This window comes from Oxyura jamaicensis, chromosome 10, assembly GCF_011077185.1.
Source record: "Oxyura jamaicensis isolate SHBP4307 breed ruddy duck chromosome 10, BPBGC_Ojam_1.0, whole genome shotgun sequence".
In the NCBI taxonomy this organism is placed as follows: Eukaryota; Metazoa; Chordata; class Aves; order Anseriformes; family Anatidae; genus Oxyura; species Oxyura jamaicensis.
In genome coordinates this window covers 7256030-7326222 of record NC_048902.1, presented here as the reverse complement: position 1 = coordinate 7326222, position 70193 = coordinate 7256030, and the positions used below count along the sequence as shown (strand labels likewise).

Here is a 70193-nt window from a genome sequence, read left to right as displayed (position 1 = left end):
CCAACCACTTTTGGCACTTCACTTCCTCAGTCACAAGAACTTTGGCTTGCGTGCAAGTATCACATCTATCTTTGCCAGAACTTCAGATATCAGCAAGAGCCCTACATTCACCAGTAGCATTTTAAGAGTCTGGCACATGTAGTAATGCTACTCCAAGTACCCATCTACTGCTATCAGTAGTCTCAGCCTCTGCTAAGCCACCATGCAAGGAATGGGAGCATTAGCACTCACCTGTGCCTTTATGAGTACAACTGGGTATTAAAGTATCAAAGAATTCAGATTATATTTTATTAGGTCTCATTTTCTGGTTTACAACTATGTAATTAATACTTCTCTTCCATGTGGAAAAACTAAAACTGCATTTAAGAGGACAGCTTTCAATAAAATGGGAAGTTGCTATAACACTAGCATGTGAACAGGCTATTTCCTGTGCTAATGAAACACAGCCACTCAAACAACAAGCTAGAAGAAATAAGTCTAAAAGGCAATGAATAAAAGGTATGAAACTTCTGGTACAACCATGCTCAAAAGTTAACAAGTATTCTTGCTCAAAGTATTCAATACTAGTGAATACAAAGCACTCAATACTCACTGATAAACTTAAATTACTTTGGAGTACTTACCATATTTGTAGCTTGATTTTCTTTCCATCTAATTCTATTGTTCTGATCTTAAAGTCAATTCCTGCCAGAGAAAAAGACACTCTGAATTTTGCAATAAATGAAATGGAAGCATTCAATTTCCTCTGGACAATTTGGTAAGTGCAAATGTAGGAAAAAGAATTATTTCTGAAATGGTTGTTTCTTCCACACATTAGGAAGTGAGAGATACACGTCTTTGGCTGTATCCAAAGTATCAAGGATAAATTATTCTGCATAATGAAAATGTACCAAACTCAGAATCACTGATAAAATTGGTCAGGATTATTGGAAGATTTAGTCTCAAAACTTGTCCATTTTCCTCCGACAAGGTCATTACTTTGAACATATATTTTTCTCATCTTTTGACTAGTCCCAACAATTAAATGAGAATCCCTAGGACATCTGCTAGCTCTGAGAAAAAATAACATACTATGGCTCTTTAGTTGCTTTTCTTGCAACACTTTATGTAAGCCAGCCAGACATCACAGTCAAGTGTAAAGGATCACAGGAAATAAAAGCTATACAGATAGTTACTGAAGATGACCAATGCAAGCATATCAAGGATACCAGCATAGGAATAGCTCAGATTTTCTAGACAACTTCAGAAATGATTAAGGAAGCATTTCTCTCCTTTGCCCCCTTACTCTTCCACATGTTACCCATCAGTTCTATGATTGATTCGGAAGACAGATTTTAAATGGTGGGGAGCAGGGAAAAGGAATTAATTCACAAGAGCTTAACATCTCTTAAGGCTTAGAGGGATCATCGAAAGAATTTATGAACCAAGGACAAGATTTCCAAACAGACTAGCATTTTAACTACACTATTTTAACTTTCACATATCTAAACCTTTACTGTAATACAACTCAAACTGAGATTGCTCAAATTCCACTGTCTGATTCTTGAATCCCAGGGCAGTCTCCTCCCCTAGTTAATCTGATTTGAAGTTAACAGCCCATTTTTCTTTCACTAGATCTTAAACAACTACTTGATATTTAGACATAATCTGTAGAAGGTACTTCCCCCCCCCCCCCCCCCCCCACCTTCTCCTTTCTCCTCTTTTCTGAAGTGTAATTTAAGTGACAATTATCAAGAGTATCTTAACTGGGAGAACACTGTTTCTAGCTTCAAGAATTTATCCACAGCTTAAACAGGAAGCACTGGAAATAAGCTACAATATTTTTATTTTAATTTACTATAATAGCATTTGAACATGAAATATAGACATTCATTAACTACTTGACTTTCATTCTTCTCTCATGTGATATTAATATTTTAATATCCTGAAAATACTAAGTTTCAACTGCTTAATATTGATGTGCTATGGATACACAATTTGGCCCATTAGTTAGAATGCATATTATCAGCAGAAACAGAACATCAGCACTTTTAAAACCATATGAAATTAATTACATTGATTTAAAATGCTAAGACTATTGCTACAATCATTATTTCCAAAGATTCACTAGTGGATGTACAGGCAGAAAGATCTTTTCATTAACCTGCATTCTTCCAAAAAATAACATAGGAATGATGCCTATTTACAAAAAAGAAACCTTACAGTATATAACAGAAGTTTGGAAAGTGTTTCTATTCTATGTTTAATAGAATTTTGTGTCTTGCTGTAAAGATTTTTCTAACTAGGTGCAACACCTGCTGAAATCACAATTGTATTCATGTCTGAAAATGAATGACCTTGACTTTCTTTTTGGCCTCAATGGTGATAAAAGTACAAATACAGGTGTTGCTTGTTGTTGTTGTTTTGTTTTTCTGTAAAGAGTATCATATCATGGACAGCAAGTTAAATCAGTTTAAAAGGGCTCATTTATGTCTGGGCCTGAAGCCTTAGCATTGAGTATTACAACAGTCAGGAAAACTAGGTTCAGAGTCTCTCATGGTTTGAAGATAATTCTGCACATACTGTAAACTATTGAAGCTAAGACACATCATCGTAAAGAGTAAGAGACTCCTACAGGGATGGTTTTCTGAGAAAGTGAGCTTACACTGCAGTTAGGTATCTATGTGCACCAGTCCATGTCTTGCACGGAGTGGTTTCTTGTGGTTAGTCATTTCCCTTACAGCACCAACAAGATTTATACCACCACTCCTTTGATCACTTCTGAAATTCAGGATATGCCCAAAAAACAGCTTCTCAGAACTTAAGACTTCTAGTAGGAATGTCACCAAAATTGTTCCTGAATAAAGATGAATTTCAAAGCTAAAAGCAAAACAAAGCGGAAAGCCATAAATATCTGTCACAATACAAAGAAGTTTAACAAATGCAACTGCAACTTTTTAAGAGGCTAAAATGAACTAGAAACTGAATTTCTTTTGTTCTTTCCCTTCAGTAACAGGAAGTGGTGAGCTGCACACATTCATAGAGCAAGCCTAGTGACATGTGCTACCACTTCCTGCGAAGGACACTTGCATGGCCAAGTATGAACAACATTTTGGTTACAGAGTTAAATTTAAATTATGCCACATAAAACATTTGAATAGCATTTCAAAAGTAATTATTGACAGAGGAGAATTTCCTTTATCAAACGATTCTTACTTTGCACATAATCACACAGTGGGATACGAAAGCTTGAAACAATACTTGGGTCTAATAAATAATAATTCATTTGATTGCAAAAGATCATAGAACTCCCGGTTTTAAAATGCAATACCCAATGGTCTTCTATCCAAAAGCATGAAAAAGCCCAGAAGCATTTGGATGTTTGTCTGAAATTATGTTTCATAAGTTTCTACAAAATATAGACCTATACTCATTCTTCAGATGCAAAGGCAAACAGGATAATTCCCTTCAATGGCCAAAGTAGAGCTGCCACACAGAACAGCCTGATACCAGTATTCCCACCTAGCAAGTCCATAGATATTAGACATGCACTGAAGAACATCTATTGCAGGAATCACAAGCTTCCAGTTGGCATGAACGTCTGAGTTGAGAGCTGGATCATGTTTTAGTCTGGACTATAATTGCTTGCATTTCTATTGTAGCATGGGTTTAGAGTAGGGTTTACTGTTCTTCCAAATCATTTTCAGATCCTTGCTAACTACAGACCAGGGATGCATCTTCTCACTTTACTGAAGATGAACGTATTTCCTTCCACAGCTTCCAACAGAACTGTCAAAAATACGTTCACACAACAAGAAACTTGCGCACTACAAAGAGTCAGTGTCATTAGTGCCATACAAAGACTTGCACACAAAAACAAGAGTTGCTTGTTGCCGTGTTTACCTTGAATCAGTAGCAAAGCTCACAGTGGTACCAGTGGTTTTCTACTGCAAACCTGTATGATGCAATTCTTGCAAGACTTTGAGAATGGTCTGAGCAGAGGCGCTGAAACGGTTTATTATGCTACTTTAGTTTCTGGAGCAGCAGCTTACTCTCAAGACGTAACTGTTACTCTTGCTCTCCCCTCAACGGACTTTAAACCTTCAGTCAGAGCTAACATTTCAGGTTTTTCAGTGCTACCGGAGCAGTTTGAGCTGGGTCCACACTACAACTTTTCCCTGCATTGCACCACTGTTTGGGCTTACAGACTTTGTTTTGTTTCTTCTGTTAAAAAAGAAAAAAAAAAAAGAAGTCTGCTGCAGATAATGCTCCAATGTAATGAAACCAAAACAAAGTATTCTGGCTGGAGCAAGTTAACTATTAAAACAGTACCAGCAAACAATTTCTGCAGGTGAAGGCTTCTCTGGTCTCGAGTCTGCTTAAAAAGAAGGCAGTGGAAGGGTCATATTCTTGAATTATACAAGCCATTAAAATACAAGAAAAAAAAAAAACAATGAACAAGCACACACAAATTACTGTGAAAAAAAAACAACTTAGTAGCCACTAGCAGGCACATATTAGAATCCTTCCTTTTATCTGTCTTATATAGTTATCCAATATTTTAACTTAATTTGTCATGTAGCTTAACATCAGTTTGCAGTGCTGGACTTCACACATCAGAAGGCTGCATCAGTTGACGATTCTTGTTGATTTGAACTCAAGTTAACAGGTTTCCTATCTCACTCAGTCCATGAAGTCTGAAGTCTGTATATTTATGACAACTAACTTATTTTGGGTGCAGTTGTAGTAACAAATTAGACAAGTAATTAAACCATTCAGGGTGCAAATAAATGTCAGTCTGTGATAGCATACAGTAGACTGTGTATCTACCATGTTTCTACACCTCTGACAAAGCAAGGTGCAATGTATAAAAAAATACAAGTATTAGCACTCAAAGTATAGCATTTTAAAAAGTTTTTTTTTTTTTATAAAAAAAAATATCCAAGCAAAGGGAATTTCTTTTAAAAAGGGGTGATTTAAAGAGGTGAAGGTCTTCTTTTGCCAAGAATTGGCAAAGCAGGAGTGAAAAAATAATACACAGCTTGTTTGCTAGAAAGACTCTCATTTTAGACTGTCTGTCAAAGAATGTACCACACTAACAAATCTTATTTACCCCACTAAAAACTGAGAGATCTATCTTGCATGACGAGCACGTAATAAAAAACCCACTCTCTTAAATAAGTTACCCTCCTACTTAACTAAATCTTATCTTACTCTTCTGAAGTAAGAGCAGAAGTAGTAAAAAACACAAAAATCTAGAAGGAAATTAAAGATTTTTCCTATGGCTGTGACACTTATCACCACTGGACATAGGTCACAATCAAAATGAGTTCATTGTAAGACAGCAAAAGGAGTCAATGTACAAAGTCTCCTTATCCTTTCTGAGCATCAGAGTGACTGAAATTTACACATCAACTTTCAAGCTCAGCTTTCTCCAACTACACAGTATTAGTCCTTCCAATCATACTGTACTTATTTGTAGGGTTGAGGGCTTTTGATTCCCCCCACCCCCCAATGGGGAAGGAGAGGATGAAAGCTTTGCAACTTCACTGTAAGACACAACACATAAGTCTTCAAGATATACAAAAGGAAAAAAAGTATTTTCTTTCAGTCACTCAGAATAAGGCTAAATTAAAAACAACTTCCAAATGAGCAACCTACCTTCAGAAAAAGGAAGTGAGACCAGGCACATGACTGAAAATCAATATGCTTCACCTTCAGTTTGTTGCATTCTGGGAGAGAATTACTTATTTAACCCCACAGGCTTTGCTTCATGTGAACAGCAAGTGATTACATTGCAAAGATGAACATCCAAACCAGTGAGCTGTAGGAAGTACTAGCAAGGATTGCTATTTTCTGTTCTCAGCAGTAGGTATTGCAGGTTTGGGATTAAATGCACAACTTTTTTTTTTAGTGGTGTTTTCAAGGAGTCTTTTAATGTTTTATTGTAATACATCAGTATATTCTCTAAGTCTATAAAGGCAGATGAATAAAGCCTCAGAAAGTTGCTTTTGTATTAGATATTTCTTGAAAGATTTCAGTAAACCTAAGAAATGACCAAGTAAGAAATAAGATCAGAGTATAAAAGGCAGGGTGGGGAACGCTTGCAACATACCAGTGTGTCATAGAGCCTAATGCAAAAGAACAAAGTCTAATCATTTTGAACTTGAACATTTGGCTTTAGTCCCTAGTAACATCTGCAAGGCATTTTCAGATGATCTCAGCAATGTCTGTATCACTATGTAAATTAAAGATGCAGTAGTCTTTTATCACAACCATTGAAAAATACAGCAGATTGACCTTCACCCTGGTGCATTGCTGATTGTTAATGTTTTTGAGAAGTTGTAAGATTATCTTAGAATTACACACAAGTGCAACCAGTTTTGCTCACCCTTCCACAATTTAAGAGGACAAATCTGTATTTAATTCCTTCTAGACAGCCCAAAAGAATCCAGAAAATACTACCAAATTCAGAGAAGGCTGAATAGGTTCCTTTGGGTTAGCTGGCATTTCTTAATCCCATTCTTCACCTCTGCAAAGAATCTAATACTGGTTTACTACCCAATGATTACAGAAGTGTCTAACATCTTTAAATATATTACCAATGTAAGGTTCTTAAAGGAAACTTTAACCGCTACACTGGTAAAATAAATATATACAAATGACTCAAGGAGGCAATGAAGAATGGAGGTGCCATGCATGCATAGCATACAGTGGTTTGTTGCTCATAGGCACCTGAAACTTACTACCAAAATCTGTTTGATTCTCATAATATTAAGCAAACTGCAGCTTCCTTCAACATGCACTTCCTCAGCTGCAGTACAGCTACCACACAGGTTCATTTAAGATAAATTACTTATTAAAAAAAGCAACAGGACATTCAGAATATGACTTCTAATTATCAAAATTAGTCCAACCTACACTTTGGAACAGTTTTTTTGTTTGTTTTGTTTTTTGACAGCTCAGCAACCAATAGCATAAACTGATTATCATACCAAGAACTGAATCCAGTGTTCTTCAGCCACTTGTTTGTAACAGTGCTCCTATGAGCTCAGCCACCATAACAGTGCATTCAAATGCTTCAGGGTAAATGCTAGAAGATCCTGCAAAGTCAAATTCTGAATTTGAAATTCTGAAAAGAGAATATATAGACTGCTTTGAGCAGCCTTTGAATTGCATGATTTTAAAACACCAAGAATACTTGGTCTAACTTTAAATACCATAAAATAACATAGCAGAAAGAAATTTATTACTGCTGTATACAAGAAAAATTAACAAACTTCCACAACAGCTTTAAAAGGGCTGGGTCTATGACGTGTATAAAATCTAGTCTATATCTACTACTTATTCAATGTAAAATAAACTACACTCGGTGATAACTCAGTTTCATCTAAAATAGTTCTGACAGATTAGAACTGTCCTATGATACAGACAGCAAAGTTTGTTTATTTTAAGGATTATTTATAGACTGACTCTAAGAGGAATGCACTAACTGAGCTGCTTCAAAAACATATTCTTTTCAGGCCAATATGCAACTGGAGAACAGCAAATATTTAAAATCTACCAAGAGACTCGAGCTGAGGCTAAAGTTCTACAGCTAATTGAAACTAGGGTAGGTGCTGCCACTGAAGAGTGATGACCAAATCCTTTCCTATTGTGGTCAGGTTTCTTTTTATCTGGGTGAATTCTGTAACTCAGCTTACCACCATCTATAATTGCAACCGATGGCATACATTAAGAGAACAGGTTTCACACAGTCACAGCTCTCCTCTTCTGAGCACCAGATCACAGATACCACTGAATCAATCATGGAATTAAAGCCCTTGTTAATACAGACCAAAAGGTGGCCATCAAGTAGCTTCCAAGCAGCTCCAGTGGATCCCACACCAGGATATCACCTGACGAGCAGCAGCTCTATGCTTGTGCAGGAATTGCTCTAAAGTTCACCCTTCAGCTATGGCTAGCTACAGAACAGAAATGGCTGCAGTGATCTGCCAAGGACTCTGCCCCACACTGACTTAACCTGTAATGCAGCAATGGGAGATTTATTTCAAAGTGGAAAGAAAAATCCCCTCAAAACAGGAAAAAGATTATCCCAAATCTCCTTCCAGTAAGTCAGGTAAGTTTGTAGATGTAGAAACCATATAAAATGCCTTCTTGAACCAAGACAACTCTAACTAAATAATAACAACAAAAAGCTCTTTTCATATAAAAGTTGGCATCTTAAGCATCCCAGAAATTCAATAAACTCCTTATTGAAAAAAAAAAAAAAAAAGCAATCTAATAGTATCCTTGCTACCATGATTTAAAGTTCATTATTCACTATTCATACACTGTTTCAGTTGTGACAAGAACAGGCCGAGAAGGCGAGGTTTGTTTTTTTCCAGTAATTTTTGATCTACTTGAATCTATATGACTGTCCAGTGAGAAATGGAGAAGCTGCTTCTTTTTGGAAAAAAAACAAACTCTTGAAGTTTTAGGACTCCTGCTTGATCCGAATATCTACTGTGATCTGACTATTTTGAGCAAAGACAACATCTGGGACCATACCAATACATAACATATGGGTATCACCAGCAACATAAACAGCTAATAACGAAGCTTCCTAACGTAGGAAAAGCATTGAGTATAGCATTTTTATTTTTTTTTGCTTTTGTTTGTTTTTTTTTTTTTTTTTAAAAAAAAAAAAGATGTTTTCTTAACCCCCTGTTTTTATGCGGGGTAACTGCATTAGGATTTTTTGTTGTTGTTAGGGAAGCAAAAGACATGGGGGAAAGAAGGGCTGATCTCCTTATTCATGTAGGCAGTTAAATAGGCCTTTTTTGAAAGGCTCTTACTACCTACATTAACAGGCAAAACCACCTAACTTATTAATCAAGGCCATACTTGTCTTTCTAGCCCATTACAGTTTGCTTTCTGTACATTATGTGAGGTTCCTTTAATGGCCACTTAACCTCTTTTTCCCACATTGGATATTCTAAGTACTCCTCTATAGTCACTTCTGCTAAGTCAGAGAAGCTCTCCCAGCCAGCAGTTTCTCTGACTTATCACTTCCGTCCATGCTTGGGTTGACACAGACACCTTACTTCATCTTTGATCCCATAAGAAGTCCCACCACACAGACAAGAAATTCGCTTTCATTAAATGAAAGCTATTTCTCTCTGGCAGATAAAAGAAAGGATTTTTTTTTACCATGTGTGTAGGGAGTGGTGGTAGTATATGTGTTCCCTGGCTGGTAGCCAGCTTAGCTTTCCCTGATTTCTTAGACTAAACTTGTTCTTTCTAAGGTGCAGATTTGGTACCTGACTGCTATTAGTGACCACTCTGCTTCACACATTCTTAGATACTGCCATACATACATGAGAACGCAACTAACATTCTGCATCAGTTTTGTCATTTTTGTTTGTTTTTTTTCCTTTGGTGCCCAAAAGAGTCGGGTTTGTACAACAGCAGGACAAGGAATACAGATCATCTTAAGCTTGCTTGACTGTTAGTTCTCCTGAGCAGAGGAGAAGTCTTCTAAGCATGCAGTACTTCAGTTGTATTAGACTGTACATAGTTTAAAAGCAACGTGTCACAGCTTACATTTCAGAGGAAAGCTCACTATAAATCACAAGATTAAACTGATATTAGATGCAATTGCTGGTCAAAAAATGTTGAAGAGGTACTAAATTACCTCCCACTGCAACCCTAGCTGGAACAGAAGTTGCTATCTCAAGTTTTGAGTTGCAAGTCAGGCAACTAAAAGCCTCTGGATCAACCCTGCTCGTACAAAATCTTTATACAGAGCAACTCTATTGAAGTTCGTATTATTCACAGCTCATTCACATTAGAAAAGGATCAGATCCATTTTATAGATCTACAGTCACCTTGATGAGCCGGACATTCAAGATACCAAAACATCTTATTAAAGTTAAATTAATGTAATAAAAAAAAAAAAGAATATTATTGGAAGTCATGCTTGTTTGCAATTCAATCATAAAACATGAAATAAAGCATCATTACAAGAACTGCATGTATTCTTCATCACATTATGAATTTTAGTTAAATTCTGAAAGAAGTCAGAATTATTTCTAGGAAGGGATGCCCTCTTGCAGAAGGACTAGGAAGTCCTTGAAAAAACATTTCCCAAACAAAAGCTACGAGCCTTCAATACCTCTCTCAGAGCCTGTATCAAACAATACATTTGTTCCTACAGTCATTCCATGTTAGACTGTGTTCTTAACTTTGCATTCAAACCAAGTCACAAAAGCAGCTCTAAGCTGCCCTCCTGTCATTCGAATAACCAGATAACACATAACCAAGACAGAGCTCCATCTGCCCGGTAAGTACAGGGAGAAAGCAGTTAGACATCTGTCACACTGTTTCACAGTGCCATGCAGCAAGAATGCTGCAACAGTATTTTTAAGAAAAGCAAAATGATTCCACTCATATTGGCTTGTTGCAGAATACAAAAGGGCAGGCAAGGCAATCTCATTAGCAGATGAAAATCAAAGTCCAAGATGTTTGTTACCAACTGGGTGTTACTATCAGATTTACAGTCAGAAGAGACACAAACTTTAAGGTCTTTAACCTGCGGTATCTCCGACTGCAATGCTGTCTGATCAACGTCAGGCTAACATCTTGCTGATCACCCATCACCTACCTTGAAAACTGAATCATACTTCCAGTTTCATATTCACCTCCACAAAGCTGTCTGCCCATATTCCGCTGTAAGCGCTTGACCTTGTCCTCACAGGGTGTTGCAAGGATACCCAGGTCTCAAGTCCTGGGCACACACTTCCATTCTGTAGAGCTAAATCACAGCACCACCTGAGACACTTACACTAGTCTGACTCACTTCAATTCCCTTATTATAATTACTATTAATGACGTACCACTGACAACCCCTTCCTGACTTATCCTTCTCTTTGCTTGTCTATCACTGATGTTTGTTTTCTTCCAGAGCTCCTACCATCTGGAGAAGCCCAAAAAGAGATGGAATGAGGATGGGAATACAGAAGCCTAATGGAGATGGAGGGCACCACCACAAAAAAAAAAAAAAAAAAAAAAAAAAAAAAAAAAATACCTCTCTCTCTTCAGTTACTTTTTGTCTATCACACAAGTAAACAAGTAACTGCAGGGAAGAGTAGAAATAAAATACTCTGAGACATAATTTGACTTGAGTACACTAGAACAATTTCCATTACACGTTACAGACATGGAAATTTCATTGCAAAAGGGAAGTTGATAATTCTGCTTGTCAAAGGATTTTCATCAAAGTGTTATAAGGTCAGCATACACGTGCTTGATTGCTGGAGTAGTGTCCTATTTTGCAAGATGAAGGCTATGGAAAAGTTACTTCTGTAAAATCAACAAGTTTTTTCAACTCTCAGATATAGTACTATCTCGTGTGGGCAACTTCCTGCCAAACGCTCGTATTATCTTGGATTAAAAAATAAATACGACAAGTTTTGTTTCAGAGTCAGCAAGGCTTTGTACTAGTCAGAACAACTATCAGCTAAAGGTACAACTTCACTCTTACAGAAAACTGCTCAAACAAGAAGTTGAAAGGAATGCAAAGAATAAACCTTAATATTTAGAGTAACAAACCCCATCCAGATTAGCACTACTCAAATGGCAAGTTAAGATGCACAAAGACTTGCAAATTAATGCTCCTTTTTGTTATACACCCCATTGAAAATACTAACAAAATGCACATGAGATACTCCAAGATAGAATTTCTGCTTTAGGAGCTGTTAAGTATGAAAATAAGCTGACACAATTGCATTTTACTTTCCATGTAGAACTGTGCAAAAGCAGAAGTTTTCACTCAGGAAACAAGCTAAATAACAAAACCTTACATAGTATATTTCCACTGTATAAGAAGTTTTATCCAGGGATTTGGCCAACCTCTTTTCAGTGGTTTGTGGGGATAGGACAAGGGGTAATGGCCACAAAACTGAGCACAGGAAGTTCCGCACCAACATCAGGAAGAACTTCTTCACAGTAAGGGTGACGGAGCACCGGAACAGGCTGCCCAGGGAGGTTGTGGAGTCTCCTTCTCTGGAGATGTTCAAGACCCCTCCGGACACATACCTGGGCAACCCTACTCTAGGGAACCTGCTTTGTCATGGGGGGTTGGACCCAATGATCTCTTGATGTCCCTTCCAACCCCTAAAATTCTGTGATCCCATGTTAACAGTGAAAAGCTGATCCCCACTAGGGAGCACAGCAGTATCATGACTTGTCAACCCTTATAGAACTTTTCCTTATAATGTATATGAAAATTGTGAAGTTGCTGAAGTTGCTGCCATGCAAGACGACAGCAACTACAGTTCATTTCTACTGTACGAACTGAGCCTAAGTAATTTGAGTGTTCTCCAGTGAGCCAATATTCCCGTATTTCTCTCCAAATGGAAAGAGGTTCCACTGCTCTGGTAACTGAAACTAGCAAGTAACGATAGGAGTGGGAAATGGTAAGAAAGGTATTTGGTGCTTAGACATTTTGCAGGCCCTTATATCATGGCAATAAAGTTTGCTTTAATTTCTAGACATAAACTTGTTTCAATCTGTTTTCTTACGTTTTCTCACCGTATAGTTAAGAAAAGCCTCTAAATGCTTCACCTCACCTCACTCACAAATAGTATTTCAATAGAAGATTAAACAAACAATTGTCATCAGCCCACCACAAACACATGCTTTCTCAGGACTCCATAGCGTTAAAGAGACTCCAGTCCTGTTAGAAGCAAGACAAGCACCTCTAAGAGCACATAATATAGCGGGTACTAATTAAAATCACCACAAACTGAATATGCATCTTTACAGGAAGCATCATCATGTTGTAGAATCCACTTCTGGGATTACTTATAGAAGTAATGGCCTAGCAGCTTATACTTCAGGAAGATTCAGCGTTCCCAGTTAGGAACGCTGATCTGGAGACCTTAAAGCTTCAACTGGCAGGGGCACAATTGGGAAAAGCATTGTATCCCTGTCTCCCTCCACACCACAGTTGCCAGTGCTTTACCCACCAAGGAATAAATTCAGAACTGTTAAAAACGGAATTCCCCTAAGCACATCAGTTGTATTAGTTATGACTGTACAACTGACTAGCATAGACCAGCCAGCATGCACTCACTACATTCACTCTTTAAAAAGAAAAATAGAAAGAGCATCTACAAGAACATACAAAGGAGATCTACATGACTGACTTGAAAGCAATACAACCAACACGGGGAACACTGAAAAAAAAATAGTGCTTTTATTTAAGCATGTCAGCACTTTGCATGAGCAGTTTCACTGTTTCCTGCCTTGTCAACTTTCCTCTTTGTAGGTCCTTTGCTAAAAAGGAAAGGGATTGAAAGAACTTATAAGAATAGGAAAATGCAACTGAAATGAAATCACAATCACTACCTATGGAATCATAAGTATGCCTCAGTTATCAACATCTTTCTTAAAATCAATAGTGTTGATAATAGGACCCTCGTAAAAGCAAACATAAAGGAAAGAAACAAGAGAACAAACACCATATTACTGAATAAGTTAAAAAACAATCATATTTGCAGTCCTTGAGACTTCAAAGTGAATCAGTGAGACAGAAAAAGAAACATCAAGAGGCTAAGCAGTTCAAGTAATGACAAGATCACTGAAAGCAAGATGCAGCCATTTATGCTAGCCATCTCTTTCTAAGTAAGAGTCATTTTATACTTCGTATAGTACCACTGTAGGCTCTTTTGGAAAACTATATAGCATTTATTAAGGTTTAAGGCTTTTGATCGACCACACATACAGCAAAGTACCCTTTTTTCAATAAACTGCTACTCAGGCCTTGATTAGCTGGTATTATTAATACAGCACTTTGGAAATGGTTGCAAAGAGAAGGCAGAGAGAAAAGTAATTTTGTTTGTTTTTGAAACGTAGAAAGTCTGTTCTTGAAGCACTAGAAATGCCAGCCATATCTCATTTAGTCAAACACATCTGCCTGAATAAAAGTTCACTTCCTCCCTATGCATCAGGTGCTCAGCACAGTCAAACGTCTGGAGAGGATACAGCAGCACTCGAACATGAAAAAGTGACACGTTGCTCTATCTCATCTTTAAATCAATTTCTTTATGACAAAGTCTACTCCTTCTCTTAGTGCTATTCTTCCAAGCCTGCATTAGTTTTGCTCTCTTAAATACCAGCAACCTCCACTGCACGTTACCCCTTCATCCCCCAAACAGCATATTTTATTTTAAAAAGCAAAGTGAACTACACGTAGTTACCCAGAAGATCTCAAGTTTTGCCAAACTGAAAATTCAATTGAGGATTATCTCCGAAGAGAATTTTAAAATTTTGTCAGTTTATCAGCTGGAAGACCGACGAACCTTACCGAACACCGCGGCAGCCTGTGTTAGAAGTATTCGGTATCACCGAAAGAGACCAGACGAGCTTCGGACCGCTTTTCCCCATCAAATGTGCAACCCGCCTCCATTTTTGGCGAGGAGGGGCCCCTACGCAGCGGCCGCGGAGGCTGTGGGCCGGCAGCAGCCCCGCGGCGCCGAGCGGGACCAGCGCAGCCCCGGCCGCCAGCCCGAGGCGGGCCCCCCCGCCCCGTGCCCGCCGCTCAGCCCGCTCACGGCTCGGCCCCGCAGCAACAGTTCCCTCGCCTCGCAGCCCGGGGCTGCTGCCATTTTCTGGCCGCCCGCACGGAAACGCCGAGCGGCCGGCGCAGGCCCCGCGAGGAGGGCGGCAGGACCGCGCCGCGACGGAACGGCCACGGCCACGGCCCCGGCGCCCCGCAACGGCCCCGCAACGGCCGCGGGGCTACCCCGGCCCCGCTGCCCCCGCGAGCCCCCCCCCAACCCCCCGCCGCCGGGCGGGCCCCTCACCGATGGTGGAGATGAAGGTGGTGTTGAAGGCGTCCTCGGAGAAGCGGAAGAGCAGGCACGTCTTGCCCACGCCCGAGTCGCCGATGAGCAGCAGCTTGAACAGATAGTCGTACGTCTTCGCCATCTTCCCGCGGCGCCGCTCGGCTCGGCTCGGCTCGGCTCGGCCGGGGCAGCCAGGAGAGGGGCGGGCAGCGCGGCGCGGCCCCGCCCCGCCCGGTGCCCACGCAGGGCGTGCAGCTCCGGGAGCGCCGCGGGGGCCGACGGGAGATGTAGTCCGGGCGCGTGGCGCGGCCGAGGCGCTGCGCGAGTGGAGCGGAGCCAGAGAAACGCCGCGTGGATGCCGCGGTGCCAGGGCAACGCCGAGGGCGTTTAATGGTGCGTGGGTAACTGCCAACGCCGAGCGGTCAGGTGGTCTCATCCCACGCGGCACTGAGCTCTTTGGAAACCACCTCAGTTTGTAAATGGGGTCGGTTTATCTGTTCAAGTGGCACAACAGACACTGGTGTAACGCTGCACTTGGGTCAGATGCCAGCGTAGGGGCAGGTGGAAAGGTGAGCGCACGTGGCCTCAACTATTCAGGTGTATTTACTTCCTTTACTTTAGCAAGTAAGGAAGGAGCTCGTTTACACAAAAGGAAAATTATTTTCAAAGTCTCGTGTAGCACTAGAAAGGTGGTATCCTTGCTAGATGTGACTACAGCATTTGAATAAGCGCTTCTCCCCATTTTTTTCCACTGACAGTTCTCTCTTGGTGTGAGGCAGCCTCATTATGTATTTATTACAATGTGTTTCTCACAGGGTGTCACAAGACACTATAAAAATAAATAACATTACTGAAACGCTCTAAAATAGCAGCAAAGAGCTATTGCTTTAATTTAATTTAAAAACTGCAGCCTCCAGACAAGCTCTAAACACACACGTCCAACACCATAAATCCCCGTAACAGTTCTCACTTCCCTGTTAGGGACACAGAGGAAGAAGAGCAGTTTGCCCCACATCATTCCCTGTGGGACTGGCACCGTGGAGGCCCGGCGTGCCGCGCTTCCTCCCAGCTCCCCGCACGCAGGCGGGCTCCTGGCACTGCCGCGAGGCCCAGCGGGCAGCAGCCGGCTTGGCAGAGGCCAGGGAGCCAGGCCAGAGTGAGGTGTAAAACATCTCAGATTTTTTCATTAATTTGGCAAACATACATGCTGAGTACAGAATCAAGCGGAATTCGATTTGAATATTAAAATTCTCTCATACATACGCAGGTAGCCTCCGTATTCCAAGCACAAAACTGAGAATTTGATGGGGTGAAGTAGGGTGAACTATTCTAACAGCTGGCCACAGCTGTACTTATGCAAAGTATTCTGAGGATTCACTCCAAATAAATTACTTCAGTCGTGATAAACCTTTAAAAAGCAAAGCTAATAAATTGCTAATTATGAACCATTCCAAATCTTCCTTGTTAAGTGTCTCAGTTTGGTGATGTTCCTGGCCCATATGTCTGTGATAACAAACCTTAAGAAATAACAATCCCATGACAGATCTGATGTAAAACTCTGTACAAAGTGAATTCAATTACATCTTGGCATAACTGCTAATGTTACTTCCAGTTAATTGTATTGAAAACTAACTTCAAAACAGAGATTCCATGTTGCAATTCAAGCAAAAATGTCACTCCTTAATTAAGACCTCTGGGAGACGCGGGTATCATCTGATAGGGCTGAACCAAGGCAGCAATATGAGCACTTTTGTTACTGCATGATTTGGAGTTGGGCTGATAACATGTTACGGTGGGCTGTTACTACACTTAACCCAAGATTTAAGTTTATAAATGATAATGACAGCCTGGCACAGAGGCAGTCAAATCAAATTTATCAATTGTTTCAGACTAGCATGAATAATTGGATTATAGGAAACTGCAAATGAAAAACTAATCTCTGACACATTTCCATATATCTATATTTTCAGAGACACAAATTACTTGCGAGTACTGTAATTAGGGCCATACTGGAGATTACTACATCGTATTTCAGCAATGAAGAGAGTAATTTGGGGGTTAATATTCACTCTTGAGTTTTATGGATAAATAGGTTTCCATATGTATCTAGAGCAATATGTTTGTGATCGCCATCTGTTACTCAAATAGTTTTATAGAAAAATAATGCAAATTACTTCCCTCTTTAATTACACTGGTGCTTTGCAATATTGTGTTCTGTTGTGATTTGGAAAAGTGCCAGTTTGCCAGATTCAAGGGACAGATGTTTATTTAACCATGAACTTTAAAACTGCATTAAAAAGCAAGATATAAAAACTGAAAGTTTATTATTATTATTATTATTTGATAAGATACACAAAAAAAATTTAATTGTACAATTGTACACCTTCCAGTACATGTATCTAAACTTTTAGGCTTAATAACCAATATGCTATGATACCTGTCCATGAAAATACTTTGAACTCTAGTCTTTGTTAGAGCACTAAACTAGAAAATACAACAATTGTGTTATGCTATATTGAAATCAAATAGATCAGCTACGATTAAACTTTTTTTTTTTTTTTTTTTTTTTTTTTTTTTTTTAATGACATGGAACAACCACTATGGGTTACACTGAGCATGTAGTAAGTAGAAAAAGATTGACATTATAGTTCAGCTTTTGGCACTATGAAAAGTGTAAAGCACCACAGCAGTGTTGACTAGATGTTGACGATGATGTTGATTTCCAGATTTCAAAAAAGCAAGATTTAAAAAACTTTTACAAGCACTAAGTAACAGCCATAACAGTTTTGCTGGAACATCACTGTTGAAACTTATCCAGAAAACACACACCAAGTCCCAACCAGGGCCTGGCAAAATTCCATTAGTCACTAACGTGTATGTAAAGTGCAACTAGTAAAGCACTCAGTTTAAGAAAGGCACCAAAATGAATAGCAAAATGTATTTACTCCTGTTATTCATATGTAATAAATACAACAATCTTCACCTACACCTTAAAAACAACACAAACAAAAAACAAAACAGATAATACTTGTATCTATTTAACAAACACATACATTTTAGGAGAGTGCCAGATTACAAACTTGCTCCTTCATTCCCACTCTCATTTTACTTTCTCAAATGATACAGTAACTTTCAAAAATCATTTTTCCTTTCTGCGTAAAGGTGAGACCAGCTAGGTACAAAGAGAACTGTGTGAAAATTTTCCTCTATTCAAGCTCTTCTGTTCAATGCATATAAAATCGTAGGAAATTTTAGATCTTAATTGTGTAAGTACAAGGTTTCAAAAAACAAGAGAGGAAACATCAGTAGAACCAAGATCCTGGCACTAATTAGGATCTACAGGTTCAAGTCCTACAAAAGATAAGCTTATGAGGCAGTCCTTCCCAGAATGCCACGTAACTACAAATCATTAACATGAACTTTGCTCCTTAGCTATGGGACTCTGATAGCTAATATGATAATATTTTTGAAATATACTTTTAACAACTGTGGTTTTGGCAGATGTCCCTGCCATTTATTACCATTTGATTACTATCACATGACATTCCTTTACAAAAATGTCACTTATTCCCCAGTTACAGTAAATATGTCTCTCTCTGCAGGTAGATACTTCTGTGCTCATCCTACACTTTGCTTAGTGCATTTGATATGTTGTTGCGTTCCACTTTTTAGATGTGGTTTTAACAAGATTGGTTTAATTTTGGGAGTCTTCACAAAGAACAGTACTTTACACTACTGATCTAAATGTTTGACTTTTCCACATTTATATGTTGCAGAACTGTATATAGCAGAGATTAAATCAAGTCATTACTTAGAGTATGCTCTGTAAGATTCTTATCTGTAAGTTCCATCAATTTTAAGGTTTGCCATTAAGATAATGCTAAACGTGGACCTTCTTCAAATTCCAGTGTTAAACTAAACTACCACAGCATAAGCGTATATAAAATGACTATGTACACCGTGGATTATAACATTAATTTATAACCAATTAAAAGTTATTATACTTAATTCTGCAGTACAGGCAAAACTGCAGGCAGTCTGTGTTCCAAATCAAACATACCACTTGAAGTGAACCTTGTTTTGGGTGCAGCTTAGGCCTGGTTAGTGTGTGGAAATCTAAATGGTCTTAATGATAATACTACAGAGAGCAACCCGCATTTTAGTACACTGAACAAACTACTAGAAGCATTACTCAAGTGATTTTTTTTTTTTTTTTTACAAATCCATGAATATTCACTTCCTCTGTGACCACAGTCAGTTTAAACAATGTTTTGTAGTAAAACACAAAAAAACTTGTATTCTTGCAGCATCAGAGGGCAAATCACAACAAACCCCAAGATGCAGCTGCAGAAGGCTACAAATGTAACAGAACACAGTGGGCATGGGTGCGAATGGGTGCTCCAGTGCTACCTCCCCGAAACAAGGAGGGCCTCCAGGCACAGCCCAGCAGAACACCACAAGCCATGCCATCAGAGATGCAGATCCAGCTTTTAAACACCCAAAGACTGCCGCTCACTATGCAGAAAAAAAAAATCTGTCATTATGTTGGTTTTAAACATCTCCAGATCAGCTTCTGGAAATTTTCATTGTTACAGTGGACAGGTAATGTTTTTTTTTTTTTTTTTTTTTTTTTTTTCCCTCTAAAATGAGATCCAAGTCTTCATTTGCTAGGAGAAGGCTGTGAAGAAGTCATTCTCTTGGACCTGGTACTCTGTCTTTGTAGGCCATGTAGGCCATGTACCACCATGTACCATGGTGGTACAAACCCACCAGAGATGAACTGAATTTCTCTCCTGGTTAACTTGCAACCTAAACTTAGTGCTGTGTTTCTGTTTTCCAAATAGTATACTTTTTTTTATCATAAGACTGAAGGTACGCATTAGAGCATTAGAACTGAGTCATTTAGCAGGTCACTCTGAACTACAGACAGCTCTGAAAAGGAAATGAATCTCCCAGTAAAACCAAAATAGAGAACCAAACAGAGGGATGTGTCCAAAACACATCCTGTTTTCAGATCATCCTGTGTGCCCCTCCTTCCACAGAAACCAATCTTTCACGTAAACTGTGAATCTCAAGTTGTCCTCAAGCACTACAGGGTCCTTGCAGGAAAGACATTTAAGGAGGGAGAGCTAGGAGGAAGAGGTGCAGGAGAACCACACTTCAGAAATTCTACTTTTTTTTTGTTGTTGGTGGTGGTGGTGTTTTATGTGTGGTGAAGTTATTTTGTTAACCAAAGAAAATCGTAATTCTCCTTCAGACTCTAACTCAACCTCTCCTCTCCGGCTGTGCTGTTAACTGGGTTAGGCTCCTAGCTTCACAGGACAGTGTGCAGAGGACAGCGTGAGTCACAGCCTTTCATATTAAAGTCCCCATGATAAAGCAAAACAGACTTGTGAAATACCTCTGGGTGTCATCATCACTCAAGAGCGTAACAAAAAAACGCTAACATAACATTGGTGTTACAAGACCATAGCTGTGATGGCGAGACTAGGAGCCAATGAAATGCCTTCAAGCCCTACACTGCACGGCTCTGTTGTTGCAGAATAGTGCAGGGTTTGGGGCACGGGAGGACATACGCTGAAAGTGTACAGCAGCAGTGCTGGAGAGGCCATGGCAGCTTTGAGAATACTGTTGTGAGAAAGGTATGCCTCTATGAAACTCACATCTTCACTTGTGCACATGGCAAACTATTAAAACAAATTTTGGTAAATGTGGGAGTTCTCTTCAAAAGGGATGTGGCTCTACATGCTGCCTGCTTTGTGCTTTTAGAAGACTTCACACTAAGCAATTTTTACAAGGTCTATTTCTGCCACTTACTGGGCTTCTAATGAATTACACTTCTAACTGTTCAGAATTTGATTCAATTAAATCCAGCAGTCTTTACAGACGATATCTATGATTGTTTTTACTGACGTGGGGAAAAAAATGACTTAACCTTTTAGTAACAGAATTTATGAAAAAATGTTTCTGCATTCCCACTGTGATTTATTCATTTTCATAGGTTCTCTAAATGCAGTTAAACACAGATATTCTCCTCTATTTTTCTTTTTGACTTGTGTGGAAATCTGCAAAAGAATACGCATGTTCAAGTAACACCTAGCTTAGCACACTAAATGACAATTTAGCATCACACTGCAGGACAATTTAGTCAACATCTAAAATAAAAGCATATGGGACTTCTAGATTTTATTTATTACCTAAAAATTAGAATTAGGAGCTTGATCTCTTCACCAAAGATATGAAGATGCCTTGCAAAAAGAGAACTAGCTACCTGAACACTGATGGTGTTTCTAGCACCTATATTCGACTATACAAAAATCCTATTTTAGAATTTCTAGCAACTATACGTGACTCCATAAGAATGCTATTTCAGAAGTATGTTTTCCCTATGCGCCTCATTGGCCTGTACAAGGGAAAATGAGCAGATCTGTTGATGAGAGAACTGGCACCGTATTGCGGCTTTTGCCTTCCTCCGTGCTTCCTCGGGTTCCGGTTGAATCCCCAGGCGCTGCTGCCTGGGGGAAAGCAGCACACCCGTCCCCGGCAGCCCGTACGAGCCCCTAGCACGGAGTTAGCCGGCCAGCGACCCCGATCCACCGCACTCCCAGCGCCTCCCCGGGCAATGCCGGCCCAGCCCCGTCACGGCGGCCGCCCCGCGCCCCGCCCGCCCGCCGCCAACCACCGAGCAGGGTCCGCCGAGCGCCCAGAGCGGCCCGAGCCCCGCGCCCGGCGGAAGCGCGGCGGGGAAGGGGCGGCGGCGCGGCAGCCATGCCCGTGAGTCGCGCTTCGGGTTCGGGCGGGGGGACCGGGGTGGGTCGGCCCCGGTCCCCGCGCTCGGGCCCTCGCTAAGGGCGGCTGGGGGCCGGCGGGGAGCGGGGTTTGACGGCGGGTGCGTTTTTCTGCTCTTGCCCTCCGCAGCTGGCCAAGGACCTGGTGCATCCCTCCTTAGAGGACGAGAAGAGGAAGCACAAGAAGAAGCGGCTGGTGCAGAGCCCCAACTCCTACTTCATGGACGTCAAGTGCCCAGGTAAAGGGCTACGCGGCTCGCCGCAGGACGGACACGGGGGGTCCTGGGGCTCTGCGTCACCAGAGGGGGGAGGCTTGTTCTCTAAACGTGGTTTACGTGTTCTGTAGGGGAAAAAACGTACTTTTTTTTTCTTTAGATTAAAAGTGTTCTCAACGTTTTTTTTTTTAGAAATTAACTGAAATTAGCCATTTATCTATTTTTCCAGAGGTCAAAAATAGGAAAAACAACATAATCCTTTATGAAAACCTGGCACGGGGAAGGGGGAGGAGCTAAGCCCCCAGATCTGCACCTCTGAGAAGTGAGATGACGTGGGTGGTTTAAATCACCCATGGCCCAAGTTTCAAATAAAAACCAACACTGTTTTCTTCCTTTTGTAAGTTGCTTGGTTCTGGAAGAACAGCCAGAAAAACACTTCACAAGGACACAGACAGCTGCAGTGTACACATACAGTCATGCTAAGGTGCAGAAATCAAATGTTTTAACTTACCTCCTAGACAGTACTGCAACATTAGAAAATGGTAACAGTAAGAAAACAATAGAAAAATGCAGACTTACAGTAGCGATCATCTTGACTAGAAGGAATTTTTCCTCTATTCATTTTTTTCTTATTGTATTCTTAGTAGTTTAGATTCCTAAGCTCTCAGATATTGTTTTCCATCTAAAAGTGAGGTAAAGTCATTAAAACTGTTTACAAATAAACTGTTTACTTTTTTTTTTTTTAAAAAACAACCTCTCATCAAGGAGCTTTCTGAGGACCTTCCTTGTGACATGTATACTTTTATCCTATCTTTCTGGGCCATACATGCTGAAAATGGCATCTATGCTCACTTTATCGATCTATGCTCACCCTTATGTATTTTCTATATCTACGTCTGCATTAAATCCATTACAAATTTTCTCTCCTATTCCTCCTAATTAAAAAAAAAAATAAAAAATAAAAAAAATTCAGGGCAAATAATGAAGGGCATGAAAATTATTTTGCTTAAGAAGTTTATGAGATTGATTTAACATTTTCCATAAGTTGTAGAATTTAGAAGTTAAAGTTTTCCTGATGCTTGTCTTGAATCTGGAATGCACTGAACTTATTATTCTATGCACGTCTTTTGGTGTAAACATGGCACTAGCCATATACAATACGACTGAGCATGTGCCTTATGTGCACTAATTATTAAACAGAGAGTAAACAGTGTTGAACAGCAGTGCTCACATTCACAGCTGACAGACTTGATCAACGCTCAGCAATGTTCTACTACAACAATTATTTCTTTATCTAGAATATTCTTTTATTCAGCACAGAAGGCTAGTCTAGGATGAAGATAAGGTACTTGGCTCCTACTTTTTACAGGACACATACTGCAGGTAAATCAGGGCGTGTCAGCCCTCAGGCTTTGTTGATGATTTTCACATGGGGAGGTGTAACAGTTTCATTCCATTAACTAATTTGCTTTTCTGTGCACATCAATAAAAACAAATAAGTGTTTCAGACTACTGTAACAACGTTTTACTTGGTATGCTTTGTAACAAAATACTAAATTGAAACAAGTATATTTAGGGTATCTGGTTCAATTACACATACCTTTAAAAACATGCGAGAAACACTCAGTGGAAAGTTTAATGATGCTGTTTTCCAGGGTGCTACAAGATCACCACTGTATTCAGCCACGCTCAGACAGTAGTTCTGTGTGTAGGCTGCTCAACCGTCCTGTGTCAGCCTACTGGGGGAAAGGCTAGGCTCACAGAAGGTAAGGAGCACTCTTTAAGCAATCCCAATATTCCAATTAAGACTGCATTTAGGTAGTGATAGTCTGCAAATCTTTTAGCTTTGATTTATGAAAACTGATACCGGAAAGCTTATTTTTTAAGATGCTTACTTAGTTAACTAGTAAAAACATTGTTACTGGGCCCTAGCTTGCAAGTTTTTCTGTATTTTATTTTTTTTAATGGCTATGCAGTTAGATATGCCAGGGAACTTGGCAACTACATTTTGATCAAGCACGCTTGATATTTGATGCTTTGATTTGTATCTTCTTTCAGGCTAACTCTAGGCTAAAGGTTATTTATTTCTGAACTAATTTTAAAGGGTTAAAAAAGTTACCATTAAAGGACTATGTTAATATGATTGGGCTATGTTAATATGATTCCATGCCACTGCTAGTCAGTGGTGGCCTGCTTGTTTATTTTTAAACAGTGATGCTTTAAAGCAGTTCCCTGTCTCACGTTACTTAATTGAAATTTATATAAATTTTAAGGGAACAAATAACCACTGTTAATTACATGCAGATAATTGATTATAACACTGATGTCTTGAACCATAATCCAATAGCTAGGATATATGAAAAGCACTGGAAACAAATAAGGGTTTCAAGAAATTTGAATAATGAATCCAGACTTCACTCACATTGCATTTAAAGGACAAAATTTAGTATACATATTATATATAGTATTACGCGGTACAAGCAGTACTATACAGCCATAGTTTATATGAGGATAGAATACCTGAAATGAGGCTGTTGAGCAGTTGAAAAGGTACCAACACTCCTAGCTGCTGTTTCAGTTTAGGATTTGTACCACTAAGGGATAGAACAATAGATTAGAATTTTAGAAGACATCTCAAAAAAAAAAGTAGTACACCTGAGCCTTAGCATAAAAGGAATTCAAGACGACCATGTTGGGTTAGAGTAGACTCAATGTGCTAGCCAGTTACCTCTTATGGCACACAAAGTTAAAATTTACCATGCAATTTCCCAACTTGAGTTGGGTGAACAATTTTTCAATGTCATCTAGCAATTTAAGACTATTCATATTTCTACTTGTGATTTCTTTGCAGGCTGCTCCTTTAGAAGAAAGCAACACTAAGTATTCTTTTCAGCATAGGGCTTTGGATCTGTGTTCCTGAAAGCCTTAGCTGTTTAAAAAAATGGCTGTTAATATAACAATGTAATTATGATTGATTTTGTAAAAAGGACATGGTACTGGTGACTGATGAGCTGGAATCTTTTTCAATAAACAGTCTGAAGTGCAAGTTTGCTTACAACTGAGTTCTATTTCTATAGTTTTAAACAGTGTATTATAATTGGGTTTTGTCATTTAATATAAAAATCTGGACCTTGGACTTGCTGCATCCTTCCCTACGTTAATCATCAGCAGTGTTTACCATATGGTGACAGACTGCTGTAAGAGTACATTTGGTATATTTTATCACTGTAGCAGCTCTGATTGCACGGATTACAAAGGCTAGACAGATTTAAAAAGGACACAGCTTATTTCCTTTCACCACTGATTTAGTCCCTTTACCATGTCATGGAACATGGTGATAGTTAATCTCAAATATGAAATTACTCACTTATGTTCAGATGTTTTTTCTGGAATGCAAGGCTTTCCCTTCCTCTAATCTGGTCTAGAAACTGCACTCTATACTGAGATTCCTACACACACACAAAAAAACAAAGGAAGCGTTTTGCAAAATACTGAACGTATTCAGGATAGAGAAGGCATATGGCATACAAGCAACAGTAAGTCAACAAACCACTAACAGCTGCAAATAACTAGGACAGCAAAACTATGCTTATTTTCAGTATTAAGTATGGAAATAATTACCATTTTGTAATAAGGAAGCAGGTTTTTAGTTAGCTCTTAAAATTAATCCCTGTCTAAATGGCTATTCAAAAATTGAAATTTCTTTTTAAAACCACGATAAACCCATCAAGCACACCACCTTATATTCATCTTGTTTTGCTATGTGAAGTCTTGAGTTACATGTCAACAACATCTTTCAGAATATCACCTGTCTTCATGGCCTTATTGTTGGGAATTTCTAATCAACTTTTGTTCTTTTCATAAAAAAACAGTAAGTTTCTAGTCAATTAAAAAATCTGATATTGTAATTCAGTGCATTTGCAACATGTTTTATTTCAGTTAATTCACACAGCGAACACTGATAATTACTGATGCAAAAAGTAGGTGTTTGATACAGAAATAGATGCACCAATTTTGTACACATGCCTTTAGAAGAAGTACACTTTTATGTCAGCATCACACTGTTTTCACAATAAAAGTTAATTTAAGAGCATGTGAGTCACCTAAGTTTCTCTTAATTTACCAGTTTCCCCCACTTCTTGCCAGTTTATCAAATAACTGGTTTTGGATCAAAGATGACGGTAGCAATATTAAATCACTTGTGACCTGACTACATGTGCTAACATCCAGACTGATTTCTAGTCACCCATACCTGCTTTCTCTTCCCACCCTGACCCCAACATAAAAGAACTTAAGTACCACATCAGAGAAAGTTACTGACCCATTTTGCTACAGGTGTTGGAAGATGAAATGTAGACTCCATAGCATTTCCAGTACTGTACATATAATAGACTTTTAAAGCCTTAAGTTACAGGAGATAAAAATAATGTGGTCTTTGCATATAAGAAGTTGGTGGCTAAACATATTCTATGATGGGAACCAGAGACTGTTGTTAATATCTTAGTGTTAAAAGTAGCTTAAGACACTTCTTAGCATTATTCACTTTCTTACATACTTCAAATATTTGCATTTATTACTGTTCAGTCATATGTAGACAAGCATAATAATAGACATATACCTTCTACATGCTCAATTTTTGTCTGAACCCAGTCACAATGGTCAGTAAGTAATAACTGCTATTTGCTAAATAAATGCATCGTACTAGAAAAGTCTTCTGAAGTACAATGGATCCTAAAGTAGCAGCATTACTTTTCAGTTTCTGTATTTAAAATATTGTATTTGGTCAACTTATGTTCAGGTATTCTTGAACATGGATACTCAGAACTACTTCCTCTTGTTCCCTGTGTAAAATGGGCAATGACTTCTGCTGCTGCACATTTACGCAGCTAGTCGGTGCTCGAGACTGGAAAAAAAATGCTGCCACTGAAAATGAGTATCTCAAATTTTAATTGAATTGTCAAACAATATTAAAGATTCAAATGGGAGTAAGTGAATACATTGCATCACCAAAGCCAAGTTCGTTCAGAAAGGTTTGCCTAACCTGTTTTTACTGATTTGATACTCTTGAGATACCAAGACAACCAATAATTCATAAATACAAAAGTAAAATTTTGGTGGGCTAGAAAAAACAAGTAGTTCGGGTGTAACTTTTTACTGGTTTAAGGTACAAGAACAATTAAAATTTTGAAGAGTAGTAAAACAGCCCTATTGTCAATTAAAAATGCAGGTAGAGCACTGACACCTCAAAATAATACATTTCTTGGTTTGTCTATCTTAGCCAAAAAAAAAAAATCATAGGCATACAGGGAACAGAGCTGACAACATGGTGTTTTATCACATAGCAGGCATCAACTACAAAGTTAATGCCAAAGCAGTTATACCTTCATCTTTCCCCAACTACCTTATTTCAACTGTTATTCAGGACATCTGGCTCTTTATATTCAGCAAAGCAGAGCTGCTAAATGGTGCAGAGATGTAAGTATTCAAACCTTTTCTGAAGGATGCTTTGTTTTGTCTCAACCTGGAAATAATGTCTGATGTAACCACAAGGGAAGTAGAGTGAGCAAAAAAGAGCCTTGGCAATCATGGAGATCTTCCATGCCATTATGGAATATATAAAATTAATATAATCAGTTATTACTGTATTTCCTCTCTATCAAAAAAAAAAAAAATAGATAGTACTTATCTGGAAGTCTACCACAATTTCTTGTTCAGCTTTGTACAAAAGTAACTCCTTGAGGCAGGTCTTCAAAACAGAGAAAAGGATGGTTTGGGGAAAAAATATAAAAATCTCCAGGTCTTCAACTACTGCCTTCAAGACTGGGCTTTAAATTTAACTGATTTTAGTTCCTTATTCCTGTATCTGGAGGAATATCTATGTTCCAGAATACAGTGCCATTTCCAGCTATTAGCTACCATTTCTACTACCGAAGTTAGCATGTGTATCATCCAGTAACAATGGGACTGACAGCTCATCATACCATACTATTTGGGCATATTCAACTGTGAAATAATACCCTTATTTCCATGGTACAGTAATCTCATGTTCTCTGTGTAATAAAAATGGAAGTGAGAACATCTAAATAACAAATGATTTACACGCATAATTCTAGGCTAATTTCCTAATTCTTTGCAATCTATAACTCCAACAAAAGTTGTGGTACTTCTGGTACTTCTTCATTCTGGAGGTAGCTTTATTTTTTGCTTTTCGGACAAATAAGAAAAGCTGTATGTAAAAGTACAAAAGACAACACTAAAACCATTTTGAAGTAATGGTGAACAATTCTGGCAGACCTGAACTTTGAAAATAATGAATTCAGTCTTTACGTGCCCAAATCAAGATGTACAAGTTGTTCAAAAGCTTAATATTTAAGGTAGATAATTTTTTGTTGTACTCAGTACAAAAAAAATGAATGCTTTTGTTTTCTAATTCTTTTTTAATCTTTGTCAAGTACTTAACTAGATGATGAAGTAAAACCTGCTACTAAAGTGATAATTTACACAGGTAATGCAGGAAGTCAAATTTGACGGTTACATTTTTCTTTTCTATGGGTTAGGAACTTCCCTGAGAGATGAATTCCAGCTATGCTTAAGTACTGCTAGTGGTGCCACACTTAAGTGTACTGTTGATACTTTTTCGTCATGTATTCTTATGTATCTCAGAGTCTAATTTGATGTCCTCCATTTTCTATGCTTCAGTACAGTGAGTTCAGTTACACATCTCCTTTTTTTTTTTTAATCTACGTATTGTGCCCGTTTTTCTTTATCAAATTCCCTTGCAATCTTTAAGGCAGTGCTGTTGAGGGAAACTGATTGCATATTACAAATAATACTAACAATTACTCCTCTAGGTGGTGCCACTAGTGCAGTGTCTATGGCTTCGGAGTCCAGATCTTCAGGAAGAATCAGGAGGACACTACTTGCCCCCACTGCACCACCTGTATGAGATGCATAGTGTCTCTGCTGTCTGCAAAAGCCATATTGTTGCTTCTTCTCTACTACAGCCCAAGCCATTGCATATTTACCATCCCTGTCCCATGACACTTCAGTTTTTGGCACTGGGGTCCACATCATTGCGACTGTGTCTGGTTTGAGGTACCCAGGAAGAAGTTTGCCACTATTGTTTTTAAATTGTCCAGCTTGGTAACTGTACAACAAGGCATTTCCAAATTTCAGAAGGTCACCTACTGATGACAGAAAGCCTCCACCAGCCCATTTGTAAGAGTTGTCCACATATGGTGCGTTTACCAGACGTCCTTTTTTGTTGTAAACGTAACACCTAGAATTCAAGAAAACTCGTCATCTCAAATACTATGTAATACAACCTTAAAAGGGCATACTGAGCATGTATTAGCTTTGTCTCATGAAATTTGTCTTTGGAAGATTTTCCACAAGTGTATTTCATTTGTAGAAAAATTAACAAAAAATTCATATGGGAAAAACAAAAATTAAGCTTAGAAGCTTAGTTTCAATATAAATACTAATCCTTCTACTTCCTATTAGGATACACTAAAAGTGAATGCAATATACAAGAGACGGGATAGAAACCTGAAGATCAGCCAGCACAGGACTTCTCTCAAATCCCTGTATTAGATTTAAAGTGTTTCAAGGAAGAGGAATCCTATTCCTACACTGTGATTATCACACACAAAACTGAAACTTCAGCAAGTTTTACATGGACAGTTCTGAAGCAGTAGTTTCCATTTCTGATTGATTTCTTCCCTCACCCCATCACAGTTACTATATACAACTGAACATTCTAAAACTACTAACAGCGAGGGTAGAAAGAGAGTCTTGAAAAACTTTCATTAAAATGCCAATTGTAAAGCTACCAACTATAAATGCAGAATGAACAGCACAATAGGAGTACAGAACCTCAGAAAATTTGCAAGCAAAATAAATACCAGCTCAAAGCATCTTAGAATACAGCAGGAACACTATCCCTAAAAGATTACCAACTGCTGTTATATATTTAAAGTGTCGCTTTTACAACAGTTAACAACACTTAAATGTAAGTACTATAAACCTTGAATACAATACGTTCATAACCACTTCTGCTCTGTAAGAGTACTTTAAAATCCAAACTTTTAAGTTTGAACCTCATTTTCATGATTTTTTTTTTATAACCTGCTTTTGTGATTGTTACAATCTTCCTCTAGCACCAAAATTTAACAAATCAGGTGAGTCAACAAATCAGAGTGGCTCAGTAAAACAAGGCTCGAGACTGATGAGAAACTCAATCCTTATTACTCCATTTTCATCTATTTACACTTAGCTGTTTAATTGTAACCAAACTAAATGCAAACTTCCAAGTCACCTCTGCCATTTCCCTGCCCCATATATACCCTTATAATACGGAAAACTTATTTCCCATTCTATAATTTCACATTAATTGCAGAACCAATACCATAATGCTGACATAAAATCAGTTAGTTTCATGAATAACTTTGAAATAACATGAGCCACTTCCTCAAAGGCCCGACCAAAAAGGAATTGCACGTTCTTAATTCAGTTTGCTCAAAGACAGAAAGAACAACAATCACGGTAGAAAGAGCAGAGTAAAAATTCATTCTTGATTACCTTGCTCTGTTATATATCATTGCTTCATTGTCATCTAGCACAGTTGACAGCATATCCAAGTCACGAAACATTTTTAGCATATAATCTGTAAATTTTTGTCCCGAAACTCTCTCCACAACAGCACTTAAGAGGGTGAAGCCATATGTTGAATACAAAAACTGACTACCTTAAAGAAAAAGGGAAAAAAGGTTAGTTTCATGATGCTTATGTTTTATACCATAGGCATCCCATTTAAGTAATCACATGTGCAAATAAAGCTATGTATAGCAATAAATAATCAATTTAAAGTCCCCACCCCCAATTTTAATTGGATGTAAAACACTTGCTTATGATACTGGATCCTAGAAATTGCTGTGTGGCAGCAGACACATGCTTGCTAAGTGCAGGTAGCTCTGAGAGCAGCACTACTTTTTTTTCAGGAATCTGCATGTACAGCCAGATTTCATGCTGAGATATAAAGACTGATATTTAACATTCTTTACATGCAATTTGCCATATTAGTTCTAACAATGATACCTGGATTTGGAGAGCTGAAGCAAACCATGAAATTACTTAAGAGATGCTGACCTACCTAACTTGCTAGCATCTGTACTACAAAGACAGAGACAACAGTATACTCACCCAAGGTTTTCCAAGGCCTTACTCACTTTTATCACTATGTCTATAGTGCTAGGTTTCTAGTTCTAGAATATCCTGGAATATTATATGAACAGTAATGTGTATTATTTTAGATGATGTTTCCTGTTTTTAATCTTAACTGATGCTAACACCTTTTTATGAAACATCTATATATCAAGCAACAGTTTTCATCCAAGTGTCCAGAGTCAAGAGAGATCCCTTACTTGATATGATTCCTAGAACCCCCAAGATGGTATATGTTACCTTCTCAGCCTTCCAATCCCTCGCCCCATAAATACACATTATTAACAGTTTATCAGCAATGGGTATCATTTGCCTATTAACCTAACTCATTTAGAACTTACACCTGAAACTCTTTGAAGTCCTGTCTACAACTGAATTATACAATTCCAATAATAACAAACCTTGGTAGTTCTATGATTCCATGGTCTTTCAATAGAATTACTTAGCTCTGATTTGTTGCCTCAATAATGTTGCTTTAGGTTCATATCTAGAAGGTCTCCAGAACATGAACACAGCAAGCTGGTATCTGCTTACAAAATACTTTGTAGCTATAAAGTTGTTAAAACATACTTTGAAATAGTATTTTCATAGCACTTAACTATATTACTTAGAACTCCTAAGAGAAGTTTTTTTTCTACCGGAGGTCCCACCTTTGATTCTCCGTTGCACTATCTTGGACTCTTTGTATTACCTTTTAAGACTAACCTACATCCTTTTTTGAACCTGCTTTATCCTGCAGATACACCATTAGAAAGTACCCATATAAGCATATTTTTTTAAGTCAGCATATTGTTTAAGATACCTATACAAGATGGATATGCACAACTGAGCTAGTAAAGTCCCAATCAGTTCAGTCATCAAAAAAGTTGTCAGTTGAAGGACAATTACATGACTATACAGTTTGTACAGATCAGCCCAAATATTTCTCAATTGAGCTTGTATCAGGGCACAGGAAGAAAAACAACAACAAAAAAACTGACCTAGTGTGTGTGTGTTTTCCTTTAGTTCTACTTATTGGACCCTAGTAACCTCACTGCATATAAAACAATTTGAAACAAACAAACGAACAAAAAAAAACATCACCAGAACAGTATATTTTGGTCTAAAAGAGTAGTAACACACCTGGTTTGAAGAATAAAGGATCATTTTTAAATATTTTCAGTGATTCAATCACACTTTCAAATTTTTCCTTCAAATAATACTCTTCTTGTTCAAATTCCTTGTCTCTCTTGCCAGGTTTTGAATTTCGGCTTTTTACTTCACCTTCATGTTCTTTCTTTGGTTTGACAGAATCAGTTTTTTCAATGCCTTTATCATCCTTCTCTTTTTGTTCTTTATCCTGACTGAGTTTTGTTAGTTTCAATGCTCTGTTTGCCTTTTCCTTTTCTTCCTTTACTTTTGCAATATCTTTTTCATAGTGACGAATCCCACTCAGGTGTGAAACTAACAGTCTTGTAGTAATAGTGACCTAGATAGAATGAACAACATGAGCTCCGTGATTAAACACACAATGCAAACCGATTCACCAGAAAGTAAAACTCAACATGAGGAAGGAACAGAGACATAAGAGCTTTTAAGCATCATGTATTAAAAGGAGTTAAAATAAATAAATATATGCACACCACACACTATAAAACTGAAGATACAAATTTCCAGTGTTTCTTTTTCAAGCAGCAACTATCGGTACTTGTCTATACGATTCCTGGTGTTTTACAGGAAGAGATAATACAGCACTTGTACACATATGGCTGTGCAATGGCAGGAACAAAATCCAAACAAGTGTTAACAATAAACAACTACATACCTTTTCACCCTCGTAGATCTTTTCTGGAAATTCAGGGACGTATTTCTGCACTGGAGCATCTAGGTCCAGTTTCCCCTCTTCCCACAATTTAGCAATGGCCATCATGGTAAGACACTTGCTAATACTAGCAATTCGCATGATCGTCTCTGGCTTACATAAAACACGATTCTCTACATCTGCATAACCCAAACCTTTAAGAGAATAAATACAGTAGTAAATATTTTTACACAGAGACATGCTGAATTATTTGCAAATTACTAGATTTAATGGCTCCTCAAAATATAGTTCTTGTAGCTGAACTGAGAAATTAAGCATTAGAAGCACGCTCCTGCTTCAATTAAATGAATAGTGGTAGTTAGTAGGATAGGTTAATCAGAGCCCATGGTATTAACCAGCATCAACCCAAATTAATGATTAAGCACACAAAACAAACTTAACCCTAAACAAGACTGAAGATTAAGCCAAAATTTTTACTCCTGAGGTCAAGTATTTAATGTAAAAAAAAATAAAGAAAACAAAACATAGATTGTAAAATAATTCTCTATCAGTACTAAATACTCTTTTATTTCTCTAAATTAAAGGTTAAAAACCACTAAAAGGTCTTATTTTATCAATATAGAAATTAAGAAATTACTCAAAACCGCACAGCAATTACCTACGCTATAAAGATTCACAGAACACCCTGTTTCACCACCTTCTAGCCTGACTTCAATGAAAAGACAACTTAAGAATCCCCATATCAGTGTTTTCCCTATATAATCAACACAGGAGTCTGGGGGCACTAAGTGGAATTAATGAAGCATTACCAGACCCCCAAAGTAGTCTTCATTTTGAGCTAGGTTTGAAGAAAACGTGCAAGTGATGTTTCAGCAGAAAAAGCTATGAAGTACAATGATGATACACTTGCAGCTTTTGGTACAAACACATTTGTAATGACTGCAAGCAATGTGTTTTTTGGTTATATAACACAGTAGCCTAATGGTAAACTATTCAGCAACAATGCTTGCCAAAATACAAGAAATAAAATCAATTATATCACTTGCCTAAAACGTTTTCTTTCTTTCCTTTTACGTGAAATTACTACTTCAGCTTTTACACTGTGTCTGTGAACGTAAATGCCATACTGCTAAGGAAAACACCTTCTGAAACTCAAATCGCTCTCACCAATTTAGCAAGAAATCAGGTTTGATACCAGTCACAACATACATTTGACCTATACCCGATCCTATTTTTCCCCCCTGAAGCAGGGTGGAGGAAAACAAAATGAGCTAGAAACCTACTAAAGCAATGTTATGCACATCCCAGCTGCCTTTCTCAAGGCACTGCTGTTTTCTGTATCCACACATAGCACTGTACAGAAACCTCCATCATGGCTTGTGCTTCCCCACGTAATTGCCTTGCTATGGGATATGGAAGTCAGGGTGATAAACCACAACCCAGACACAAGTTCTCTCAAGCACCTTCCTGAATGTCAAGGAAGGGATTCCACAGGAGTCTTAGAAAAACCTCTGCTTTTATTACATATAAGCTGAGACAAGAAAAAGCTATCCTATTTGAAAGATTTTGTGATTGAGTTTGTAGTACAATTGTCTTTAACAGGCCACATTACAACAGGTACCAGAAATTCTGCTATTCACTTCTGTCACAATAAGAAAAATGGAAGACTATAATCAGCTTTACACTTATAAAAATATTAATTAATTAAAACACTGTCAGAATAAAGTTAGTTAAAATCTTATTTACAGAGATATTTTTTTCAAATTCTGTAACACCTTCATGAAATACATTTCTGTTTACTACCATTATCTTATTTGTCCAAAAAAGAAAAAAAAAAAAAACAGATTATGAAAATGTTTCTAAAAACATTGTATTTTTTATAATGAACATCAAATGTCTACGATGAGCACAACTGCAGACTATTTAAAACTAACCTATACAACCAGAACAATCACTTGCAACTTCTGAAAGGATGACAGTTGTTAAATCTCAGTACCTTCCTAGTAACAATCTATAACTCAGCCAAGAAACAGGAGAGATCACCAAATGCAAGTCATTATTACTTTGACTGTCAAGTAAGTTCCTAGGGAAAAAACAGGTTTAAAACCTCCCATCACGCTTTCACCATACAACACTATAGGTGTATGCCTAGAGTGCGTGTACAGTCAAAGACTGATCTGACAAATTAATGAAAGAAACATTCTTAAACATAACCACTGATATATACTAGCATACCCGTGAGGTTGGTATGTTATTGACTCCTGGATGTTAACAGAGTTTACCAAGCAAAGTACCACTTCACGCTCGCTAGGCACCTGTTTCTGACCACTTTCCTGAGACAAGACATCAAGTGGATGAAATCCTGGCCCAAATGGTGTGTCTGAATTGTTTGTCACTTCCCGGGAATACGCACAACCAGTAGTCCCACATACTGACCTTCTGACCAGACTTCCTTTCCATCTACTGAGACTCCAACTAGTATACCTGGGATTCCTGCCTCGTCCTGTCAAAAAAGAAAAAAAAAAAAAGAAAAAGAAAGTGAAAACAAAGAATCTTTACAGTTAATAAACACTTTCTCCCAAGCTCTAAAGATGCAAAAGCAATTCTACAAATATGCTTGCATATTGTTGCCACATTATAATTGAAATTCTATTAAAGCGGTCTGAACAGGTATGAATTGCTTTCAAGAAGCAAAGACTTCAATTCGGCAACTCTGAAAAAAACTTTTAACAGCGTAGTAACAACTTAATGAAAATAACTTATTTCATAATTTAATGAATTTAACGAGCTGGACACACAAAACTCAGACGAGAGTCCACAGGCTGGTCAGGCCGTGACCAGCACCACCTCCTAAGTGCCCACACACCTTCCAGGAGCTGCGGTTCCCTTTTCAGAAGGGCAGCACGCCGTCCGAACACCCCCTCTGCAACCCTCACGGCCCCCCGGCTTCTTGCCCCCCTCAAGAACCGCTCTCCAGCGCCCGGCCCCCCGGCGGCCATCTTATCGCCCGTGCCCCTCCTCAGCCCGCCCTGAGCGCCCCCCCAGCACCTTGATCCTCTGCAGCAGGTCCCGGCTCCTCTCGATAGCCGCGCCGAAGCCCGGAGGGGACGACGCCGGAGTCGCCTCCTCCTCCTGCCCGCCGCCAGCCTCGCAGCCCGCCGGCACCTTCACCCCCAGCGCCAGCCCCAGCGCCAGCCCCCAACCCCAGGGCCGTCCCCCGGCGCCGCCGCCCCCTCGCCGGGCCGCTGCCAGCCGCCCGAGGTCCACCGCCCGCCGCAGGGCCCGCGCCAGCCCGTACATGGCGGCGCCTCCCCGCCCCGGCCCGCCCCGGCCCAGGCGGCTTCAGCCGCTCCCGAGCGCTCGCTCGGCCGCGCTCCGAATGCGTCGAGCCCCGGCAGGGCCGCACCGCCCGCCTTGCCCCTCAGGGCCGCCCCCCAGCCCGACCCCGCCGCCGGACTACGGCAGGAAAGCGGGCGGAGAAAGGGCGGGAGGAGGGCGGCCTGGCCGCCCGCCTCGGGGAGCTGTGGGGAGCGGCCACGTCCCCCTCAGCCTCCTCTTGGCCAGGCTGGGCAGCCCAGGGGTCCTCAGCCCCTCCTCACAGGACATAATGCCATGATAAAACGTTTTAACTGCTAGATGAGCATATTTAATCTAAATTAATGAGAAATTACTAACAAACGTAGAATTTCCAAATGCCAGGTTTAGAGTCAAGTTTCAGCCTACAACAGTGCTAACAGCATCGAGCATTGGCTCACTGAAGGTTTTCCATGTAGTTGCTCAAAGACTGGAGAGACATGCAGAGTGCCCTCCAAATTACACTTTTAAAGTATCTCAGACAAGTTTCCTCTAAACTTTCCCCATGCCAGTTTCCAATAAACTTTTAATAGCTCTAAGGATCTGAATGTTGACTTAATACCAAATCGGACCGAAGAGTGACCAAATCATATTATTTAAAACTCAAGAAAGCAGGAGGATTTTCAGTGTATCAACAGCTTGTGATCAATATGCTGTACATCATGTCAGCTAGATGCAAGCCCCGTCCAATAACCAGGACTCTTGTGAGCTTTGCCAAGTGGATGATTTTACAGATTTGAGATCCTCAGAGGAGTCCTTCATTAGCAATTAAGGAGATTTTATGTGCGTAGTGCAAAGGCAAATCCACAGGCACTTAGCAGTGTTTGTGGAATTGTTAGTCCACATGTCTAATCGGGTCATCCAAACATCTTTGTTAGCATGAAGTTACTCAGTCATACACCTTCCTATACAACAGTGCTCTGAAATTACTAATTACAGCAGATGAAGCAGATGATGTTAGGTTCCCTCCTTCAATGTGCTTCCTTGTGCTCAGGCAGCCAAGAAGGCCAGCAGCATCCTGGCTTGCATAAGAAACAGCGTGGCCAGCAGGTCCAGCGAAGTGATTGTCCCCCTGTACTCGGCTCTGGTGAGGCCGCACCTTGAGCATTGTGTTCAGTTTTGGGCCCCTCGCTACAAGAAGGACATGGAGGTGCTCGAGCGAGTCCAGAGAAGGGCTACGAAGCTGGTGAAGGGTCTGGAGAACAAATCTTATGAGGAGCGGCTGAGGGAGCTGGGACTGTTTAGCCTGGAGAACACAAGGCTGAGGGGCGACCTTATTGCACTCTACAGGTACCTGAAAGGAGGCTGTAGCGAGGTGGGGGTTGGTCTGTTCTCCCACGTGCCTGGTGACAGGACGAGGGGAATGAGCCAAAGTTGCGCCAGGGGAGGTTTAGGTTGGATATTAGGAAGAACTTCTTTACTGAACGGGTTGTTAGTCACTGGAATAGGCTGCCCAGGGAAGTAGTTGAGTCACCATCCCTGGAGGTCTTTAAAAGACGTTTAGATGTAGAGCTTAGGGATATAGTTTAGTGGAAGATTTGTTAGCGTTAGGTAGGAGGTTGGACTGGGTGATCTTGGAGGTCTCTTCCAACCTAGACTATTCTGTGATTCTGTAATTAACAGTTCATTTCAGTCTTTTTTTAAAAAACAAACAACAACAACAAAAAACCTCTTATTACTGCTCTTCTTTATGATTGCAGACTACCTAGACCAAGTCAAATGCAATAGGGAAGGACGGTGAGGGACTGATTCATATGATATGGTCCCAAATGTCCATGATGTTATATGATATAGTCCATGAAGTGTAGAAAATCCTAGGGCTGATACTGAAAGTAGCTGAGCCCCTGACATACTTTGGAAAATGCAGTGGTGTACAAACAGTTGAGGAAAGATCAGAGTGACCTTTGTTTTCAGCTGTTCAAAGTGAGGCCTTTTAAGAGAATGCCTTTAACTAGACGGTTCTAAAGACCTTAAACCCTGCAAATACAAACTAGATTGACCAGGATCACCATTACATAGCAATGTAGGAAGGTCCTTGTGCTGCAAACCCAGCATCCAGTGTGATGGATTGTGCATTGCTTTGCCATTTCTTTCATGGAGCTTCTCTGGGGTATCAAGACAATAACAGACACGTATACCTGTTACAGGATTGCTGAACAACAGCTAACAATCTTTAATAAGACCACTCCCTGAATGTTATAAATGTTGACAAAGAATAAAAGTGCTTATAAATAGAAAAAAAAAAAAAAAAAAAAAGGAGTTGTATTTGTAAGCAAAAGTGGGTAACCTGTCCTAGAACTCTGCATATGCTATGCTATGAGAAATTTCTGAGATGCTAACCTAAGGCGTAGGATGTCCTTCTTCATGTCTGATGATCTCAAAAACTGCAGAATTTTGCAAGTCAGGCTAAATAGGTTTCATGTGCGAAGTCAAATGTACACCAGATGATCCACACTTCACTGCAGACATTTATTCTCATTACTGTTTCTCAGTAAAAAGCAGTTTATCATGGTACAAATTCATACCCAAATGGTCCAAGATGCTATATTTGCTTTCTAGTAACTCATTTTCACTGCACTGAGCTGTTCCAGATAGCATTTTGCAGCAGGACGATTCTCTTAATTCTTAATTAACCTGATTAGCAGGAAAACTTTGACACCACGCTTTTGAATATGCCTAAGCCGAAAATAGATCTTGTCATAATTTTCTGATTGCTTTAGTGAAGAGTTTTGCATCAAATCCAGAAGCCTGGATGGCCTGCCCTTATATGTTGTATCTTGGTAAAGATTTAAGGTGTTGAGAAGTCTCTGCGCTCACTGATAGCAATAGAAAATTTTCATTAATCTCCTGAGATCTTAAGTTTTGTAAAGACTTAAACAACTAACTTCTAGATCTCAAAATGTTGAATCACATGGAAAATAGCAGGTAAAAGCTAAAATTGTCAAAAAATGAATCTCTATTTGTGACAGATAAAATGAAGAAAAACAGGAAAGCAGCAATTAAATGTCATCTATATATACGTACACAGATATAGGCGAAGCTGATGTTGATGGAAGATACAGAGTAAAGGGATAATGATTCCCTTGATCACACGTTTCTAAAGATTTTTTTTTAAAAAAATAATTTTGTAAAGATGACAAATAAGAGAAACACTAGGTATAGATAAATCAAGCTCTGATTTCTCTCTTTTTCAGAAGCATTTTCATTTATTTGAGAACCAAGACAATTTTTATTTCCCTCTGGTTCGACACATTCGTACAGCAGATGGCAGTAAGAAACTTAATTGGTTTAACCAGTTAGCAAAAGGGACAGTTCCACTACAGTTTGATCTTTTGTGGTTGTCATGGTCTTACAGAATGGAGTTGCTCGTAGAGACTCCTCACCCATTTACATTATTTGCTCACTCTTGGTCAGTAAGCAGTTCTCAGGATATTATTTGTTTATAGAGGAAGGTAACACCTGCCTGATTACATTACGTGTACCATTACATTAACACTAAAACAGTTAGAACAGGCATCTTCCTGAATAGATATGTAAACAGGTGTGTACTTACAGTCTGATGCTAAGATTAAAGTAATCTCTGAGCTTTTTTGTTTGTTTGTTTGTTTGTTTGAACTAAGATCATGAGTTGGTGAATTCTCCAACAACTTAGGCCACAAACATTAATCAGGAACAAATCTTGAAACATGCAAAAGGTGTCTGAAGCAAGAGAAAAAATAGCATTAAAAACATTGCGTTTTTAGACACAGAGACCAAAGTGCTCATTTTCAGCTGTGTTTGAACTATGATTCAGATATTTGTTTTTCTTTATTCCTTGAGGAGTTCATTTAGCAGCATTGATCCTGCTGTCATCAGACCAGCAGCACAGTTCTGCTATACCCAATGTCCCCATCACAAACAAACAAACAAAGCAGCAGCAGTGGTGGTCCCCAAGCACAACTGGGAGCCCAGCAGGACTGGTGGCTGGTCCTGCCTTCTAAGCAGTAGCTCATACCTGGACTTATATACAGCACTACAGGTTGGCCAATGCTTTTTGTTCGTTTGCTCTTTACACACACCATAAAAGAAATGTAACTCCCTAATTTACTCAATTTTTCTGTGTGCTGAGGATGTGTCACTTGGGAATTATTTACTTTCAATAAAATACAAAGCGAAAGTTTTATAGTGTCACATTGCTACTTCCTTTGTTTTATGAGTTGCACACAGTCTGACAGAGATCCTAGAAACAGGATGGAGCCTGGGAAATACTTTGCATGTCAGAGAAAGGAATGCTGAAAAGACTGTGCTGGAATTACAGACCATCCAAAGGACATGTACATTTCTTTTTCTTTCTTCTTTGCAGAAACATTAGTTTTGAAACTCCAGTTTCTCAGGGGTGATTTCCTCATACTTGTAATTCAAAGCCTGCTTTAAACCTCTTGAGACTCAGAGGGAAAAAAATGTCATCAGCTGAAAATAAGCAATGAAGGAACATTTGGGAAGAATATCAGTGTAAAAAAAACAAACACAACAGCAACAAAAAAAAAAAAAGAAACCACATAGAATTGTTTCCTGTTTTTCCTGAAGTTCTCCTCCAGTGAGGGATAAACAATTTCATCCCTGAGAATGACTTCACATTTATCATTAAAAATTCAGTTGCTGTGTTTAATCTTTTAATCCTCTCCAGCTTTTCTCTCCACTCTGTGGGTAGACGTACAATATACCATGGAAAATGTTGTCTTTCATGACCGCTATCCACATGAATGCAATAGGTACCAGACAGCATCACTGCCTTCAACTTTTCCAGACATATCTTTTCAAACTGAAATAGGTTGCTTAAAAATAATAATAATAAAAAAAAACCACAGAAGGTGTAAAACACCTGAAGAATTAAGCATATTAACTCTATAAAGTATCAATCTGATGCTCATATGCCCAAATAAACAACTATAAAGTACATGCACTTAGGAAAGCTTTCCAGCTTGCTCTAAGAGGAGCTCCTCACAATTGGGTAATAAGTACTTCTCTCCACTCCTCCACAAAATAAAAACCTCAATCAAATGAACAATCCCAGACAACTATGCATGAAGAAGCATGGCAGTGATAACTGTGACTGCCTTACATTGCCTGACTTACTGGGAAGAGCAGCTGACCATTCAGTCATGCTCAAGTGCTAAGGTCAAGCACTGCCACCTCCACAGCACGTATCTATCTACAAGTAAGGAAGAACAACAGGCAGTTGTCAAACGGAGCAGCGGGAGGAAAAAAATGTTTCCAGATCTACATGAATTGTCACACACATCCAGCGTGAACAACACAGTCCTGACTTGCATTTACTATTTTTATCTGTCCTTCTAGATGGAAAACTTGATTTTTCTCAGTATCTATTCCAGCAATTTTTACAAACCCTCCGTTATTTGAAGATACAGCATGTCTTTTTACTGGTACATATTGTCACAAGAAAATGCTTCTCTGCAGTTCACACAAAATACTCATCTAGCTATATGTGCACACTGGCTTCTATCCTGTTTTCCACACATTCACTGCTATGACTATCATTTTTTGTGTGGTTTCACCTACCTGTGCTGCAATTACATCTTCATTTTGCTCTTTGCTCTGCAGACATCTCCTGTGCCACTAAAAACACTCTTTGTGAGAACTGAGCACAGATAACTCAAACTGCACAGGCTAGTCAAAAACAGGAAAAAGCCTCTTATCAAATTAGTAACATCTAAGATATTTGGGTGGAGGCATTTGGCACTGGCCTTGCATATTCTTATGGGAATGAGTCCATGCATACCATACAGACTCCATTCTTTTGCTTCATATTATTGTTCCCAAGCTGAGGCATGTTTTGAAAGAACTTCTCTGTAGATCTGTAAATACACAATTACCAAATGCTACACAGATCAGTAAGAAGGTATTTTATTCTACTCCTTTCTATACATGTAAGATAACTGTACATCAAGTCAATTGATTTTGCACAGATTTGTGCTGCATCAGGATCATTGCAAAAACTCAAGTAGGTATTTTTGTACCCTTGCATGCAGAGCTATGAGAAACAGCTAAGACCATTTTAGAAACTTCACTACCGAGGGAAGACAACTACCTGGGATGACTGACTTGTGCTGTAAGCACCAAGTAGGGGATAGTTTGTCCCTCCTGCCACTTGGAAAAACTGATCAACTGCTTGAGTTGGAAATACTATCATTAATTTCTTTGACCTTGAACCAAACCAGAACATGCTGTCAGCACAGAACAGTTCCCTGTTTTAGGTGTTAGATATACCATCTGGCATATAGCAGTGTATGCCATGTACACCTGCACACACACAACTTACAGTTATACTTTAAAGTGTGATTAACAATTAAAAAAAGAACAGTTTTACTACCTGCACCCTCATCTTAATGTCTGCCACTCAGCTGGATTTATTTCATCCCATAGTCTCTGACAACAGTAATCTTGTAGTGGGGAGGTTTCAAGATACTGATGAAAGCATCAGAAGAGGATCAAGCTTAGTACTGAGGCTGAAGGGGAAGCTGTGCTCTACTTGATAACATTTTTTTCCAAGTGGTGTAATGAGAGCTAACAAGCTTCTACATGACTTGGCGCCTGTCAAATTTAAAAAACAGGTGTGAGTAAAAAACATTTCATATATGGACAGCTGGTGTTTTTGTAAATTCTCAAACAGGAAAACAAAATAGAAACTAAGGGAAATCCCCACTTTATCTGAGAAATATATTTGTAACTGAAACAAAGGGACACACTTAAGTTTTGCTGTTCAACTGAAGTAGAGAGAGTAATTCCTTCATTATTGCCTCAAAGGTGTGAAATATGTTTCATTTGATTCGTATCAGGATGAAACAATGCAAAACAGACATGAGGAAAAGAGGAACCAGGACAACAGATGTCAGAGCTTACTGGGTTTACTGTACTTTAAGTAGGGATTCTGAAATCTTTCACCTTTAATACAGCATCTGGGTGTCCTACTGAGACAAACATCAACTGCTCAGCACCTTTGAGCATCAGTGTCTTTCTGTAGAAACTGAAATACAGCATTGCAATCCTAGCTGGGGATAGCTGTTTATTTTTTAAACCTACACACTAAATGGTCACAGCAGCTAATGACCCAGCAGTTTTGACTCTAGAGAGAACTTCTTATTGTGCAATGACTCTATAAAGCTCAATCCTACAAGAGCAAGACTTTGCTCTAATGGAACTGTTTGATTAAGGTTTACTCAAATGGGCAGGACGTAGTTGTATATATACACCATGTATGTGTATGGCCACAGTTGTATATGCACTTGTCTGGTTTGGTAAAGGGAAATTCCTCGAAACAACTTAGCTAAAATGACACAACCCCCTGTATCACAGAATCACAGAATCATCTAGGTTGGAAGAGACCTCCAAGATCATCTAGTCCAACCTCTGACCTAACACTAACTAGTCTTCCTCCACCAAACCGTATCCCTAAGCTCTACATCTAAATGTCTTTTAAAGACCTCCAGGGATGGTGACTCAACCACTTCCCTGGGCAGCCCATTCCAATGCCTAACAACCCGTTCAGTAAAGAAGTTCTTCCTAATATCCAACCTAAACCTCCCCTGGCGCAACTTTGGCTCATTCCCCTCGTCCTGTCACCGGGCACGTGGGAGAATAGACCAACCCCCACCTCGCTACAGCTTCCTTTCAGGTACCTGTAGAGTGCAATAAGGTCGCCCCTCAGCCTTGTGTTCTCCAGGCTGAACAGTCCCAGGTCCCTCAGACTTGCTCTCCAGACCCTTCACCAGCCTTGTTGCCCTTTTCTGGACTCGCTCGGGCACCTCTATGTCCTTCTTGTAGCGAGGGGCCCAAAACTGAACGCAGTACTCGAGGTGCGGCCTCACCAGAGCCGAGTACAGGGGGACAATCACTTCGCTGGACCTGCTGGCCACGCTGTTTCTTATGCAAGCCAGGATGCTGCTGGTCTTCTTGGCCACCTGAGCACACTGCTGGCTCATATTCAGCCAACTATCAACCACTACTCCCAGGTCCTTCTCTGCCAGGCAGCTTTCTAACCACTCATCTCCCAGCCTGTAGCTCTGTTTGGGGTTGTTGTGTCCCAGGTGCAGGACCCGGCACTTGGCCTTGTTGAACTTCATACCGTTGGCCTCGGCCCATCGGTCCAGCCTATCCAGATCCTCCTGCAGAGCCTTCCTACCCTCGAGCAGATCGACACACGCACCTAACTTGGTGTCGTCTGCAAACTTGCTGAGGGTGCACTTGATCCCCTCGTCCAGATCATCGATGAAGATGTTAAAGAGGACTGGCCCCAGTAGCGAGCCCTGGGGGACTCCACTACTGACTGGCCTCCAACTGGATTTGACTCCATTCACCAGGACTCTTTGGGCCCAGCTACCCAGCCAGTTTCTAACCCAACGAAGTGTACGCCAGTCCAAGCCATGAGCAGCCAGTTTCTCGAGAAGGCTGTGGGAAATGGTGTCAAGTGCCTTACTGAAGTCAAGGTAGACCACATCCACAGAATGATTGCATAAACAATCTGCACTCAATTTAAACTTGGATTTTATAGTTTTTCCTTATTTCAATCCAAATTATTAATAGCAAATAATTGACAAAAATAATGGATTCAGAATAAACCCTTCCAACGGATCCTTTTGCTAGCTGTGGAATTCCTAATGCCTGCAATAGATAAACTGATAGGGAAGCAGAGGCAGGAGTCAGTAACTTAATTGCTCAAAATGGCAACATTTACTCCAACTCCTCCATATACAAAGACATACAGGCCTGTGTGCTTTTTATTGTTAACCTACAACAATAACAGTTTCAGAGCAGAGCACCTCCCATGGATTAACCACCCATTTGGGTCCCCTAAACTGTATCTTGTAACTACAAACCTTTCCATTCAGTCATTAATCTCCAGGAAATGCTCCACACTCAGACACATCTGTGTGCAAGTAATAAAAGCACACACACGTTTGCTAAATGCTGAAAAGCAGCAACTAAGGACAGCATTTTTTTTTTTTTTTTTTAATCAAGGCATCACAATTTCCTTGTTAAGATAATTGATAATGAAGTCCTAACTTACAGAAACTTAACCTAGATTTTGCTGATGTAGCAGGAATCACTGTCAGAAAAGATTTTGTACTTATTTGTATGGGAAGAGCTCCTATATATTGTGCTTTAAAACCAGATGAGGGGTAACAAAGAATGGAACATTCTCATGCCACCTTCCTCCATGTCAAGGGAATGCGGTAGGTGCAGGAACAAGAAGGTGCTATTGGAACAGGACAAGGCATAACTATAGAGCAGCATCTGGAAGGGAGGATTCACTCTTCCATAAATCAGCTTTGTGCTGTCCACCTTCCTGACTGGCCTTTGCCCCTCTGTGCACAATTCTGTTTTATAATTCCCCTTTTAGCTAGCTGCTTTCTCGCCTAGTTCATTTTCTAGATTTTTTTCATAGATAGCCTGCATAAATTACATCATCCCTTTATCCTATTTTATACTGTGCACGTGTACAACACTTTCCTTTTTACAATAAACAATCACAGAATCCTGTATGTTGGAAAAGACCCTTAAGATCACAAAGTCTGCTCAATCTTTTTAAAGGAGATGCTGTTTAACCTGTATGCAGCCATCCCTCAAACCAGCCAAGAGGGAAAAAACAGTACTGAGGTGCCCTGACAGGCCAGAACACTCATATCCAAAAAACTGTGTGATGTTCCTTCAGTTCATCACACTGCGAGTCAAGAAATAACAACTGTGAAGAAAGCATTTTCTGTGCACCTAAGACTTCTGCCTGCTTCTGTCTCACATGGTTTCTGCTCTCATATAAATTAACTGGGATATCTAGTTGCTCACTGAGTTCCCCTCATTATTAGAGGTACTCTGCATTTATTCCATTAAAAAAATATGCAGCAGTTTTCTCTACATCTGACTTGCCAGTTTGTGAACTATGGAGGTTTGCAAATGAAGCCAAGAAACTTAAGCAAACTTGTCTGGATTTTTCCATACCATACACTTGGAAAGCACACAACCCACCATGAAGAAAGAACATAACACAGCTTTCCTCCGCTAAAAGGAACTATTCCTGTATACATTAAATATATATTTAAAGCACAATTTTTTTCAACAACTTTGCCCCTTTTGCTGTAATTCACATGTAATCTTTCACTTATGCTCTTGTTTTATTATTAAACAAGCCAGAAATATGGAAAAAAAATAAGCATCTAAAAAAAGTATTTTCCCAAGGGCTGACCCAGGTAGATTTTTTTCCCCCTTTTTTCCTTTAACTTCTTAGCTGGTTTTCTCCTTTTGCTGCCACTAGTAAGATATTGCAGCAGTCATAGACAGCCTAGCAAAACATATTCCAATAACACTGTCAGTATAGTGAAGTTTGCCAATTTAATCCCAATTTTGAACACCATCAGTGATGGCAGAAATCTGTCAGTATGCACAATACCTTTTACAGACTCAGATTTCTCAGTCAGGTGCTAGAGCTCTGACAGACAGAGATCTATAGGTGCAGGCTACCATTTTAACTTCACTTCTTAAAGACAAGGGCTTAGATGTCGCTCTTACCTCTGTCTCTCATCCTATTTAACAACTCACATTTTTGTGAAAGTAAGGAAGCATTAATAAGCTAGAAGCAGAATGCCTGTGAGCATCCTGGTGGAAGGAAAGGCACACAGTGCAGCAGGCCTTGCTTTTTCCTACATATCAGAGAAATCCCAAGAGGGAAGCTAAGAGAACTCAAACGCATCAGTATCTGCAAAAAAATAATAATAAAAAAAAATCCACTGCATGTTTAAAATCAACCACAAGACATGAAACTGCAAGAAAGCAGGTTCTGCCAGTTCCAGTGCTCTCAGTACTGCTTATTTAACTGGGAGAAAACTCACAAAACAACCATGACAATTACAGAGCATGGCTGCACAATAGTAGTTTTCAGTCTGTCAAATATGTTTCCACATTGAAGAAAAGGGTGAGTAAAACTCCAAATTAAGAGACGCATACTGGGGAATGCAGAATGAGGCAGGGTTTTGCCATTTAACAAATTTTAGTTAACATATCTGACAAAGTAGCTTCAAGAGATATTCCTATTTGTTTGGCATAGAGTTAAATCAGAACCTGACTTCTGTATTTTACAAGCCAGCACTTTCTAGTTTCACGAGTTCAGTCTGATCAGGCATTGCAGGCAAACAATCCATGATGGCTAGTGGCTTATGAGGTACTGTGGAAACAGATTTTTCATATTCCAGCAAATACATATATGTATCCATTTATGTGTCTGTTGGTAGTCAGCCAAAAATGCCACTCAGGGTGATTCACCTTCATACTCACTGTTCCCCTCAGCTCTCCTTGGAAACAGAGAGCTTTCATTCGCTTGTTACAATGGTTTAAGCCATTACCTACAACAATATGCTTTGGGGAAGTCTATTCTAGAAACATTTTTTTTTTTAAAGATTAATTCCTATCTCCTTGCTTGCACATTCTTGCCATTTTAATGGGACATGATCTCACTAAGACATTAAAACCACAGCCTACCCACTACCCTTACACACAGTAAGAGGTGATTTCAGGCTTCCTAAACCACAAAACAGTTTGTGGTCTCCTAGAAAGCAAACAATTTTAAGCAGCAGTCTGACCTTACTCAGGCACATGGTTTAGGTCCCAAGCATGGACCACAGGACCATAAAAGCAATCCAGTGGAGGAGGCAGCACACTTTGCTCTGGATGACTCATGGCCAAGAACCATGAACTCCTCTGATCAGCTCTCAGTTCTACCTAGCATAGCACTTCCTTCCTATTGCAAACAGCCCTACTGTGCCACAAGGCTTGAACTCTTAGAGCCCAGTTATCTGACACTTTATCTTTGTACTACGGAACAAGAAAGATTAGTTTAACTTACCTCTGCACATCTTACATTTGGAGCTTTACTCTGTCAGCCTCCAGTAAAAGCTTAAGATACTGCCAGAGCTTTGTAACATGTATTTTGCTTCCCAAAATCACTTACATGAGAATGTGAAGCCACAGATCTCCTTTTCATTCAGGACGACTTGGTAGCAGCCAATGAATCATGCAGAGGTGTGCCATGTTGCAAAGTTCTCCCTTTCATAACACAAGCGAAACAAAAACTAAGGCCAAAGAGACTCAGATCAGTAGATCCTCCCTTTCTGACTCCCATTTAACCTGACACCATCATGTAATACTTCATCCTTTCACCACTACACAAGCTGCTGAGAAAGTCACCTGGATTCAGTTGCTTGCTAAGGAGATTCTTTGATGATCTTGAGGGCTACCTCTACCTGCCTCATACCAAGGTCCTTGCTGCTAGAAGGATGGACAGCATCAGTTTTCAGCAACATACTACAGGAAAAAAAGGGATGAGAATTATTTCTGATGTTTCTCATTGTCAACCTTGTCATTTAAATAAAAATGCCTAGACACGCTGAAATTAGCGACCAGTAGAGATAAGTTAGGTAAAAGGATCTCTCGTGAACTTGGCACATCATTTTGACAAGTTTATCACCATTGTCAAAGTAAATTAACACATATTAACAGTTAAGATGTACAAGTACATAGTAGCATTTCAAACACAGCTGTTAGGGCTCACTTCCCACAGAAGCTTATAGAAGTCATACAGTGTTTCTACTGAAAACAGTTTTGATCAGCAAGTAGTAATTTCTTGTCTTCCTTTGAGTGGTGGTTGCTGTCTGCACCCATCTGTGAATACAGTCAAGTGACAGGGATAGGTTCCTGCAGTACAGTTCTCAAGTGGCCCTTTTAAGCAGCTGCAGGTCCATGTAAGTCCAAACCACTGCATTTCTTTGCATTTTTATGCTTTTATACATTAACCTGATAGCAAAGGAGAAACTGAAAGCCAATGTGGTAATGATGCATCTCAATGACACTCAGCACACGTGTGCATATTTTACACAGCAATACACAGACAGGTAACTAATATGATGAAAAACAAATCACAGTAGAGTAAAATTTAAAAAATGTCCTAAAATGTGCATTTTATTCCATATCATTATACAATGTTTACATACAGGTATACTTTTTAAACTGCTCAAAAGAAAGTGTGAAAAATAAAGTGAGGCGAATATCGATTTATAAATTCCACCCCCTCCCCAAGCTCCACACAAATAAAATACATTTTAAAACAATCTCTTCCAAATTTGTTTTCTCCTGAATTTATTGAATCTTTCATTTCAACATGAAAAATACAATCGAATGAATACTCAAGGTGAAATGTTGACCTACACTTCTGTAATGAGTCGGAAATACATAATTTAAAACCTTCATAAGCCTCTGCTTTTTGTTGCTGCTTACATAACCTTTGTTTTATTGAATTAGAAGGCACAGAAAGTCCAAATCATCACAGATCAGTAAAATTCTGATAAAAATATATTACTATGCTGGACTACTCCTGACTTATCCGGTATCACACAAAAGACTTTAGTAAAACCTTTTGTTGAAAATAGCACCATTTCCACTTAATCTCTTTTGAATATGTATCATCATTCTTGTTAAAAGTTGTGGTGGCACTTGAGGTGGGACACTTTCAGACAGCCAGGGTCCTCCAAAAGATGAAGCACATCAAATTACTGAACTCTCTACACAGTGTAGGTAACATTTTGTTGGGAAATGGCACATTTAAACCATAACGTATTAGCTTAACCCGCATATGGCTTGCCCATTTTGGTGTTTCCCTGACCCCTGCCTGATAATTTAGCTGATGTTCTTGTGACTGTGGTGAAACTAAAATAACGACATGTTTATGGGGCTTCGCGGCAAGCAGGTGTAAAAATAATATAACAAATAATGTGGTTGCTGCTAAGAAGGTTTTCACATGTTGTTTAACTCCAGTAAAGTTTGATCCAGCATCTGATGCATATTAAGGTTTTCTTCTTTGGCATGCGCCACTTTCTCTGTTGTGGGATTAGAAAATCAAAACATGAATAGTAGTTCTTCAGAGGCACTGATTCTCAGAATATGAAGGCATGCAATGATCATTTCTAATTGAGGGTTTATAAGGTAAGAAATGTGCATGCTCATAAATACTGATATCTCCAGACAACACATCTAGATGTAATTCCAAATTAATAGAACAAATGGCAAGCAATGCAAGTTTAGAACTGTTTGCAGGTACATTTGTTAATAAAATGCACTGCCAACAGAGATGAGGTTCTTGTGTGTTCTTGAAGCTCTTTGCTATAGGAAACTGAGACTGAGTGAATTTTTTTTAAATTAGGGCAAGAAGAAAATGATTGAGTTCTTCGCAGACCCATAACTAAGGTTAATTTATTTCAGAACTTGCAAAGAACAAACAAGAAATTAAAACCAATCTCCCCCTTAGTCAAGTGGCTTTTAAGAAATGTATTTCTTCTACAGTTAGTAGTTTTATGTTGCATGCACATTTTTATAGGACTGTCATTTTAACACACTTATATGATACAATAAATAAGCACATTGTTTTAGAACTGCATCATACCAGAAACCAATAACAGGAACTTCATACTAATGCAAGCATACCTTTAAACTGACCAGGTATTTTCAGGTAGAGCTCTCATTCCTAGCATTTCATTTTATTTTATTTAAATCAATACTTTATTTTGTTTTTGAAATTAAATACAAGCCCATTTCATAGCAATGTAAGATTTATGCATTAAAGTCTCCAGATAACAAAACAGCTGTAAGTATACTTTGTGTTGGTTCTGAAACATGAATCCTGGTGAACATTTTTCTCTCATCCACTTTCTAGTAAAACTCCCAGGGCCAACTCATGACATCAACAAAGCAGTGGGTCTCTCCACAAGAAAGGCTGCTACTTTCTGGACACTTAGGTAAGTGCTGTTAAGTGTTCACTGAAGTGGAAAGCAGCTATTGCACAGCCAAAGAGCACACTGCTTCTCTGAAGGAGGTGTGAATACAGATACACAAAAGCCTCCTCAGAAGGAGCATTTGTGTATTTTTCCAAAATAAGATTAGAATTTAATCCATTAATATACCACAGAATCAACAATCTGAAAAATCAATGTCTATGTTTCTTGCTTATTTCTACATTTACTGATTCATTCTTGAGGAACTTTTGGAAGAAGCAGTTTTTAAATAAGTTAACAACATAGTCACAACAAAGTTTAATCCTCATTCAATGCCAGCTTTAGTTCATTAGTTAGGCGACTGTTTTGCTCAAGTTGCTGGTAGAGTTGGTCTGTACAGGCAGCAAGCAGGTTAGAAGGAAAAAGAGGCAGAATGAAGACAGATTAGACAGAGAAAACAGATAAGTAAGTTAATAAAGAAACTGGTCACACCACAGACACTTCAGTAACAGAAACATTTTACCTTTGTTTCCTAGAACTCTGGTAATTAAATAGCTACTCCAAGGAACAGCTATTATAACCTGCAGAGGACTTGCTAAAACTCCTATGCAGAGAACAGCTGTGAGACAGGCAAATGGGAACACAAATGGAAGAACAGCAGCTATATTCCTAGAAGAATGAAGTCCTGCTTTAACCTTCATGAACAATGCATGGAAGATTTGTTTTATGGAGTGCCAATTTTCTTTGTGCATTTTTCACAATGTGGTGGAACCTCATCTGTCAGCTGCCAGAAAGCAACTGTGTCATAACCAGTCTAACCAACAGCAGGAGAGATGCTGAGAGCATGAACTGCCTACCCCTAGGTTTGACTCTCATTGTCTATCTTTACTGTGGAATCTGACAGCCCAAATGGTATTTTTGATGGGTAAACATACTGTTATCACTGGTATTAACACACTTCAATATCTGTAAATTGTCCAGTGGTACTTTATAAAAAGACAACCCCAAAACACTTGGTGAAAATGAAGTGGAAGTGTGAAAATCTGCACAGCTTGAATACAGCAAATAGACAGGATGGTCCACTTCCATGGTCAAACAGAACACCCACAGCTATGATACAACAGTGAATTTACTGAGTTCTGCAGAAAGAAGTTCTCTGATGATACTTAATGATTATTTTTTTCTCTAATTGTCTATATTGGTCTCAATAGTCTAGATTCAAATAGTACTCCTGACCTCTTGATCCCAGATTATTCCACTACAGGAAAAGACTGGTTCTTTTCCACAAGATTCTTAACAGCTTTCACAGAAATCCTCTTCCCCTGTGGGGTTTGGACATAACAGCCCACAGCAATAGCAAAGCTTTTTTTTTTTTTTTTTTTTTTTTGTTGTTTTGTTTTGTTTTGTTTTGTTTTTGTTTTAAAGCAGTGAGTTACTCCATACAACACACTTGCACTGAGTGGCAACTCCTGACAACTTCTCCCCACAGCCTAAACTCTGACAGCCAGCTCAGTAAAAGCAGGACACATTTCACATTTCTGTTCTTGGTCCAGTAACAATTGGGTTTTTGTCTCTACTATGAGGATAACATTTGACACTAAGACACACATGGAAAAAACATTGAGACATTGTAATAATAAAAATTCTACTTTGTTTGGCAAAATGTATTTAGTTGTTATTCAAATACGACAACAGAATTTGAATCACAAACTTGATGCTTACCTTCATCACAGAGAATTAATTAATCTCTTGGTTTGAGGCAGAGACTTCCAGGGTTTCTCATCATCCCAAATGAGACTAAAACCCCAGGTCAAGTGTGGAAATGTTGTGAGCATGAAGTCAGCTCCTGACTACCTGTACACAAGTCTGGCTAGGTTGCGATTTATCACGCAGATAGCGCCAAAGGTCCTGGCTCTGTACGGAGCCATCTTGAGCCAAGCAGTGTGTTTGACTTCTGGTGCACAACCCCTGAAGTTCAGCCTCAGCAGAGCTACCTTTGCACATCGCATAGCCCAGGCAAATGAAATGTCAGAGCCAGCTTTGCACCTCTGTCAACCACTCATGTATGCTACTAGGTGTAGGTGTCACTATTTAATGTTTCGTACTCAACTAGGCACTATCAAATCAACTGAAAGTCAACGTTTAAGCTTTCAAACCTGAAATCAATGTAGCATTGTAGCAGAATCATCACGTTATTACATTAATAATGAGAAGTTTCCGGTTCCAATTTTAAGACATTTCTCATGAGTCTAGAATTCAAACTCATAAATCTGAGCTAAGTACAAGTGAAAATCTCCTGAAATCTCTGCTGAATTTTCAATCACATCCTGCCACTCAAGAAAAGTCTAATGAAAAAGTAAGCACACAGTATCTTCACGGACCAATCAAGGTGCAAAAGAGGGGAAAACTTTTTGCAAGTATTTTGAATTTGATATTGCCCCCTTTAAATCTCTCAGATTTAAGCTGAAGAACAAACATTGACATAAAAACAGGAAATCTTCAGCATCAAACTAGGAGAAAATTTGGGGCTTTAAAGTGAAAAATCTAATGTCAAGGGCTTAACTGCTCTCACCTACGCTCCCACGACCAAGTGACCTTAAGACAGGAGTGTTTTTGTAGATTTTGGTCCAAAAATAACAACTGAAAAAATTCACATTAAATTTGACATTTTATCTGCATCATAGTTTGGAAAAGAGTGAGACCATAACTGCTAAGTATTAACCCCAGAATATCAAGAATGGTATCCTCATCCCATAGACTCCTGTTGCTGGCTTTGCATTGTCAACAGTCAGGCAAAATTGTTTGTAGAAGAAAAATGGAAGCATCAATGAAAATTAAATCCCTAATGGCAAAAGAGTATATTCTTTTTTATTAATAACTGAAATGGCTCTTTAAATAAATAAAAGGCAAAGGAATAGCAAAAGGGATACAGCTGGGATGTTTATTTTACATTGAGAGATGTAGAGTTTCTGTACAATAGAGCACAAAAAGCATATTCCGAGACAGGTGCTAGAAGAATAGAGTCAAGTATGCTAGAAGACAGGACAGTGAACCATGAAACATCCAAAAGCTTGGAAAGATGTTTTATCCAACCTGATGGAGATGTCTTTGGAGAAGTGAAGCAAAGAAAATTATCTGCATGAAAAGAAAAAGGGAGATAAGATAGGAAAAAAAAAAAGCGCAGGAAAAAAAAAGCACAGGAGAAAAGAAGTCCAAAAAAGCAGCACACAACAGAATCCAGCATGCTGGGATGACTACTAGTGAAACACCACACCATGCTGGGATTGGAATGCTACAGCAATTTCCTCATGTACCAGTAGAGGACTACATTTTAAAGCCTATTTTCTATCTGGAAATATCACAAATGGACGAAATACTGTAATCTCTGGATACACAGAAGGAAAAAAATAATAATAATCCATTTGTTTGATAAGCCACTGACTAAACTGATGTGCTGGTACATAGAAATCAAAGCATACAAAGCAGTCAATATTAGACCCCTAATAAGTTGCGGAAGACAGGGAGGAAAGCGATGTAGAAGTGTGGGGATTAAAAAAAAAAAAAAAAAATACCAAGAAAGAAATATTTAAAATATGGGTGCACACAAAATACATGTTAAGCCCTGCTCAGAGCTGATGTCTTGCTGGAAGTGCTAGCTTCCAAAAGAAGTTCTAGGACTGGACATCACACCTCACAAGCACTTGAGAAAGCCACAACTCTTCCCATGTCAATTTTATAGGGTTCATGCATATGAAAGGTATGAGCATGGGAAGGTGGATTTAGCACAGCTGACCTCTGTTCAGAGTTTTACATCAATGGAGGAAGAGTCTGTGTGTATGAATCGCTGCATGGACTAGTCACACCTTACAACTGATCATTTTGTTTTTCTCCCACCTAAAATTATTTTTCTTTTTCTCCTTATAACTAAAGTTGGTTTTACCACACTTTTGGTATTTATAAATTAATTACTACTACCCTCCACAAAATATGCAGAAACAACCTACAATTCAACTGTCACTTTTATGGGTCTAAATCATAAAGTGTTCTTATTTTTCACACTTGTAACTCAGTGCTAACAGCAGAAAATTTCAGAGCAGTCTAGGATAATTAAGATACACACATTCCACTATCATTAACAGAGCTAAGTCTAAATTCCTTTGAAACTCTTCTAAGAGCTTTACCAGAACAAAACTGTGAACGCAAAACACACTCAATGCAACATGTATATTGATATTATCATCTTTTGGCAAATTCAAAATGATGGGCCTGGTAAGAAATACTTGAACAGAGGTGAACTGAAAGGATAAGTGCAGAGCTACAACGGGCAACTGCAAAACACAAGGATTGCAGATACATACTGAAAGAGTAAACACAAGCTCATTAGCTCATTGATTAGCTTACAAAATCACCATGAGTATTTACCAGGCTAGGCTCAACACTCACCCACACTTTGCCACGGTAAAGAAATTGTTCATGGTATTTTGTACACCTAGACTCGCTAAAGAAATGCGTCTCCCGCTACAGAGGGAGTATGATTTCACAAAGCCGGAACCACGCAATCAATGAGGGCAGGGAAGCAGGTGCAGGCACAAGCTGGGAAGACATTTACATGGAAGTCATATCGTTGAGAGCATGGTCGAGCTCCTCGCTGATAGCTTTGTACTTCAGTTTCTGAGCATATAGCTCATCTAACATTCCCCCCAGGGAAAGAAGAGGTGCACGAGGAAATGGAGTGTGATCGTGGGATGGAAGATGAAGGCAACGGCATGGGATACCATCCAGAAGCAACAGAAAAGGGTAAGAACGCACAGAAGGAAGTTTTGCGGCAGACAGGACAACAAAAAAAAAGAAAACAAAAGATAAGGGAAGAGTAAAAAAAACAACAGTGAGTAGTTTTATATGACAAGTTCATGACCGCACTGCCACTGGAACAACCTGTGATATAAACAAGATGAAGGAAACAAAGTGTATATGGGAAGCTAAATCTGTTTCACTGCCCTAAATTTTTGTTCTAATGCACATTAGGAGGGCACACAGGTGTTACAGAAGTCAGTACCAGGGACAGGAGATCTGAAAATGGGTCTCCAGAAATATGCTAATTTTTCGTTTTCTAGAAAAAGAAAAAAAAAACAGCAACAACAAAAAAAACACTCTCTGGTTTAGGTGATCTGTCAAACACTCTTTAACGGAGAATTTTTGTTCTAAGGACTTAGCTTTTCTTCTCTGCTTCCTGAGTCAGCGACCATAAACTTGCAGCAGCTCCCCAGCTATATTTCGTACCCTTTACACCTAAGTCTGACATGCCAAGCAATCAAGTTTATTAAAATCCTAGACTATGTAACATATCTAAGTAGTGAACTCCGTACAACTTTTTATTACCAAACACTGCTGAATTATTTTCTCTGGAGGGAAAAAGCACATTCTACTGCAGTTCTGAAAGATTTATCAAAACCTTAAAATAAACTCCATGAATTTAAATAAGCTGTCCTCCCAAGTATATATACAATCCATAAGATTTACAGAAAGCCAGCAACTGTTCTATGTCACAAAATGCCTGCCCTGATCACAATAATAAATTATGTCAGCTTGCTACATTCTTAACTATTAGAACCCTAACTCTTCACCACCTTTATAATAAGCTAATGCTACTTATCTAATCATTTACCCTATACATTTATAAAACTCCAAGTAGATGAGTGTAAAGCAGAAAATGAAAGGAGTCTTGAGAACATCAGAGAAAAGGAACAGGCAAGAGCAAAACACCGTTCACCTGAAAGATTTAAGTCATCAATATATTTCAATTTTTCAATTAGAAAACATTTTAACTTTTTTTTTTTTTTAATAACTTTTTAAACAAACCATATTTATGTAAGCAGGATAAGTTAGGCAAGTTGAATTGTGTACTACATAAAACCAGGAGAATAAAAGATCTGTATTTCTTTAGCAAGTAAGGAAAACAAAGACCCATACCTTCTAGGTCATCAATGCTCTTCTCCAGCTTGGTTACTGACCTCTCAGCAAATTCAGCACGGGTCTCAGCCTGAAGTCAAGACCAGTACAAACAATTGTAGGGAATACGTATTACTTACAAATAGAAGAACAACAATTCATATGAGGGAAAAAAGGACAATGAGAGGAATAAGACTAAAAATAATTAAAACAATAAGGCAATGCTCCGTTTTAGGAAAGACATCCAACACTATACTCCAAAATGACATATTCATCCTTAAAGAATCAAAATAGCTTTTATATTAAAAGAATCAAAATTTTAGTCAAAGATCTGTTATACAGAACAGCTCAAGTTTTACCTCCTTCAGTTTGTCAGTCAGGACTTTAATCTCCTCCTCATATTTGTCTTCCTTCTGTGAGTACTGTAATTAGAAAGAAGATCATTGATATTAGATCAAGCATTCTATGTATATAAAAAATACCACTCTTCTAATAGATCAACTGTGTAAAATAAATTAATGCAGGTATAACTAAATTCCTCTTACCAGACTGTGGTCATATACAACTTACTTCAAGAGAAAAATTTCCCTGAGTTGTATTCCAGCAGGGTACAGCAGAAACTCTGAGTAGAAATTAGTATTACAGTTTAAAGATGAATGGCACTTGGAGAAATTATAGCAAACAAATGCCATTTTGAGTCGTATTATATAAATAATACTTAACCCTGTTAGACTATTTAACAGTAGATATGTTCAAATAATACTAATCTATGTGGAACTTGAAGGAACACAAGGTTCTGATAATAGCCAGATATGAACTGAGCATTAAGTCCAAATGCTTCTACTAACAAATCACAGAACCACAGAATTGTAGGGGTTGGAAGGGACCTCAAGAGATCATCCGGTCCAACCTCCCTGCCAAAAAACAGGTTCCCTAGAGCAGGCTGCCCAGGGAGGTGTCCAGACGGGCCCTGAGTATCTCCAGAGAAGGGGACTCCGCAACCTCCCTGGGCAGCCTGTAAATGGTCCTGCTGAAATGCTGCAAAGTGATCATAAAAAAAAAAAAAGCCAAAGGCCAATCTAGGGAATAGCATAATGAGCACATTCTCACGCAAGTCTCTAGCCTACCTTCTCAGCCTGAGCCTCCAGCGACTTCAGGTTGTTGGTCACAGTTTTCAACTCCTCTTCAAGCTCAGCACATTTGCTGTTATTTCGGAAGGAAGGCAGGAAAGGGGTGGATGGAAGATTCAGTCAAGCAAAGGAAACAGGAGAAAAAAAAAGGGGGGGAAAAGATAGAGAAAAATGAAAACAATTACAGAGCAAAAGAACGGCCTCAAAAGCAGCTGAATCTATCACAGACTGAAAGCAACATTTTACAATGCCAAATTCCATTTTAAGTGTGCATTAAGACGACAACCAGACACAAATTATCTACAGCCTTTGGCTTACACAGAAATATTTACAAAGTGTTTACACGTGAGATAGTTCAGCTTCTTTTTGGCTGCATAAGAGATCAGTTTTAAAGGCAAAAATGAACAAATAAACAAAAAAGGAGACCAAAGAAAAACACCAAAGCAAGATGCAAAGGGAGTAAAGAGCACAGTGAAGATCTATTTGTTACTGACTGAGCTAACTGGCTATGGAAGCTGAAAGACTCGGGTTGCAGTTAAACCTAATAACTGTTTATTAGTATCAGTACCTTATCCTCTGCAGCCATTAATGCTTTCAAGGTTTGATCCATTATTCTTAACTGTTCTTCCAGCTGTCGGACTTGGCTGTTAGTGAACACATGAAATGCACAAAAGCCATTCACAAAATCAGTGTGCAGGTACAGCATGCAGTGACAAAACACACGCGCACACACATACAAACACATTTACTTTGGTGCTGACCATTGATTTCAACCATTAGAGTAAATGAGCAAAACATAGCTTTGAGCTGAACGCAGGGTGTACTGCCAATGTTTCATGCTGTTACAGTTACTGTCTTGTGGCACCTCACAGGCATCTCAGGGACAGTTGAACACTTACCTTTCCGATAGTTCAGCACGTTCCTCAGCTCGCTCCAGGTCACTCTCGATGATCACAAGCTTACGAGCTACCTACAGGCAAAAGCAAGTGACATTCATGGATATCCCATTGCTGCAGCCAACAACATCTGTCCATAGAATCCACAAAGCACGCAGTTGGACCTCTTCCCATTTTCTTGTTAACGTGGGCTTCATCATGCGACATCTTCAGCATTCACTTGGGTCTTTGTTACCTGACCTTTTTCAAGACCCCTTTTTTCTATTTACTGAAAGGCAGCTTTAAAATATTTTTTCTCCCTGTAAGAGTCCTTAAGAAACCAGGCAATACTCTCAACCACTTTAGCACAAAGATCTGAGTACAGATCTGCTACCTTGTCCCTGAAGGCATCCAGGTGCCTGTTTTTGTTTCTGCAGCTGCAAATAGCGTTGCTTGCTCTCTTTTGCACTTTAATCAGGAAAAAAAAAAAAGGAATTACAAGAACAGCCTGAAGTGTCTTAGAAACGGATGATCTGTGCCGAAAAACTAACCTCTTCATACTTGCGGTCAGCCTCTTCAGCAATGTGCTTAGCTTCTTTAAGCTGGATCTCTTGGATTTCCATCTTCTCTTCATCCTTCTGGGCTCTATTTTCAATAACTTTCATTCCTCTGAAAGACATGAAAAAACAGGAAATGTAAGGTTCAGGGTTTGCCAGTTCATCTCCAGTTCTACTACTACTGGAGTGTGACTTTCAGACAGATGCTTTAAGATGAATGAAGCATATCAGATACTTGACTTATCACACCAGAGGTCTAGTGCTGTACATCCACACTTTTGAAATTTAAAGCAAAAGCAGCATGATTTAGGAAGAAATAAAAGTTTGTTTAGCTCTTTCCACACTTTAGCTCTACGCAGAAACTCAATCACTTCACTATCCTTTTTTATTTAAAATTCCAGGACAACTGTTCTCGAGAAAGGTAAATAAGGGATCTTGCTTCTAAAGACCTAATATGACTGAAGATATCCATGTTTCTACACTCACTGTGAGACAGCATGCTCCAACACCTGCATGATTGACAGACATGTTTATGGAAAAACAGATTCAGATTTCCATGAGCTTTCCTACATCGGAGTCCTAAAGCACTGAAGTTCACTGTGCTCTACAAAAGCAAATTTTAACGCCTCCATAATAGGAAATATTGTGTTACCCCTTCCATACATGTTTGACCCAAATTTTCTTAACTATTTCACAATGCACGGTATGCGTTTGCTTTTCAACAGGCTGTGCTGTTAGCAAGGTAGAAACAAATATGCAGAATACTTGGGATTCCCTCCCAGAAGGTACTATCACAGTTATAAAATATAATTTGCTTTAGTGAAAAATGGGCTCTACCAAAGCCAACAAATCTTGAGTTCCTAACTCGTATTAGGAACATCTGGAAACCTCAGCCTAAATGTGACAGAATTAATGGGATCTCTCTCTCTCCACTTTTTTCACCTGCATGTATAAATCCTAACAACAGGAGAATCAAAGCCTCTTCCAGAACTTTGCTATTTCCCTGTGGGATTTTCTATCCACAATGAAATTAAGAATCACACAGCAGCACAAGAGTAATGTTATCTTTACAACTGAGACACGAACAGGAATTCAAGCCCATATATTTTGGACATCCTTACAGACGAACTGTGACTGAAGTCCATGTGACTGAAGTCCAAAGGCAGAGTGGATTACATGTGTGCACAGACATAGGAGTGGTTTAATTTATTTCCCTAGCCCACACCCTGTCAACTACCACCTTCGTCATAAGGGTAATCCAGCTAATAGGAGTGGATCCACCCACCTTTCACTCTCATCTGCAGCCTTCTCAGCCTCCTCAAGCTTCTGCAGGGCAGTAGCCAAGCGCTCCTGAGCCCGATCCAACTCTTCCTCAACCAGCTGGATGCGTCTGTTCAGAGAAGCTACTTCACTCTCAGCCTAAGCACAGAAAGAACAGAAATTAGTTCATGATAAGACACACATCACCTTTTTTCAGAAGGTTACACCACATACCTGCTAGTGCCATTTAACAGCACTTTTGTAATTTCTGACTTATCCACTAAAAAGCCCACATAGCAATGTATATTCCCTCATTGAATTATGAAGTTATTGCTTCCTTTACACAAGGCACATTAAGGACTGTACAATGTATACTAGAAAGAACAGGACTAGAAGAATTATGCATTATTGTTCCCTAAATATGTTACCTTCTTTGCAGACGTGAACCAATTGCCTTTCTTCCCTTTTAGGAGATCAACAGATCAACACAAACTATCAAGATCCTTCCACATTATCCCAAATTCTTTACTTATGCCCTTTTGCCATATTTTGCAATAAATATTGCCACAATGTTTCCTTGAATTCCATAAAAAGAGCTCAAAGTAAATATGCAAAAATACACCTGGATCAATATGTGCAATGAGACAGCTCCTACAGAGATGGGAGGAGAACATTTAAGTGCTTGAGAACATTTAAGTTTTGCTTATAGGCAAGCTATTCAAGAGCTGACAAAGAAGGCACCAGCAAAGGTTACATTTTGTAAGGACCCAGGTACAGGCAACAATTGCTTAAAATATTATTTTTCTCCTCCAAACTGTCATCCTCAGCTTTCCCCCCGATTTGCCTCTCTTCCATTACCTGTTTGCTTAATTTTATGTACAACACAATTCATCTGCCTATCATTACAAGCTTTTACTTCTAACATATTCAAACCTACACTTGTGTAAGTTGTAGAATAAGTTCTGTAACAGCCTTCCCATAATAACCTCATTATTAAACTCAATTTCTTTCAAAATAAACAAAACATACAAAATCACCATTATTCCAAAAAGTTAGTTACTTCCAAGAACAGCAGTTACTCTTAACTAGTACTGAAAATATTCTTGCCATACATGAGGACAAACAAATTTTAATTTCCAGCAGGGAAAAAAAAAAGCTATCATACCAAAAATACCAGTGCTTTTTCTTTAACTAAAAATTTAAGAACTGTTGTTTGTTGCTTTTACTACTCTGAGGTAGTTATATACAGCTGGCCACAGCCTGAATTTTGTTGTGAGTAACACAAGAACAACTTACACAACAGCCAAGTAAACAGCATCTGACATTACAGTAACACTGCTACTTGAAACATTGGAAGTAACGCAAACATCTGGGAAGCAAATTTGTATTTGAACATTAAAGAGTGTTCTCAGTGAGTACACTGTACCCAGAGAAGAAGAGACTTGATCCCTACATTTCCACATTAGCCCCCCCCAAAAAGCTTCGCCTAACTATGTAACCAACAGCAGGACTCCAAACCTGCACTTTGTCAACTTTCAACAGTAAAAAAATGTAAAAACAGTAAAAAACTTTTTACAGTAAAAAAACTTTTTGAGAAACAAAGCAGCTTTGGGAGTGGTGGAAATAGATGTTCTTTCAGAAACATCACCCTTGGGAAATCTGTAATGCTACAAGTTAATTATTATCATGTCAAGACTCCTCATCCCGATAAGAGCGTACAATATGCTTAGAAAACAGTGGGTGACTAAAGTTCAAGTTTTTACTTCCTGCTCCACCACCAGCAACTCAATGAGGTTTCACCAACGTTGCAGCCTTATATGGCCCAAGTCACTCGGCGGAGCAGGACTTCTCCCTTATATGGTGAGGAAGGAAAAACCCCAGTGACATGAGGGGCACTCCCACCGCGAACAGGCAAACACAACCTTCTGCATTTTTGACGCCGCACTTAGACACCGCATATTTTCACAATGACAGATGCCATGGATAGGTTACAACGGAGTGTTAATTATCACTGCCGTAAGAAAGACTGTTTTCCAGCTAATCATATAGTTGAAGAAGGAAAACTGCATTATGAAAATGCAGTTACTACCAGCCCCACAAGATGCACGCACACAACCGAAGGGACTCTTTCTAAAGGCGATGACTGCTTGTAACAAACTCCAAACTTTGAACAATCTGGTTTAACAATCAAAAGCTGTAGGCTGCAATACGCTTTGGCCACTGCTTTAGCTTTTTCATTGTTTGCGTATCTGTACCTTGCACAGGAAGAGAGAAAAAAAAAACCTTGAGCTGGTCACATGCTATACATATAAGGCAATTCACTAAGGGAAGGGTCAAGTTCACACCTCAGCTTGCTTGCTGCAACGTTCTCAAAGCTTCCCTCCTCAATCATGCAGCATAATTAAAAAAATAAAATAAAAAAAAAATCTGTGCCTGGCTGGCATTAGGAAAGAGGCACAGGTCTGTGTGCCTGGGAGTTCAGTTTTCTGGGTTTGTTCACCAAAGCGCTGATCCCCTCCAAACAAAAACGTAAGCACCAGGCAAACACGCTCTGCAGAATTCCACATTATCTCCAGGAAACAGACAAACATTACCCTTTCGGATGGTAACTCTCAGCCTTGCCCTGTGGCCAACCTTTAATGGCATGACTTAACCAGCAGGCTGTAATCGCTCCTCCAGTGCTCTTCCTTCCGCCACCAAAGGTATCACCAAAACTTCCCATTTTTAGTGACACTGTAACTAACTTTAATATCCTTGTTTAGAACTGTGTGTGTTGCTCAGGGTGGGAAAATGGGTGGCCTTTATTCATAAGAAACAAAAGCTTAGAAAACAAATGCAAACATTTTTAAAACAGAAACCCTTAGAAGACAAGTTACTGACTGTGACATGATCTCTCTCTCTCAAAAAAAAACAAACACCAGGTATGTGAAATGACTTGCAAGAATGAAGCAGCCACCCACCTGTAAGGAGCCATACTGAGCTTTTTGGAAGGCCAGCTCGAAGGGATCAGAAGGCTTACTACTGCTACATATCTTATAAGTTTGCTGCTCAGAACGTGCAGAAAGCCCCACATTAGATGCAAATACGATAATCACCCCTTTTACACTGTGATAAACTACGTGTGTAAAAAAATCGTATTTTGCATCCCTTTCAAGCAACCAGCAGACATTGCCAAAAATGACACTCTACATTTTATAGAAAGAAAATATAAGGTACAGCTTTTAGGAGTTCCCAAGGTCAGTGGCAAAGCAAACAACAGCACTATCAGTTTTTTGCTGCAACTACCACCCATAACCACATCTCCCTGCTACACAAATCTGTGCTGCTTACACCTGACCTTGTCCCTGCCTAAAACCGTGCAGACCACTCCCTTCCCCTCTCAGCTACTGTTTTTGGTGTGCTAAACATACTGCAGATGCCCTAGTGCAGATGCGTAGTGTCAGGGACCAGCTAATCACATCGCTGGGGTGTTTTCACATACTGTGGCTAAGTAGCCAGCCGCTGCCATCTCTGCTTTGCTCCCAGGTTCGCGAGTCCTTGGCAGCCAGGACGCTAACCTCCCCGGTGAATTAAGCTGGACGGGATGCACAGCCAACGAGCTGCTGCAAAAACCCAAAAGCCTGCCTGGAACCTAGTGTGGATCACCCGATCTCAGCTCTCTCCCCTAAATTCGACCTCGTTCTACCTCGACATCTTGTGAGGTGCCCGCAGCGGTCCCCTCGGACGCTGCAGCCTCCCCCGCCGAGCCGCAGGCCGGAGCGGGGCCGCCCGGGAGCGCAGCGCCCCGCCGCCCACCTGCAGCCTCGGGGAGGGCCGGTCTCAGCCCCAGGTGACCATTTTGTCGGCGGCCGAGGCCGGGCTGGGGGAGGAGGACGCGCACCCCCCCGACCCCTTACCTCCTCCCGCAGGGCCCGCTCCTGGTCCACCTCCCGCTGCAGCCGCCCCGCCCGCTCCTCGGCGGCGTCCGCCTGCTCCTGCAGGCTCCGGATCTTCCTCCGCACGGCCTCCAGCGAGCTCATCGCCGCCATGCCCGCGCCCGGCCTCGCCTCGCCGCGCCGCCTCCCTCCCTGCAGCCTCCGCCCCAGCCCCGGAAGTGTCCCGGTGCGCAGCGCAGCGCGGCGAGCACCGGGGCGGGGCTGGGGGCGGCGGGGCCCCGCGCGGAGGCCGAGGTTGAGGCCGAGGCTGAGGCCGGCGCGGCGAAGGCTCCGCGTCCAGGTGGGCGCCCCGGGGCTGCGCGGGGCGGCGGCGCCCCCTGGCGGTGCGGGGCGAGCCCCGCTCCCTTCCCCCCGCCTGGCCTCGGCGCCGGGGCCCCGCCGCCCGCACGGCCTCCCCGGCTGCTGCGCGGGATGCGGCGGCTCTCCGCAGGAGGCACGCCGGGGAGGCTTCCTCGTCCCCCGCTGTGTTTCCACCGCAGGCGGCCGGCGCCCTCTCCCCTGCCCTGTCTTCTTGCTCTCTCTCCAAACTTGTCGAGCGAATACTGGGCCAGCTGCCGTGCCCCAAAGTACTCCGCATCGCCAAAAAAGCAAGACATCCTTAAACTGTCAGGCGTATTCCACGCATACCATTAAACACGGCATTCATCTCGATGAAAACAAGCCAGACGCTCTACCTACCCTCCGCCCGAGGGATGACTGCAAATACAATTGCCCTCAACTAGCTTCCAAACGCTGTTTTCCAGCGAAGGCAAAGAGCCCTGGGATTGGTTAGGGAGATAGTCTTTTCCAACAGGGAATCTAGTAGCATTTCTCTTGCCTTCATCCTAGGCGAGCTATTTCCAAATAGTCTGCATACTTTTCCTTATAAGGAATATCTCCCCTGGATCTATATGCGGTTCCTTTGAACAAGTTAAATAAACGTCCTGCTAGGAAGCTGCCTCTCATCTATGCAGCCATACACAGAAGAAGAAAGACATCTGATCCCCATTACACGCAAAATCCTTCTCCCCCATTTCTATGCACACTTCGGTTTGTCGAGTTCTCTGTCAAAGCTACACAACTTAATTGCTGTACTGAAATTAAACCTTTCTTTGTGGTCTCTTCTTTTTAAAAGTAAAATGGCATAAAAACATGTTGCCTTTCATGCAAAGTTGGTTTTAGTAACATATCCCCTTCTAAAAGTATCCTTCCACCACTTTGCTTGCTTCATCTGTGGCAACTCCTCTTCTTATTATGGCTTTGAGGTTAATTTTAAAAGCTGTGTTATAGGAAAAGGACGGTCATCGCTTTGGAAGTACTGTGCTTTTGCCTAATCCTGTAATTCAGACCCAAGATGTACTCAGAGAGAACTAGATTGTACAGCAGCAGCCATACTGATCTAGACCTTAGCTGCAGAAACAGTAAACTTGCACAGTTCCGTGCATGTAATACATTAAATGTATGTCAGGGGCAGACAGGTGGGTGGGATGAGGGCCTGGGAGGGGCACGCGCTCTTGCATTATTACCATATAAAGTGCTGAGCTATATATATCCCCCAGCTTGCTCCCAGGATCCCTGTCCTCTGAACTGCAAACCTTGCAAGTATCATCTTCCAGGGAGTTTTCACTCATGCAGGACTGAACTTTCCTTTGACAAGTAAAACCATCTCAGGGATTTCCAGGAAGAAAAACTAGGAGAAGACCTTTTATCTCAGCGATCAGTGAGTGAGCCAACTAGTATCTAGCACCAGCTCTAACATAAGTGTGCCTAGGAACAGCTCTCTTGCAGATAGAACTGACAGCCCTTGCTCTTCCACATCTGTGGGATCTACATGATGTGCTCTTCTTGGCTGTCCCTCTCCCAGGGACTATCTAGCAGCTATTAGCTCTCAGATTCTGTTCCACTTACTACCAAGGTAACGTTGTTCGAACCCAAGCCATTTTCCCCAACATCTGAATTGACAATCCACACCACATGGAACAGCAAATACACATGAAAAGCACGTGCTGAGTGAGCAGCAACCCAACCAAATGCCTCTGAGAGTGTGCAAACCTCATGCAAGGAGGCAGTGCTGCGTCTCCCACCTCCCTGCCCAGGAGGTGCCTGGACCCTGCCTTCAGCAAGGCTTCGGAGCGCTGCCTCGTAGGAGTCCTGGCCAGCCTGTGCAGCGGGGGTGTGTGGTCTCTGTATTGGGGTGGTGGTGAAAGGGATGGGGGTAACTTACATCTGTGGCCTTTTTGTCAGCCAGTTCCAACTTTTCCTGTGCATCTTTAAGGGACTCGGAGTATTTGTCGAGCTCATCCTCAGTGCCCTTCAGCTTCTTTTGCAGAGCCACCAGCTCGTCCTCCAGCTGTGATTCGGGTGGAAAGTGGTGGAGAGGGGAGGGCGGGCAGGAAAAGGTGCAGCAGGCAACGTGATCGTGCAAAGGGAGAAGTGCGAGTGCAGAAGAGACAGAAAAGGACAGACGGACAGAGAGAGAGAGAAAAGGAGAGACAGTTAGATTCTCTTTGCTTACGGCACAGGCACAATACCTTGGCAGCATTCTCCTCTGCGGAGAGGAGGCTATCCTCGGACTTGTGTAGCTCTTCCAGCACTTGGTCCCTCGTATCCTCCGTCACATGCAATTGCTTTTCCAATTGCACAATGTCATCCTCTAACTAGGTGCACAAGAGGAAATACAATGCACAAATACATTTTTCCCTGGGCTCTGAAAAGGGGGAAGGTCATTTTTAAATCCCTCTCCTCTCCTCTGGCCTCCTTCAGGATCTCCAAGAAACTTACAACCACCATGCCCCCCTCCCCCAAACTAATAAAGCCCCATGTGTGAAGGAGGGGGTTTGGAGTGGACCAGGAAAACGGGGCACACACCTGGAGATGGGGGGAGCAGCTGAAATTTGACAAGTCTGCTGGGTGGTACGGGGGACGGGCAGGGGGACCCAACGACACGACACAAACCCAGCTTTAACATATCCTTCACCACATTGTAGCACATCTATCCCTTGCTAACCCGCTGCTCGAGGCAGAGGCTCCCAGCCAAACCACTGTGACAAAAGCACAGAGGCCATGCAGCTGTCCCAGGGTGTGGGGACACCACCTCCTTCCTGCTGCGCCCCCAGAAACCTCCAGCCACGTGGGGAAAAACCCTCTTTAAGAGGGCTTCGTTAGTTCAACCAGTTCTGCAGGGAAGGAGATGGGGGGGGGGGGAGGGGGGGGTCAGCAAAGTACTTATAAAAAAGGAATCAGAGAGAAATGGTCTGGAAAAACTTGTGCCCCGGCACCAGCCACACCAGGGCCCTCAGTGCAGACCTGCTTGCTCCTCTCCTCCGCTGCTTTCTTGTCCGCTTCGGCTTGCTCTGCTCTGTCCAAGGCATTCTCCTTGTCCAGTTTAAGCATCTGCATCTTCTTCTTGATGGCATCCATGGTGGCGGTAGGCTAGGGCGCGTCCCCGCGCGAAGTGCACCCGAAAGAAAAGCTGGAGCAGCACCGGGACGGGTGGGAGTTGAGCGGGAGCCCGAGGCCGAGCAGTGCCAGAGGCGGCCCCGCGGAGCTGCCGGCGGGCGGCGGGGCCGGGCGGTGCGGGCCGGGGCGGCGGCGGAGTGCGAGCGGCGGGCAGGGAGCGCCTCCCAGATATGTACTTTCCCAGGGGGCCGACTGCATTCCTCAAGACATCCAATACTTTTTTGGAAAGGGTTTTTTTTTTTCCCCTCCCTCCTTCCCTCCCTCCCCCGCCCTTCCCTACCCCTTTCCCTCGGCCCGCTCCCCCCGGCCGGGCGCGGAGGCTGGCCGCTCCCACTCGCTGCCGCCTGCCCCTTGGCCCTGGATGTGCCTATATTTGGGGCGAGGGAAGGCGGGGAGCCGTCCCTTCCCTTTCTAAATAGGCAGCACGGGCCGCTTCAAGGCTGCTCCTGGCAGGGAAGGGAAAAAAAAAAAAAAAAAGGGGGGGGGGGGGGGGCGTGAAGGGGAAAAAAAAGAGCAGCATCTCATGGAACACGGGGAGAGCCTGCTGCTGGGGGCCGGCCGGGCAGCTGGGTGCCAGCGGTGGGGACGAGGCTGGTTTGCGCTCAGCTACGCAGTAAGGGGCAGGTGGGCGAGGCCCCTATGCTGGGGCACGGCCGGGCCCGGCTGCCCTTCCGGGGGAGGCAAAGCTGCAACGACGGAGCCCACGGGAAGCTGGGACAGGGAAACCGGCTGGTGAGGCTGCTACGGCTCGCACCCTGCGCCTGCAATGCCAGTTGCGATCGAGGTAGCAAAGAGAGGCTCGAGCAACCCAGAGAACAATTAAAACCTATAATTAAGTAGAAACCTATTTTCGCTTGTGCCAAGTCTCTGTCTCATTAGCACAGCAAGCAAGACACAACACGCTCTGTCACCACTATGCACGCTCCTTCCCATAGTGCATGAAGTACACAGCCATGCACGAGCCCCATGCGATGGGGTTGCACAAAGGGAAAATTAAGCAGCCTCTTTGTCTGAGCTCTGTACTTGCACCAGAAAATTCCTCCCTGGTGCTGTCACCAATCCTCTGAACCGACGTTACTTCGCAGCAGGAGAGAACGTCCTATGGCTTCTGGCCTGCTGTACTTGCCAGGGCAAATAAGGGCTGTGAGCTGCGAAGCAGGCTTGGAGGCCAGCTCCCTACAGCCTCAACAAGTCATGCCATGAAGCTTCAGCTTGTCTGCAACAAGACAGTAAAGCCCTGAGTTCGGACCAGAGTTTCATTCTCGTTCTCTGCTCCTGAGAAGGCCAGAATCTGGATCCAGCTTTGAGCCCCATGCAGTTCGGAGCATCTCACACCAGGCTCAGGGCTCAGTGTGTCGCTGCTGGAGAGGGCGTAATGCCACGGGCAAAGCAGCAGCTTTCCCTATGCTTACCTAAAGACGGTTTCTTACTGCATTCCCTTTTAATAACCAAACTCCTCTGACAGTAATAGTAAAACAACAGTAATGATAGTAAAAAAGAGGAAGCAAAATCTTTCTAGAGAGGGAAATCCTCTTTTCTACACAATAACGTGCATCAATCCATATCTATTGGTTTGAAAAATCATCTATGTAAAAGCATCGAAATGGAAACAGCAGTGCACTACCGCAGACTATTTAAAAATGCCAGACAATAAAGTATTCAAAAAGTTTTCAGATTTGCAGCTAACTCGTAAGCACAGATTTTCTCTGTGCTTATCTTGCTTTCACTAGATAGCCACTTAGCCTTTCTTAAGTACAATGAATATTTAAGAGACATCTAGTTACACATTGTTCAACAACTTGACTGTATTAAGAAATGCATCAATATGTTTTGTTCCTAGTTCAGGAGAACTAATTCCTCTGCCACAAAAAATTCCTTTAAAAGCATACTGTGGCTGGGAATTCAGTGAGGTAGCTCTTTTGCCTTTGGGTGAAGCATATGTCTTGCGAAATTAAACAAACAGTATCCTGTCTGGCTAATTTGGGAGTGGTGCTGATAAGCTCTTAAAGAATTCCTGTGCAGACCCATTTTTCTAAAAGAATGTTAATGATG

The 70193-nt window shown here is 40.5% G+C and overlaps 4 protein-coding genes and 1 long non-coding RNA gene across 26 annotated transcripts in view; 1 reads left to right on the top strand and 4 right to left on the bottom strand.

Annotated features, from left to right (window-relative positions):
* Window positions 1–15039, bottom strand: part of RAB8B (RAB8B, member RAS oncogene family) — a 28390-nt gene extending 13351 nt beyond the window's left edge. For all 3 annotated transcript variants that reach the window (XM_035335305.1, XM_035335303.1, XM_035335302.1), the window contains exons 1-2: window positions 14829–15039; window positions 624–684 (exon numbers count right to left, since the gene is read on the bottom strand). In XM_035335305.1, coding sequence (XP_035191196.1) covers window positions 624–684; window positions 14829–14952 — 185 coding nt within the window. In that variant the 5' untranslated portion in view covers window positions 14953–15039. The remainder of the gene's footprint in view (window positions 1–623; window positions 685–14828) is intronic.
* Window positions 15040–21497: 6458 nt separating this feature from the next.
* RPS27L (ribosomal protein S27 like) lies at window positions 21498–24859 on the top strand. Its single transcript, XM_035335306.1, has 4 exons — window positions 21498–21584; window positions 21729–21837; window positions 23469–23579; window positions 24665–24859. The coding sequence occupies exons 1-4, from the start codon at window positions 21579–21581 to the stop codon at window positions 24691–24693; spliced, it is 255 nt and encodes an 84-aa protein (XP_035191197.1). The 5' UTR covers window positions 21498–21578; the 3' UTR covers window positions 24694–24859.
* Window positions 24860–25721: 862 nt separating this feature from the next.
* Window positions 25722–36136, bottom strand: LACTB (lactamase beta). Its single transcript, XM_035335301.1, has 6 exons — window positions 35885–36136; window positions 35273–35339; window positions 32840–33030; window positions 32158–32503; window positions 30394–30559; window positions 25722–29092 (listed from the first exon to the last, which is right to left on the bottom strand). The coding sequence occupies exons 1-6, from the start codon at window positions 36134–36136 to the stop codon at window positions 28549–28551; spliced, it is 1566 nt and encodes a 521-aa protein (XP_035191192.1). The 3' UTR covers window positions 25722–28548.
* Window positions 36137–39374: 3238 nt separating this feature from the next.
* Window positions 39375–42989, bottom strand: LOC118172357. The gene is made up of 2 exons (XR_004753658.1): window positions 41750–42989; window positions 39375–41377 (listed from the first exon to the last, which is right to left on the bottom strand). It is a non-coding gene; the product is annotated as an uncharacterized LOC118172357 (long non-coding RNA).
* Window positions 42990–48672: 5683 nt separating this feature from the next.
* TPM1 (tropomyosin 1) lies at window positions 48673–68349 on the bottom strand. Of its 20 annotated transcripts, none has more exons than XM_035335376.1 (10): window positions 67989–68324; window positions 67214–67339; window positions 66907–67032; window positions 60794–60927; window positions 59503–59620; window positions 58976–59046; window positions 58074–58149; window positions 57306–57368; window positions 56968–57037; window positions 49005–50106 (listed from the first exon to the last, which is right to left on the bottom strand). In XM_035335376.1, the coding sequence occupies exons 1-10, from the start codon at window positions 68100–68102 to the stop codon at window positions 50024–50026; spliced, it is 981 nt and encodes a 326-aa protein (XP_035191267.1). In that variant the 5' UTR covers window positions 68103–68324; the 3' UTR covers window positions 49005–50023. The 20 variants fall into 20 exon arrangements, 15 of the variants coding, with proteins under 15 accessions (XP_035191259.1, XP_035191257.1, XP_035191264.1 ...); XR_004753458.1 differs by lacking the exons at window positions 49005–50106; window positions 66907–67032 and adding exons at window positions 53844–54132; window positions 55441–55685 and having other exon boundaries at window positions 67989–68323; XR_004753459.1 differs by lacking the exons at window positions 49005–50106; window positions 58074–58149; window positions 67214–67339 and adding exons at window positions 53844–54132; window positions 55441–55685; window positions 58645–58720 and having other exon boundaries at window positions 67989–68318.
* Window positions 68350–70193: the final 1844 nt, after the last annotated feature.

Coding starts and splice junctions, on each gene's coding strand:
- RPS27L (XM_035335306.1), top strand. Junction 21,838..23,468: donor CATGGACGTCAAGTGCCCAG/GTAAAGGGCTAC, acceptor GCTGTTTTCCAG/GGTGCTACAAGATCACCACT. Junction 23,580..24,664: donor AAAGGCTAGGCTCACAGAAG/GTAAGGAGCACT, acceptor ATTTCTTTGCAG/GCTGCTCCTTTAGAAGAAAG.
- LACTB (XM_035335301.1), bottom strand. CDS start 36,136: ATGTACGGGCTGGCGCGGGCCCTGCGGCGGGCGGTGGACCTCGGGCGG. Junction 33,031..35,272: donor AAAGGAAGTCTGGTCAGAAG/GTCAGTATGTGG, acceptor ATTCTCTTAAAG/GTTTGGGTTATGCAGATGTA. Junction 32,504..32,839: donor AGATCTACGAGGGTGAAAAG/GTATGTAGTTGT, acceptor CATTCTATCTAG/GTCACTATTACTACAAGACT.
- TPM1 (XM_035335376.1), bottom strand. CDS start 68,102: ATGGATGCCATCAAGAAGAAGATGCAGATGCTTAAACTGGACAAGGAG. Junction 59,621..60,793: donor GCTGCAGATGAGAGTGAAAG/GTGGGTGGATCC, acceptor CATGTCTTTCAG/AGGAATGAAAGTTATTGAAA. Junction 58,150..58,975: donor CGTGCTGAACTATCGGAAAG/GTAAGTGTTCAA, acceptor CCGAAATAACAG/CAAATGTGCTGAGCTTGAAG.